A 60,948-nucleotide genomic window follows, 5' to 3' on the forward strand; every position below is an offset into this window, starting at 1 on the left:
TCACGTTAAACTACCGTCCGTAAACGACTTTACAGACAACCAATTTCTTAACACTTTCGAAACCGGGCTCTACGCGGCGCTACGACATTTTCGCTACATACGGGGAAACCCATGTAATCGGCTACGCTTCTACGAGCGGTGTGCCCGACAGTCGGGTTCTTGGTAGCGAAAGTGTTAATAAAACCAGTCTTGATTTGCCAATTTGATTAATGTGCCAACCAAGTGCCAACTTATTTTGATTCAGAGTTCTCGTATTCCAAATTTGTTCCATTAGTTCATGAATGTCATGATTATAATAAAGATTTTTGTTTATTTCGATATTCAGTCTGCTTGTTTAGTTCATTGGGAAAATAGCTTTTGTTAGTTTGGCACAAATTGGAACGATTCAATAAATAGCTGTCAAAGTCCATCACTTATGTCATGTCACCACCATGTCACAATTGTCACATTCATTCACATTTCACATTGCTATACCCTTTCTTACCGTACAGTACGAATAAAGAAATGTTCAAATAATTAAATGAGTTACAGAAATAATCCCAGAAAAAGTATTAACAAGTTGTTTTGAAAATGCAGGCGGTTACAACAAAGTCATTCTCTAGTTTAATTAGAGCGCGACTAACAGACTTCTTCCCTCGGCAACATTACGGTTAGAATTTTAGTTTTTAAATTAGGCTGACTGATTAATGTATAATATTATGATTATGTGAGATTGTGTATAATTTGATTTGATGTTTTAGTGACTCGCAAGAGGTTTTACCGGAACACTGGCATCGTCCAAAGCGACAGTAAGTGGGAGGTAACGCTGGACCATCGACGGCTGAAGACGCCGAACGGCCGCGTGCTGTCGGTGAGCAGCGAGCCACTGGCGCGCGCCATTGCCGCCGAGTGGGATGCGCAAGTGGAACACATCACACAGCCCACTATGCACTTGGTAATTCTCCCTTAAGACGATACGGCAGGGGTCAATTCTCCATACAAACGCTCTCGACTATTTCCTCCCTGGTTTTTGAAGATAGAGCAATGATTTTTTTCAACACAGATTGTTATTATTTTTATCTGTGTCGGACCGTTTTGATTTTTTTGATATTCTGCTTTTTAAAGACTAGAGCCAATCAAAATTTCCAAAAACGGCCTTTTTCATTGTGGTGCAAAAAAAGGTGTGATACTAGTACTCAAGATTGGTAACAATTAACCAAAAAAGCTAAATGGTCAGACATAGATTATTTCATTGTTATTCAGATTCTCAATTTTCGTTCCGATTGATTAAGTTTTGAAGGAGGTAAGAGTCGAGAGCGCAAGCTCGATTTTAAAGATTTTTTTGAAATATCTTTTGACTGAGTTGTTCTTAATGGACATTTTTTTTCGATAAATCTAGTTAATAACACTTGTATATTTAACTAAAATTCCCAAGTTGAAAGGGAGGCTCCTTTCCATTTTAACATTTTCACTGCCGTATCCTCTTAAGATTGCTGAGCTTTTTTATAGACTCTCCCATGATACATGCTTGTGCCAATCCGAATAAGGTCTAAAACAACTTGTTAACATCAATATTGTACCTACATTGTAAAATCACCATCAACAGAATGCATACAGTGTAAACAAACCTTGTATTCAAAATATCTTAAAATATCCATTATCTCATCTCATTCTGCAATAAATTCATATCACATTATGATCCTAAACCATTAACATAATATAAGATGCTAAAATATGGATATTGCATTTTCATTGAAGGGTTTGTTTACATTGTTCACAATTGCTATTGAAGGTGATTTTATTATTGTAATTATTTTCGTAAATTCTTAAAAGTTAAGGCAAGTTCATTAATATTTTTTATTTATAGCTTGACAACAACTTGACAATATTTTGATCCTTTCTTACAAAAAGAAGATTATTAAAACAGAAGAAGAGTAACAGGTCCCACTGGCCTATACAATGGAAAATTTCACTGATTATGGTTGCGATCTTGGTGGCTGGATGGCAGAGCAAAGTCAAGTCTCAGACATTTGTTCTTGTCAAACAGTTAAAGATATACAAGAATTGAGATTATTATTATTTGTGTGTTTTTTCCCTATCTCGGAACCATGGACTCCCAGACCGGGTGCAGAGGCCCTTTCGAACAATTTAATCTAAAAGCAAGGGATTATTATTATTTATAAAGCAGGCAGGCAGTTGTAGTAACTGATAAAGCCTGTATCCAGTTGTCAGCAGAAGTTTCATTAGTAGCATGTTTATGAATACAAACATGAATAATAATTGTACTTTCTTTTAGACAGCTTTATGCAACACAGCCATAGACAACCCTGGGAAGTTGACTTCACATGACATTGCCAGCTACTTACTCGACTTCCTGCCTACAGACACACTCCTGTTTCATTCAGAGGTAAAGTCATTTAGTATTTACATTTTACTAAGAGAAATGGTTCTTGTGTTCTATTATTGCACAAAAGAAATATATACTTAATGTACAACAGGCAAACTGAGTGCCACACCCTCTGACTGCATTCCTTAATTCTTAAATTTCATTGATGCACATTTAGTATAGTTGTGCCGTTTTCGTGATAGAACATTACCCATACAAACGGGAGAATATTCTCGGGAATGGCACAACTCTAATATTGAACTGCTTGAGAAATTTAAAATTATTTAAAAAAAAATCACAAAGTCAAATGTTATAGCAGAACTTTCTATTAAGTCTTCTATGGAACTCTCCATAGATAGAATAGAAGAGTAATCTTATTTACATCTGCATTAAATTAAACTATCTTTGATTATTTTAGGAAGAAGACGAATTAAGAGCACTGCAAGCAGAAAAATGGACACCAGTACTAGAATGGTTTCAAAAGAGATTCAATGTTACCCAAGAGACATCCAAGGGTTTGTCACTGCCTCCTGTAGCTACCGAGACCCGGGCAGTCCTGGCACGATATTTCCTGTCATTTGACTTCCCTGCACTTAATGGTATGTATTTTACTATAGGGGCCATCCCACACTTGATACTGGTGCCTTTAAATCGTCAGCGTCAACTTAATAACATACATATAAACTAATACAGAGCCATCTGCTTTAGCTGTTAAACTGTGAGCTTGCATTTTGGGTTTACTGTCTATCCTCTTGCCGCCCAATCGGCCCAATGTACATTGAGATGACATTTGGTTTCAATGGAATTTAAACTTTCGTGTAAACAAATAAAGTAGCATTTCTTTTTTTTTTTAATTTTTCGAACAAATGAATCTCAACTCAATTTCAAGTACAACTAGAATCACAATTTCCTAGCAAAAAAGTTTTTGTACGGTGGGCGTTGGGCGTTACGAGGCTATTACAGTCAATTTATATTTGCGACAATAATGAATTGAAATATTATATCATTGTTGTAGCTATTTGTTTCGGTATGGAAGCGCTGAAGTCCCCGTTGCTGATGATAGCGTGCGTGGAGCGCCATATAGAGCCGAATGAGGCAGTGTTACTGTCTCGCCTCGAAGAAGAGTACCAGGTAATTGTAGTTAAGAGAAAATTGAGTGAAATATTTCCAAACACATGAAATGATAAAAAAATAACGAAGGTATACCAGTTTTTCATCCTTAATCCATTGGTCTTCAATAGATATCCCTAGGACGAACACTAGTTAACAAAAAACTTGATTCGTGTTTCGAACTCGACCATCGAGTTCAACAAGGTTACGCAAAAAATTAAAATAAAATAGAAGCAGTTGGAATATTTATGCATTATGTATGTAACGTGTTAATTTAATAATCGTTCTTCCTTCCTAGTACAATTAATGCTCTTAAAACGCGTTCAATTTATTGTTTTATGTTCTGAAATATGTAACTTCGAAATTGTGCCTAGTCGGAAAGACCGGCATATAAGAGTAAGGCACGTTTTTTAGGCTTTATGAGAAATAAGTCGAGATTAAACGGGTGTTGTAGGTTAATTTTAATTATAAGTTTCGGCTTTGCTTTTGTCTGGACCTGAAAAAAGAAGGTTATCAACCTCATTTTACGGGACATATATACGGTCTTGCCTTATAAATAGAAAAATGCTGTTATGTTGAAAATATCAACGTCATTTGTTTTAATATCTATCACATTCACAGAACTTTATTTATATAGAAGAAACAAGTTCATCTATTTGTATAGGGGCCGAGCGTGTCAAATTTTGTACTGAAGTTGTTTCTTGCCTGTAATTTTAAATATGTCTCAGACTCTTGATTGTTCATAATTTTTGTGTTGTTGCAATTGAATATCACGTAACGAGGCATTTTTGACGTGATAACGTCTAATAACTCGTTACTACGGGCAGCATGCACGAAAAAGATGACGTCATTGTCCCGTTTCGCAATATAGTTTTTGCGCCATCTATTGGCGCGCGTTGGAACTAAGCGGCTGATCGATGCGCTCGGTATGGTTATAGCGTGTGGCCTAAGTAAAGCACCACAGCTGGGACAGATGGCGCGCCCGTGTGTTGTTCTCGTTAAGCTGAGTTTAGACCAGCAAGTTTTGAGACGCAACTATAGGTAAGAATGAGTGGCAAATATCTGCATCTCTTTCTAGCATATACTTCTGTCTCAAAACTTGCAGCAGCGCCGCAGAGATGGGCAAATCGTAATCGATTCCGGATTACACGATTACTTGATTTTACTTTGTAATCCACTACTGGGTGTCAGATTACTTGTAATGTAATCAAGTGAAACGGTAAATTACCATTACATATAAAGGAATCACTAATCATCTATACAATAATTACTATTACCAATAATTCGTAATCATAGTCGATTCAAAATAACTGAAATTATTGACTTGATTACTTTCAGATTACAAATATGTAGTACCTCAGATTGCTGACTGTCACTTTGACACAAAAGTCATCATGGGTGTCGTAAAATAGGTTTTAGGGGTGCTGATTCCAAAATTAATGACCAATTTGGAATCTGACATTGCTGACTGTCACTTTGACACAAAAGTCGTCATGGGTGTCGTAAAATAGGTTTTAGGGGGTGCTGATTCCAAAATGAATGACCAATGTGGAATCTGACATTGCTGACTGTCACTTTGACACAAAAGTCGTCATGGGTGTCGCAAAATAGGTTTTAGGGAGTGCTGATTCCAAAATTAATGAACAATGTGGAATCTGACATTGCTGACTGTCACTTTGACACAAAAGTCGTCATGGGTGTCGTAAAATAGGTTTTAGGGGGTGCTGATTCCAAAATTAATGACCAATTTGGAATCTGACATTGCTGACTGTCACTTTGACACAAAAGTCGTCATGGGTGTCGTAAAATAGGTTTTAGGGAGTGCTGATTCCAAAATTAATGAACAATGTGGAATCTGACATTGCTGACTGTCACTTTGACACAAAAGTCGTCATGGGTGTCGTAAAATAGGTTTTAGGGGGTGCTGATTACAAAATTAATGACCAATGTGGAATCTGACATTGCTGACTGTCACTTTGACACAAAAGTCGTCATGGGTGTCGTAAAATAGGTTTTAGGGAGTGCTGATTCCAAAATTAATGAACAATGTGGAATCTGACATTGCTGACTGTCACTTTGACACAAAAGTCGTCATGGGTGTCGTAAAATAGGTTTTAGGGGGTGCTGATTCTAAAATTAATGACCAATTTGGAATCTGACATTGCTGACTGTCACTTTGACACAAAAGTCGTCATGGGTGTCGTAAAATAGGTTTTAGGGAGTGCTGATTCCAAAATTAATGAACAATGTGGAATCTGACATTGCTGACTGTCACTTTGACACAAAAGTCGTCATGGGTGTCGTAAAATAGGTTTTAGGGGGTGCTGATTACAAAATTAATGACCAATGTGGAATCTGACATTGCTGACTGTCACTTTGACACAAAAGTCGTCATGGGTGTCGTAAAATAGGTTTTAGGGAGTGCTGATTCCAAAATTAATGAACAATGTGGAATCTGACATTGCTGACTGTCACTTTGACACAAAAGTCGTCATGGGTGTCGTAAAATAGGTTTTAGGGGGTGCTGATTCCAAAATTAATAACCAATTTGGAATCTGACATTGCTGACTGTCACTTTGACACAAAAGTCGTCACGGGTGTCGTAAAATGGGTTTTAGAGGGTGCTGATTCCAAAATTAATGAACAATGTGGAATCTGACATTGCTGACTGTCACTTTGACACAAAAGTCATCATGGGTGTCGTAAAATAGGTTTTAGGGGGTGCTGATTCCAAAATTAATGACCAATGTGGAATCTGACATTGCTGACTGTCATTTTGACACAAAAGTCGGTATGGTTGTAGCGTGTGGCCTGAGTAAAGCACCACAGCTGCGAATATTAGGGTTCTAAGATTAGTAAATGGCACTAGCACTTTAATAAAATTAACGCGTGTCTCGCAAACGGTCTAGGATACAAAATGACGACTTTTATATAGGTATAAGTTAGGTTCGTTAGGTATCTTCAAACGGCCGAAGGCTCCTATTCTGTGCAGTTTCTGTAATAAGCGGGGCTCCGTCGATATCGCTTTCTGTCTCTGGCGGCTTAGTAATGCTACGGGAAAATTTTGCAACTTTGCACCACTCTAACTCCTAAATTAGTAGGTTTTAAAAAAACTTTAATTTATAAAAGATGCTTATTTTAATGCATTCTTTCTAATAAGAACAAAACACTATGCTAGAAAGAGTGCAGAGGAAGTTCTGTAGGCACATTTACAAACGACTGTACGGATATTACCCATATATGTATCCATCTCTATTCGTAACAGGAATGGTTGGTCTTCAAACTCTAGAAACCAGACGGAAACCGCTGCATATTATGCATTACCGCCAACTGTTTCACCATAGAGTAGATGACGCATCCGTGCTTGAGAGAATGGGGCTGCAAGTGCCAAGAGCGAATGTGGTGGTTGGCATGCCGGGCGCGGTGCCGGCGCGGCGGCGGCGGCGCCTGTTCGCGGCGGCCGGCGCACCGCTCGAGCCCGAGCTGCTCTTAACCGCATCATGTTGGAGACAGACGATATTGACATATTTGCTGATAGTGTTGGTGTGTTTTACAGAAAACTGTTAAGGTTCATAGACTCTACCCTCCTTAGGTGATTAATGTAATAACCATAGTTTAACTTTTAAGTGTGTTTGCTTTTATTTATCTCAATTTAACATGTACATAATTATATTACCACATAAGTGCTTTGGTGAAATACTGTTAACTTTTGTGTATTTTTAATAAATAAATAAATAAATAAAAAAACGTGAAAAAAGTCCCAGAATCGGGCCCCTTTTGCTATACTCTGACCGCCCCTGTCTATACTACTGTAATGTTTGACGTTATCACGTTAAACTACCGTCCGTAAACCGACTTTACAGACAACCAATTTTTTTATGTTTTGATTGACTTCAACTTACAAAAATTGACGCCCGAAAGCTGCATGCTGCGATTAAAGACGGACAACTCAGTGGATTTCACTGAATTCATTTGACACGCTAAGTAGATACGTTTGCTTGATCTATGGTATATATGACATCTGTGATCACATTACTCCCTGTTATTAAATAATATAACAATGAACATGATTTTGATACTTATTTCCATATGAAATTACGCGACAACGAGCACTAGACGGTCTTTCCGTACTCAACGCGTGGGGACGGTCAACCCGCCGAGCCTTAAGAAAAGTGATTTTTATCACATAAGTTTATTTTAATTCACCAAAGTATTATAAAAGCTGTGTAGAATATAAAATTTGCTAGCCCATAGGACCATGCGGATCACTCCAGACTACTTTAATAGTCTAGTTTTATCCACTCAAACTTTATTTCAAATAAAGTATGCCAGTCTTGCCCGCACTGACCTTAAGACACATTTTATATAGAGACTGCAGTATGCATACATAAATACTAAGAGGAAAAGTTAAATAAAAGCTGTTTGAAAACCGTTAAGTCACATTGATCAACATTACTGAAGAATGAACTATGAAACTTCTCAATCTTCTCATACAATAAAATTCAGCAAATATTAGACCAGTGAGAAGGTGAGAGGTTAAGTGTAACCGGCATTAGCTTGATTCTATTCCATTCTCCTAAGGCTAAGTACTTGTTCAATTAATTAAATTCAAATCATATCTATTGTTTTTTAGGGTTCCGTACCTCAAAGAGGAAAAACGGAACCCTTATAGGATCACTCGTGTGTCTGTCTGTCCCTCTGTTACAGCCGATTTCTCCGAAACTACTGGACCGATTTACTTGAAATTTGGTACACATATGTAAACCTGTGGCCCAAAGACGGACATGTAATTTAATTAAATGAAATTTAATCATAGGGGTCACTTTTGGGGGTAAACTTGAAAATTAAAAATCAAAGTTATTAAAACTATATTGTGTTATATATCAAATGAAAGAGCATTTTATGAGCATTTGAAATATATTTTTTTTTAATTTTTAATTTTGGTACTTTAGAAGTAATTTAAGAAAATAGACAAAAAATGACCATTCCCCCCTTATCTCCGAAACTACTTAGCGTAAAATTTTCAAAAAAATACACGAGATAGCCCTCTACCTGTAGATTACAGGAAAACCTATTAGAAATCTACAGTCAAGCGTAAGTCGGACTTACGAGAAAAAAACTCAAATTAAGATTTTCACTCACTGACGCTGCAAGCAGTTACTAAACGTCTTAAAATTTTGTAAGCGTGATGGACAGGTAGAAAGAAATTCATTTCTGTCTTTTTTTTTTTTTAGAAATTGTTCAATTTTTTTTTCATTTGCCAAAATGACTTAAGTTCCTACTAAAAAGGAGGCGCTTAAGACCGTTTGTAAGTGGACTGAGCAAAATTTTGTTCAAATCGGTCCAAAAAAGGTCTCTGTTGACGAAAACATAGAATTTGTGGCAACGACAGCCCAAATCTGAAGTCCATTTGCTCTATCTCTTATCGTTTCCGAGATATATACGTAAAGTCTTGAAAGTGCGAAAAGTTAACTTTGCCATCACAGTCGTTCAGGCGCTCATGAGTTCTTTGTATGGAAAAGTCGAAAACCGACTCGCACTTGACCAATGTTCATAGAACGTGTTGTGGTTTTTTACGCGGGTCCGCGACTGACGACGTTCGAATGTTTTGTTCGAAAATGTTTGAGGGTGGTTTCTTTGAAACGTCGCCGGTGGCGGGTGGTTCGACGGGCGAAGGTCACACGCCGCACGCGACGGTCTGTATTCGTTTTGTACAATAGCAACGGACGGCGGGTGGCGTCTTGATATGGAAAATGACTGACTTCACTAAAGATAATGATGAACTCATTGAGGTAATACTAGAGAGGACACTGCGAGCAAAACGTTTGCGCTACAAACATAAGTCCATTGGACTTATGTTTCTGCCTGCACACAAATAAAATGTAAAAATGCCTTCCTGCGCAACAAGATGCTGTTTAAGCCATACGAGAAAATCGAATAAAACTGACGTGGCACATTTCATCGGTTAGTATACACGCTATGTTAATCGATCTTTATTTAAGTAATTATTTCAATGAAGGGACGCGCTCCTCAAACGCGAAGCTATCGCTGCCATTTTGTTGAACGAAATCATAGATTAATCGCATCATAATCGCACAGACTTGACATGTAGGTAATGAAGTATAGTAATTGTGATTATATTCTGTTTGTAATATATAAAAGAGAAATGTTAAATTTATTTCACGTTATACTTATGAATACTACACAGTTCTAACACGAGTTGTAATCGATATTTTCATACAATAATAACCTATGATTTTCTTCAAGGGCAATTAAAGTAGGTGATATGAAAAAAAATCAATAATGTATTTTTGTTTCACTTAGTAGAACTTAAACATAGCACAATGTATGATAGTGCTAAAATTAAACTACTTACCCCCTTATTCATAAACGTTCACTAAAGTTATCAAACCGATAAAGTTTGTTTGTCCCTTTCTGTCACACCAATACGCCGAAAAGGGACAAACGAACTTTATCGGCTTGATAACTTTAGTGTGCGTTTATGAATAAGGGGGTTAGTATTTTACAAAAAGTATAAAAAAGGTCTACACTAAGAGTGTCGCGTCTAGGTGGTCATTGGTCAAGTCTTACTCTATGACACGGTACCTCCCCACGCATGCGCCGCGCGCTGCCGGCCGGAGCACAGACTTTGTTTGGGGTGTAATTTCTAGTATGTTAGTACATAGTAATTCAATGGATGAATTGTACTTCTGTGAACTGTTTTCGATATACTTAATCGAATATATGATGTAAATTTTTCTTTACTACAATGAAAGTGTTTGAGTACCAAGTTAAAAATTTTACTTTCTTTTTGCCGGTTTCATACAAAAATATCGTTTGACTGTCTCTTTTTTTGGGTAATATCAATATTTATATGGAAACGGATTAAGTCGCGTATAATCTTCTTCCTCTAAGAATTACAATGTAAGTATTTTTACATTCATTTTGATCAGAGCACAACACAACAGTTCAAAAATCAGTCTACCAGAGCTTCTGAGTTCCGTCGCCGACGACGGGTGACCAAGGGTCAGAAAACCCACGCACCCGCGACCGACAGCGTGTGGCACAGCGGCACATACGGCTCACATCCAAACATTCCTAACGCCGCCGGGCGCGTGTGACGGGCCAGAGAAACCAGGGCCTTAGGGCTAGGTGATTATCGCCGCGCCGCAGAGGACGCGCTGAGGGGGGGGCGGTGCCTACAGCAGTTGTAGTTGTATGCATACCTAGCTCACGCACACAGACGCGTCCGCTGGCGCCGCCAGGGGCGGCTCACTCCGCTATCCTATCGCCGCGCTACAAGTATATCCTGGCGGCCGCGAGCTGTGGCCGCGAGTTCGCGGCCTACTCAGGGGTGGCGCACATTCTCACGGAATGCACGTTCGCACTTTCTATTGTTACTTTACGTCGCGAGGTTTTTTAAGCGATGTCCGCGGGTGGAATGGCTAATAATACTTAATTAAATAGACATATTGAATAAAATAAATACCAAATTTCACCACCCCCTTTCTTCCCGTGGGTGTCGTAGAAGGCGACTATGGGATATGGGTTAAATTGTGGCGTAGGCGAGAGGCTGGCAACCTGTCACTACAATGTCACAGTTTTGTTTTCATTCAACCCCTTATTTGCCAAGAGTGGCACTGAAACTTGAGTAGTTTCATGTGCTCTGCCTACCCCTTCATGGGATATAGGCGTGATTGTATGTATGTATGTATAAATACCAAAAGATATTCTTATACAGATCTACTACTGATTAAGTCCCACGGAAAAGTTCAATAAATAGACAATAGAGATAGATCGATGCAAACTCTTTTTTTAATATCATGCATCAAAATATTGCAGGTGCTCTCGGAAAACTAGATGTCATTGAGTTGTCATTGCAAAGTTTAGCTAATAATAATAATTACATAAGTGCGTTATGTCTCACTGAACATTTTATGCAATTAAACAATGAGTGTAATTTGATGCTAAATGGTTTCAAAATGGCAGCTTGCTATTGTCGTAAAAAAATGAGTAGAGGCGGGACGTGTATTTTACTCCGGGATAATATAGAATGCAACCCTTTACTTTGGATAAAAGACTTGTGTGTTGAAAAGGTATTTGAATGTTGTGGTGTTAACATACCATCGCATAACATTGCAATTATATGTATTTATCGAATACCAGGTGCAGACTTAGATTTGTTTTTTGAAAAACTTCACAAGTTATTATATACTCTCACAAAGTCACAAAAACATTCTAGACGTATAATTTTATGCGGTGACTACAATATAGATAATTTAAAAACAAATTCTATAAATACAGAATTTGAGAGAGTATTGCAAAATTATAATTTCAAATTACAAATTAATGAACCAACACGCGTCACAGGTACTTCTAGCACATGCATCGACAACATTGCTACTAATTTTAAAACTACAGTTAAATGTAATGTACTCAACTTGTGCCTCTCAGATCACAAAGCACAGACAATATCAGTCCCAGTAAAATGTCTAAATTATGTGAAATTCTGGTATGAATGGAAAAGGGATTTCAGCTCAGATCATCGTAAAAAGTTTCAGAATGCTGTACAAAGTTTATCATTTTCGGATATAATCTCTTGCAGTAATAATACTAACTTTGCTTTCAATGAATTTCATGACACAATTAGTCTATTTTTTAATCTGTGTTTTCCTTTAAAAAAAGTAAGAGTTAATGCTAACTGTAAGCCAAAGTGGATTACTGCCGGATTAAAGAAAGCTATAAGAACAAAGCGAAAGCTATATTTTAAATGCATACATTCATCAGAACAAATTCATAAAGAACATTATAAAAAATACTCAGCTTTGCTAAAAAAATGTATTAAAAAGTCTCATAGGTTACAGAACCATAACTACATATACAAGTCAGATAATATAGGGAAAGCTTCTTGGTCAATTATAAATAGTCACATAGGCAAGCGTCAACCGAGTCATTTCACTGATAGTATGACTTTCGAGGACCAAAAAATTACTAACGCACAAGAAATGGCAACTAAACTAAACCATCAATTCACTACGGTATCAGATTCAATAAATGGTAACAAAACTAAATATCAATATAAATTGCACAACCTGGACTCTACTATATACTTACACCCGACATGCCCGGCTGAGATTGCAAGAGTAATAATGACGTTAAAAAACTCCAAAGCAGCTGGCTATGACGAGCTACCCACGTCAATCATAAAAGAGAACTCCTCAGTGTTCGCTTTTGTTTTAAGTCACCTGATAAACTTGTCTATGGCTGAAGGCATCTTTCCTGATAAGCTTAAACTTACAATTATCAAACCTTTACTGAAAAAAGGAGATATAACCGATCCATTAAATTATAGACCCATAGCGCTAATACCAGTGATATCAAAAATCTTTGAAAAGATTATCCATAAGAGGATATCAGACTTTATGGAAAAATATAATATCTTATCCAAAGATCAATTTGGTTTCCGCAAAGATAAATCTACTACATTAGCTGTATTGGACTTCATGACAAATATTTTAAATTGTAGGAATAACAGAACACCTGTCACAGGCATTTTTATGGACATGTCAAAGGCTTTTGACAGGGTGAGCCATGACATTTTGCTAACAAAATTATATCATTATGGTATACGAGGGAACTGTTATGAATGGATAAGGACATACTTAAACCAACGTCTGCAATGTACGGAAATACCCAAATATGACGATACCACAAAAATGCTAATTAAATATAGATCGGATTATATTAATGTTACAACTGGTGTCCCTCAAGGCAGTGTTCTTGGACCATTGCTTTTTCTCGTTTACATTAACGACTTGCCAGACATGCCCTCTCTTACCAACCATAAAATGACGCTCTTTGCCGACGACTGTTCTATAGTGATACAGGGAAAGGACACTCAAAATTATGAAACAGTCATTAACAGAGTTTTTGAGGATGTAAATGTATGGTTAATTAATAATAATTTAAAGGTTAACCTCCTTAAGACAAAATTTATGGAATTTTATGCACCGCAAGGAAAACCAAAGAATATCAATATAAATTACGACGGTCATACAATAGAGGGTGTGTCATCAATTCGTTTCCTGGGTATTATTTTAGATTGCCACACAAACTGGAAAGAACACACCGAAATGCTCATTGACAAGTTGAACAGGTTTATATTTGCCCTGCGAAGGATCTCTCAAATATCGTCACAAAAAACTGCATTATTAGCCTTCAACGGGCACGTAATGTCCAATTTGCGTTATGGCATAGTACTTTGGGGTAACTGTAGCAATATGCAAAAGGTATTTCTGCTACAAAAGAAATGTATACGAGCTATATGTGGTGTGCATCAACTAGAACCCTGTCGACCTCTCTTCCACGAGTTAAAAGTGTTGACATTGCCATCATTATATATTTATGAGATTAGTCTCTTTGTCAAATTGAACATAAATTCATTCAAAAATAAGGCATCAACCACAATTTATCAATCTAGACACGGCTCTGATTTATGTTATCCCTATCTCTCTAAGACAGCTTTTTTTTCAAATAACATACTATGCATGACAATTAAAATATTTAATCATCTACCCCTAGATATAAGGAACTCTGACATGCCCGAATTTAAATGTAAATTGTATAAATTTTGTTTAGAAAAATGTTTTTATAGAATAGACGAATATTTGGCATCTGTAAATGAATGAATAATATAATAATAATAGGATTTTAATAATAATATGAATTAACAGTAATCAGAATTTTAATATGAATAATTGAATTAATAATGTCTAATATGTGTAGACTAGGCTTGTACAACATACTTTTGTATATAAAGATTAGATTTAGTACCTAGTTTATAAGAATATTTTGCATGCTTCTTCAAGCAAAATGTACGCACATTATTAATTCTGTCCACCTATGGTTAACACTACATTTTCGCAAATAAATATATCTTTATCTTTATCTTTACGTGCGCTCTCTGCAGTGTGCGCTGCCGCTGCCACGAAACGTCCGAAAGAATTCTGTCTTAACAGTACAACTACTGCACACGAGATGGCGCGCGAAGAAAAACGCATGAAAACTCGAAAATTCGCGTTTTCCGGGACCTAAGGATAAGTTAGACCGATTTTTCACCCCCAAAAACCCCCACATAACAAATTTCTGCGAAATCGTTAGAGCGGTTTCCGAGATCGTCAGTGTAAATAAATATATATATATATAAAATATCTGGGCGACCGAGCTTCGCTCGGTTCTATTTTAATATATCACGTCTTTAGATAAAAAAAAACTCTTATAAATACAAAAACAAAAAAAAAGACAAAAAACAAAAACTTAATTTCTGGCCGGGATTCGAAACCCTGACACCTACGATCTATCTGCGTACATTAGACCGACCTCGTGCGACTGAGCTACGCGGAATCGATGCGCGCGCGGCGAAATTAAGGACCATATTTTACGTTTACAAATGCGAAAGAAAAACTCAAGAAAACTCGAAAATTCGCGTTTTCCGGGATCTAAGGCTACGCTAGATCGATTTTTCACCCCCGAAAACCCCCACAAAACAAATTTCAGCGAAATCGTTAGAGCGGTTTCCGAGATCGTCGGTATATATAAATAAATAAATAAATAAATAAATAAATATACAAGAATTGCTCGTTTAATAGTATAAGATAAATAAATATACAAGAATTGCTCGTTTAAAAGTATAAGATAAGATAGGTATACATACCTACTATGGCAACTCTATCACAGCGCAGAATATGCAGAAGCCACATGGTGGTCTGCGACAGAAACTCAATAGACATTTTCAGAGTTTTTAAAATAAGTACCTAAGTAGGTACGTGAAGTAACATGGTAAATTAAAAAAATATCATTAGATACTTATTGCGAAGGTGTAAACAATTTCCTTCGTTTTGCCACATATCAATAATTACCTATCTATATTAAATTCATTAATCCGTATACAACTATACATTACATTTTTACAGTACGGTAATACTCACCCCGTTATTCATAAACGTACACTAAGTTATCAAGCCGATAAAGTTCGGTTGTCCCTTTCCGACGTATTGGTGTGATAGAAAGGGATAAACGAACTTTATCGGCTGGATAACTTTAGTGTACGTTTATGAATAAAGGTGTTAAAATTTATAGCTACGAAATTTTACATAAAACACCTACTTTAAAATAAAATAAAAAATGTTGAATTTGGTTAACATTATAAAAGACCTCACGCAAACTGTGCTAATTAGTTCGCGAATTCGTCGAGAGGTGGCGCTAAACACAATTATGCTCATTAGAGAACCTATACTTCTAGCCTAGCCCAGTCTTTAGACTTATGTGAGTAACGTAAAAGTACCTAATAGTTTTGTAGGTACGGAACCCTCGGTGGGCGAGTCCGACTCGCACTTGGCCGGTTTTTTATTGTTCAATTTTCAAACGAAATAAGCTATTATTATCTGCAATTCTGCACTTAGTTAAAATTTGAGTGGCCTCCTAAGCCTTACCTTAGGAGGCTATATAATTAATCCGGTTTGAAGTAATTTCAAGGAAAATAGTTATTTGTTTTACAAGTGGTTCAAAATATGGAATCTTGGTTTCAAGGCAAGAAAGTAAAACAAAGTTTACTACCGAGTGAAACGCAAAATTTCAAGTCAGCTAGGGACATCCAAGTTAAAATTTGTATGAAATTACTTTGCACTCTTTTGGATAAAATGTAACTGTTGTGTATGTTTACAGTTGTCCCGATGGGGCCGCGTGCCGTGGGCGCACGAGCTGAGCCAGGTGAGCTGACGGCGCGCTTGGCGGCCGCGCTGCTCGTCGTCAGCGGCGCCGGCGAGTCGCACTCCGCGCGCGCCAAGTCCAACCCGCCCGAGACCGCCTAGCCCCATGATATACATGGAATTGTCAAGTGAAAACGTATATAGTGTTAGGATTTCTTCAAAAGTGGTTGCTAGACGCGCACTCGCCAAGTTAAGTCCACCCCACCCGAAACCGCCTAGCCTCATGACTACACGGACTTATCAAGTGGAAGGTGAATGAATCTAGTGAATTCTTCAAAAGTGGTTGCTACAGTTTGTAAGAGGTATTATTTTATTTATTTTTATTTATTATTCAAATAAGTTACACAGCATAACAGTAAAACCAAAGCACTGTGAAACTAAAAAATAAAAACAATAGGTATAAATATAGCACAACAGTAAAAATCAGACAAAAAAAAGGTATCCTTTATCTATCACTTGTACGCTACAAAACTACTACGCTGAACTAAACTTGTACGCTGAAGCTTTAGTAGTTTCATGTGCTCTGCCTACCCCTTTATGGGATACAGGCGTGATATGTATGTATGTATGTATGTTGTACGCTACAAGTCAAGTCTACCCTGAGACTGTTTTAGCACGCTCACGAAATAAATGGACTAGTCCAGTGAAAAATTAACTTTGTACCTTGTGATTTGATTTCGGCGTGATTGATGATAAACATAATATTGGTACCAAATTTCAGCTTTCCAGTGCTAACAGGCACTGAGATTATCCGCGGACGGACGGACATACAGACATAGCGAAACTATAAGGGTTCCTAGTTGACTACGGAACCCTAACGAAAAGCGGCGGCAATGCGAGAGCCGCCATACTGCTGGTTTCATTTATCGCACACGCATAATGGAAAAGAAATATCTTTGTCTTGATCTATTTTCTGTAAATATTAATATAATAGAATATGAGGACCGATATGTTGTGTCCTGTACATAGATGTTTAATAAATATATATGTATATTTACTTGCTATCTACTCATGATTTATATTAGACTTGTGTGTTATGATTTGTATATACGATTTGCGACGTTGGTGCCATTGAGATTAGTGTTTTATTTTTACACGATACTCCGCGCGATGTTCGCCTCCATACCATGTCCCCTCTACCTAAACAATTAAGGAAAAATAAGCATTCATTATGAGCCACGCACATAAATTTAAAGCCAATAAGAGTTAAATCAAGAATTTAGTTTATTTTGTACGACAGCTCAGTGAGCGAGTTCGACTTGCACTTAGTAGGTACAATGTACTTTTCTCAAACATGCAATGAAATATTGTCTTTACGTTCCTTAAAATGGGCTGGGAAGTATCGCTTTTTGGGCGCAACAACTCGAGAGGACTGTAAAGGGATTTCATATTATTTTTTAGGCCTAGGCCTGCAAAGTAACTTTTTTTTATAAAATATTGTCCTTTTAGAGCATTTTTTTTATTTCATTGTATGTTTGAGAAAAGCACTATACATGCCTCGGCGTGAAAACGGATTCCCGGCCTCTGACGAAATCCTCATTTTCCCGGCCTCTGATGTAATGTACTACTTTACAATTAATTGATTCGTTGCATGTTCCATTTTCGAAAACTTTACGCTGTGGCGGCGAAAAATAGATCAAGAGCCCAGGCCCGCCAGACCTTCCTCAAATTCTCAAGGATGAAACTTTGGGACAATGTAGAGTTCACATCGGCGTTTAATGTGTGCATATTTTCTAGTTCGGCCCATCGGCCAATTTTTTGCTATCAAGTGATGAAGGTGAAAAAAAAAGTGCTTACTTTCCTTAAATTCTCAAGGCTGATTTTTATATATGTGTTAGAGCACGTCGTTAGAAATTGGTTATCATCAATGCCAGACCGTTTCCGCCGGCCATAACTTTTACCAGACGCGACAAAGTTGGCAAAAATCGACTCTAACTTACCTCATTTTCTCAAGCCTGATTTTGATATATGATACGCAGGGACCTATAACTAGACCGTTTGTAAGCAGCCAGACCAATCGGATGGACCCAACCATCCGCCAGACCAACTTAAAGTTTCGATATGAGCATTAGTAGAATTGAAATATTCCGGGTCTATAAAAGCTAAAAACTTGAATTTTCTACATTAAGCTACGTGTATATTGTATACTTGACGTAATAAGCGACTTTCAAAAATTTTACTTCTAAGGAAATAAAAAAATGAAAGTTTATATGTGGTGCAAGATTAATTTTAAGCTATGAATTTTATTTATACTGCGTAAGTACATGTGTATTTTATTATAAATTTAAAGAAGAAAAGTAAATTAAACTTTTTTTTCGGTCGTCGAACAAGGTGGTTTAAAATTAGTTTTAAGATCGATCCTTTTTAATTTGTGGGCGAGGGACCTCACACTATGTATAAAGGCACTATGTGTATGTTGCATATAATGTCATCCCTCGCATACTACAAAAGTTATTTAAGCATTTATATAAGTTCAGTTAAAATGAGGTGGAAAGTATAAGTGTATATGTTGTGTACAACACACGTAAAGTATTCTAAACTTTTTATAACGGCATACATGTATTTGAAGAATGCCAAAAATGTATTCGTGTCTGAAAATTCAGCATCTCCGACATGGGTTATAACGGGGTTGATGATGTTCGTATTGAGTACAAATGTTTAAACTTCCTAAACTTGTAATTCTAAAGATCTGATATTTGTTATGACTTTGAAAAATAGTAGAATGCTTTTTATTGTATTCTAGTAACACGTCTTTGATTGCAAATTTAAACTTCAACTCTATTATAATTATAACCCGTGTAGGGGATGAATATTCAAAATGAACGTTCAACAACTTTTCTTGCATTATTCAACGATTATGCTTTTGTAAAAAAGTATAAAATAAATTGAAATATATTCGATGTAGATTATTATTCTATCTTATATTGTAATAATTAGTATATGCCATATTTATACATAGTGTGAGGTCTCTCGCCCATAAATTAAAAAGGATCGATCTTAAAACTAATTTTTAACCGTCGCCTCATATCTCAAGAAGGACGGTTATCAAGTCGTCTGTGTTTTTTTTTTTTTTTTTATGTTTGTTCCTCGATATCTCCGTCGTTCCTGGACCGATTTTGAAAATTTTTTTTTTGATTGAATGTATATACATACAGATTGGTCCCATTTTTCTCAGAACCCAGTTTTGATGATGGGATCCTGGAGAAATCGAGGGAACTCCTCAAATCTGAAAGGCATACATATGGTGATTTTTGTGTTAATAAAGGAACAGCATGCATTTAGGTACGGAACAGTGACATTTGGTGCAGTGGAACTGCTGATGATGGCCAGAACGGAACTCTTCAAATCTGAACGGCACGCTTATAGTGACTTGGGTATTTTTATACGAACAGCATGCACTTTCGTACAGAACAGTGACATTTGGTGCAGTGGAATTTCTGATGATGGTCAGAACCGAACTCCTCAAATCTGAACGGCACGCTTATAGTGACTTTGGTATTTTTATAAGAACAGCATGCACTTTCGTCCAGAACAGTGACATTTGGTGCAGTGAAACTGCTGATGATGGCCAGAACCAAACTCCTCAAATCTGAACGGCACGCTTATAGTGACTTTGCCATTTTTATAAGAACAGCATGCACTTTCGTCCAGAACAGTGACATTTGGTGCAGTGGAATTTCTGATGATGGTCAGAACCGAACTCCTCAAATCTGAACGGCACGCTTATAGTGACTTTGGTATTTTTATAAGAACATCATGCACTTTCGTTCAGAACAGTGACATTTGGTGCAGTGGAACTGCTGATGATGGCCAGAACCAAACTCCTCAAATCTGAACGGCACGCTTATAGTGACTTTGCCATTTTTATAAGAACAGCATGCACTTTCATCCAGAACAGTGACATTTGGTGCAGTGGAATTTCTGATGATGGTCAGAACCGAACTCCTCAAATCTGAACGGCATACTTATAGTGACTTTGGTATTTTTATAAGAACAGCATGCACTTTCGTCTAGAACAGTGACATTTGGTGCAGTGGAACTGCTGATGATGGCCAGAACCAAACTCCTCAAACCTGAACGGCACACTCATAGTGACTTTGGTATTTTTGTAAGAAAAGCATGCATTTAAGTTCAGAACAGTGACATTTATTTAGTTATGTTTGTTAAGCATATGTTTTGAAGTCAAAGTTTGTCAAGCTTCGATTTCTTATAATATAATCGGATTCATGAGGAATTGAGGAAACTCCTCAAACCTTAACGTTATACGTATATTCATTTGTGTTTCCATCTAATAATTAAAGCATTAAAAGCAGTTTTAAAAAATACTTACACATTTCTACATAATCCAACATTCGCAAGTAGCTTTCACCAGAACCCGAAAGGCGACGGTTTTTTTTTTCTTAAAAATTATAAACCACCTCGACGACCGAAAAAAAAGTTTAATTTACTTTTCTTCTTTTATTTATAATAAAATACACATGTAGTTACGCAGTGTAAATAAAATTCATAGCTTAAAATTAGTCTTGCACCACATATAAACTTTCATTTTTTTATTTCCTTAGAAGTAAAATTTTTGAAAGTCGCTTATTACGTCAAGTATACAATATACACGTAGCTTAATGTAGAAAATTCAAGTTTTTAGCTTTTATAGACCCGGAATATTTCAATTCTACTAATGCTCATATCGAAACTTTAAGTCGGTCTGGCGGATGGTTGGGTCCATCCGATTGGTCTGGCTGCTTACAAATGGTCTAGTTACAGGTCCCTGCGTATCATATATCAAAATCAGGCTTGAGAAAATGAGGTAAGTTAGAGTCGTTTTTTGCCAACTTTGTCGCGTCTGGTAAAAGTTATATTTATAATAAAATACACATGTACTTACGCAGTGTAAATAAAATTCATAGCTTAAAATTAATCTTGCACCACATATAAACTTTCATTTTTTTATTTCCTTAGAAGTAAAATTTTTGAAAGTCAAGCATTACGTCAAGTATACAATATACACGTATCTTAATGTAGAAAATTCAAGTTCTTAGCTTTTATAGACCCAGAATATTTCAATTCTACTAATGCTCATATCGAAACTTTAAGCCGGTCTGGCGGATGGTTGGGTCCATCCGATTGGTCTGGCTGCTTACAAACGGTCTGGTTACAGGTCCCTGCGTATCATATACCAAAATCAGGCTTGAGAAAATGAGGTAAGTTAGAGTCGTTTTTTGCCAACTTTGTCGCGTCTGGTAAAAGTTATATTTATAATAAAATACACATGTACTTACGCAGTGTAAATAAAATTCATAGCTTAAAATTAATCTTGCACCACATATAAACTTTCATTTTTTTATTTCCTTAGAAGTAAAATTTTTGAAAGTCGCTTATTACGTCAAGTATACAATATACACGTAGCTTAATGTAGAAAATTCAAGTTTTTAGCTTTTATAGACCCGGAATATTTCAATTCTACTAATGCTCATATCGAAACTTTAAGTCGGTCTGGCGGATGGTTGGGTCCATCCGATTGGTCTGGCTGCTTACAAACGGTCTAGTTACAGGTCCCTGCGTATCATATATCAAAATCAGGCTTGAGAAAATGAGGTAAGTTAGAGTCGTTTTTTTGCCAACTTTGTCGCGTCTGGTAAAAGTTATGGCCGGGGGAAACGGTCTGGCATTGATGATAACCAATTTCTAACAACGTGCTCTAACACATATATAAAAATCAGCCTTGAGAATTTAAGGAAAGTAAGCACTTTTTTTTTTCACCTTCATCACTTGATAGCAAAAAATTGGCCGATGGGCCGAACTAGAAAATATGCACACATTAACCGCCGATATGAACCGCCGCATTGTCCCAAAGTTTCATCCTTGAGAATTTGAGGAAGGTCTGGCGGGCCTGGGCTCTGGGTCTAAAACTTTTGTCATATTAAAATGACACGCCTCGTGTGTCGTATCGTACGCCACACGTAAAGAATTTCATGCTCATGACATGACACGCCTCTCGTTTCGTGTCATCCGCACAGAAACGCTTAACAGCTTATTATTTCATCCTAACCCAATCCTGTAAGGTGTTGTCTGTAAGAATGTGGTCAGGACAGGGACAAACATTTTTAACTATAAAACTCCCGTGAGACTCATACATATTTAAAAATATTTTAAGCGGGTTACTCACGTATTAAGTCGATATAGCGTTCGACATGTTTCGGTCCAATTTCGAGGACCTTTCTCAAGAGTAGCGACCCCGCCTTTTCGCAGTATGCGTCGCGCTCTCGACATGTAAAGGCGGGGTCGCTACTCTTGAGAAAGGTCCTCGAAATTGGACCGAAACATGTCGAACGCTATATCGACTTAATACGTGAGTAACCCACTTAAAATATTTTTAAATAGGGACAAACATTATTGAATCTGATAATTTATTAAATTGGTATAAAAATGAATTTTAAGCCGAGAATATACATCCATACTAATATTATAAATGGGAAAGTGTGTGTGTCTGTTTGTTTGTCCGTCTTTCACGGCAAAACGGAGCGAGGAATTGACGTGATTTTTTAAGTGAAGATAGTTGAAGGGATGGAGAGTGACATAGGCTACTTTTTGTCTCTTTCTAATGCGAGCGAAGCCGCGGGCAAAAGCTAGTAATTACATATATTATGCATCTTTAATAAAAACTATTCTGAGAAAAGATTAGAATCGAAATGTTACAATACCTATTACCTATCTACTAAGTATCTACAATACCTACATAATAAAGTGTGGCAATAAAATGCATTGCAATCTAACTCGTATTAACGTATTCAGAAGTAGCTTGACCGCTTTCAACAATCCCCTACGTCGAATAAAAATCGGCAGGAAGCCAAATTTAAGTGAGGTCGGGGCGCAGAAGAATGAAATGAAAATAGCAAAAACACTCGCGAAGTTCTGCTAAATATAGCTGACCGCGCGCTGCCGCCGCTCATCGAGTGACCCGCTCAGAGAACCAGTTTAACTGCCACCGCGAGACCCGTAGTCGCTATGAGTAATCAAAGAGTCAGCTTATAGTGGTTAATGTAAGCGGGCAAGCTCGCTGCGTGCTGTAAGGGTGCATAATAATCCCTGGGCGGGCGGCGGCGAGCCAGTGCAGCGCCAGCGCGCGCGCCACGCTTTGTTCAAAGCTGCGAGCTTTTCAACAGCTTTGTGACGATCTTTACTTTTCTTAACTTTCGTACTTTGCACCAATATATTAAACGAAAAATAATTGCTAAAGTGATGACAGTGATAAAGTGAATTTCAAGCATTCCGTTTAAGGTTATAGACGTGATGTGTGAAAACGGGGCTAATATGTTCTAGTTTCGAAGTTTTCCTATTTACATCCGTGCATCATTCTTCGGCTCGTCGGTAAGTGTTATATCTTCCGCTATAAAAATACAACGCTCATGTTGTTATTTTAACACGATAATAGGTAGGTAATTATTGACGAATAGCACTTCCTTTGTGTTGATAATACGTAGTTTAGGTATCTATTTAATATTTTGAAACGGAACAAATATACCTACAAATTTATATTAAATAATTAAGAATTTATGCCGTGACCAAGAATTCTGAAAATTACTTGAAATATCATGATACATAGATATGATGAAGCAGTGTGCCTTTGCTGTGAATCATTTACCCGGACGATTAGATACTTATTGTCAATAAGGCGTTATTTCCATAAAACTTAAATTTAATATCAACCTTATCGACAACCGACCCCAACCTTTTGGTTAAAAACATCGCATTTTATTATAGGTACTTTATTGCATAGAGTACCTATGTTGAATAGTTTTATTGTCTGTTTACTTATTCACTGGCATCATTTAAAAAGTCTCGTATCGGTTTTCAGGTGTGTGATGAGCGGCGCGGCATCGGAGGCGGAGGGCGGGCGCGCGCGGCCGCTGTCGGGCGGGCTGTGGTCGCTCATCTCGTGGCTGCGCCGCGACGACTCGGGCGCCTCCAGCGACAGCCTCTCCACCTCCAGCGGCGGCTCCGACCGCACCGTCGCCAGCTTCGCCTTCCTCGCGCCCGAGCGCTGCCGCCGCCCGCCGCCCCTGCGCCTGCCGCCGCCCGGGCCCCCCACCGACTCCTACAAGCGCCGCCTGCGCGACAGGAACACCAGGCTGCAGCACGACCGCGATCTCACGCTCCATCGCAAATACGGACTCTTTCGGGGAGAGAACGGCTACGACGCTTTTAGCCTCCCCGCGGCGCGAAAGTCCAACGAGAACGACCGGGACGAGAGGGAGCGCCGAGCCGCGAGCGAGGGCGTGCAGCGGCGCGCGGCGCACGTGCCCGGCAAGCGCCGCGCGCCCGCGCCGCCCGCGCGCTGCGCCACGCTCGGGCCGCCGCGCCGCTCGCGCAAGCGCCCCGCGCCGCAACCCCCGCGCAGGGCCTTCAGCGAGCTCGCCGGGAACGCTCCCATACCCGAGGAACCGCCTCTCGCTCGAACGGATCTAGTCGATTCCGCCTTGCGGCGAACCGTAAGCATGGATTGCGAGCCCGAAAAATTCACAAAAAAAGACTCTAAGCCTCGAACGGAGAAGAGTTTCTTGAAACAGATTTTTGAGGGGAGAAAGAGGAACTCGGCGATCGACACCGTTCCCGAAAGGATCCTGCCCAGTATAAGTGAGCTGGACAAGCAGGCAGCTGAAATAATAGAGTCGTGTAAATTGAAAGCTATAGACCGAAGTGATGAAAGGACCGCGGGGACGTCCAGAGAGCTGGTGACGCCGTCCAGAGGAGACATGTGGTTCTGCACGAGATGTCTTAGAAAATACAATGATTCTGTCGTGACGTGTGGATATTGTATAACTGAACAGAAAATGCAATTAAACAAAAATGACAGTGATCGTCGTTTAGCGAATCGATCTTCTAATCACTACACACAAATAGGATTGGCAAATGTTGCCTCGACGAGCGAAGTCAACGTAGTTGACGAGAAACAAAAGTTAAAAGAAATGCTTAAAGAGATTAAAGACTCCTTGCCTAAGAGACCTAAGCACGAGGTAAAAGATAATAATAATATTGCACAAGAAAAAGAAATTCCTAAATCTTCTATAGTAGAGGCTCCCACTCTTAGAATAGGGACCAAAATAGCCGAAGAAGAAAAAGTAAAACATAACAGTGACAGTAAAACAGTAAATATCCAGGCAAAATTAAAGAGTAACGATGTAAGGGTCGTCACCAACACAGCATCGACATCGGCCACGGAAACGGCTGTAGTGACACAACCAATAGTGTTACAACATGTGCCGTCCAGGGATGTAGTAAAATTAGAACACTTTAAAATCCCACAATCCAAACAAGGCAAATTAAGCATAAATCCGCTGACTGTTGTCGACAATAAAAGTATTATTACTAGTTCAAATTCAGTCACAAATAATAATATCCCTGAAAGTAAATGTAAGATTGACCATGGTTCTTCCACATCAGGCAGTGGTCCTTCAAATGAACCTTTAAAAATATCCTCATTACTAAATTCAAGCCCAATAATCCTAAAACAACAAGATCAAAGATTTAGTAACCCAGCTACAGCAGCACAAGAAGCAAAAACATTAGTAGCAGATACAGTCTTAAATACTGGTCTAAGATATATAAACACGGCGACAACGTCAACTTCAGGGTCAAAAGCTGTGAACAAGACCAAATTAACATTGCAAGAACAAATAATAGAAAAACCACTTAAAACAACTAGTACAACGCAAACTTCTTCGAATATAGTTTTTGACATTGCTGCGAAGTCTACACGAAATACAACTGATAGAGAAATCGATAATGACCAACAAGTTAACAATAAGCTAAGGAATATAAAATCTGACGCCGAAAGAAATAATGCGTCACCTTCGCTTCCCACAAGATCAACTTCGTTTGGAGTGCCTTCATCAGGACCCCATATAAGTACATTTTTTTCAACTCCTGGTTCATCTACAGACGACAAACAAATGAACAAAGACAATATCGGAAACCAGCAGAAATCACTTTTTCAAAATGCACCATATAAAATATCCGGTGAAATACCGAAATTAGATACTTCAAGAACATCTGATAATCGTCAACGTAATCCTGCTTTGAAGGTGGTTCCTTTAGATCTCCATACAAGAAAAAGGGATTTGATTAACCAGCTTGAACAATCCATTGCTAAAGGAGACGAAAGAGCGGCTGCTGATGCGGCAGCAAAGCTAGCGCAATTAAAACTATCCTGTTCTGTATTGTCATTCTCATCACAATTTGTTGGCCCACCATCTACATCTTTGTCTGTCGACCCTGTAAAGGAAACCAATGAGACTATATCTAACAAGGTAGAGATGGAGGACACGGCACAAACAAATGATCCTAAAAAATCTAACACGACGTTGCCTGATACTATTGCAGCTTCATCAAGTAAAGTTCCGATTGAAAAGAAACTGGCCCCGATACAGCTCAAATCTGGAGAATTGGAAAAGAAAAATAAACAAGTTAATAACGAACGTCAGAAAATAAACGAACCCTCAACGCCTAATAGAAACGATGCAGCCGGAAATGATAACATTTCGTAAGTTATTTTATACCTGCTTTTGCAATCCTGTTATGATAAGGTACCTAGATAATTAAATATAAGTACTTAGATACTCTTATTTCATTGATCAGGATAGAAGTATGGATTGAAGACAGAGAAGCGGCTAGAGGACCTATAAGGATGAATATGCCTCGGGTATCTGTAATGGGCGATTTACGGCGTCAAGCGAACGCGTCATTTGGTCTGGCGACGCACTTACAACGGTGGATCGTGGGAAGGACTCTATGCACAGACGACAAGACGCCCCTCGACACGCTGGCGGGCCCAAAGTTTGACGCGCCATTTTATCTCTGCTTGGTCGAGCCAGGTTAGCAAATACACTTTGATTACTTACTTTATCATACCATTATAACATCCTCCACAAATACAAATACCTCAACAGACTTTCAAAGATTTCTACTTTAACCTTTCAGATACTAATAAGCAAACTGCCTTGCGCCCTGGATCATCTTCAAATAATAAGACAGAAGATAATAATCAGAACGTAGTACAACCAAATGGAGAAAACAAGGGAACTGATGTCTATGCCGAATTAGTTCTTCTGGAGCGACGAGCCCTCGTTCCGAATACTGAAGAGTTCGAGTGTGGAGTTTGCATGAAAATTACCCACCTGGAGAAGGAACGGTTCTCAGAGAATGCGTTCACACATTCTGCATGGAGTGCCTGTCAGACGTCGTGAAGCACTCGGAAGAGCCAGCAGTGTCATGCCCCGCCATGGGCTGCCCCGGGTTTTTGCAGGAGCGGGAAATCCGCGCACTCGTACCTCCGGAGGAATACGAGCGATGGCTGGCGCGCGGACTGGCCGCCGCGGAGAGCGGCACTCGAAACGCATTCCACTGTCGAACCGCCGACTGCCAGGGCTGGGCGCTGTGTGAGCCGGGCGTCACGAGGTTCCCCTGCCCTGTTTGCAAGCGGACAAACTGCGTTCCATGTCAGGTACAAACAAAACCATATTGCAACAACAACATATGATTGATTGATTGATTGAACACTTGCATTGCGACCTGATTGCGACAGACAGTTTGTTTACAGAGGCATCCCTATGGCGATACGCATAAATCGAAATTCTTTAATTTTTTCTTAGAGTAGGTAATAGAAAGGCTACCTGCCTATACCATGCCACAACATCTATATTTTCGTGTTCCGCGGAATAAGTACATGCGGTAAGCCCTCAGCTTCCCTACGTAGAAATTTGCATACATGTAATATCAAAATTACTAATTTCACACGTATAGGCTACTTGACTCTTTTTTAAAGTTTGTCTTATATTATTAGTTACTGTCTAATTAACCGAAAAAAAATATCACTATATGACTTATTAAACAGCAAAAAATATTTTTAAAGAATATTTTGCCGTCAACATCAGCCATGTCATCTATGTATAGATTTTCTGTGAATGAAGTCATTCAGTGCGAAAACAACACTTTCTGACACTTTATTATGTCAGTCATTGATTTGACATGAATTCTATGACGTCACTACACGGCCGACAGCGTTTTCGGTGGCCAAAAAAAAAAACAATTTGTGAATTAAAAATACGTAGTCATCGTACACATTTAAGAGGGGGTCGTACGAAATCCTCGAAAAGAGCATTCGGCGTTTAACAAATGCTGCTCACATTTCTCAATAAAATGAAATAAAATAAATGTAGTTATTATCTTAAAGAGTGTGTCTACAACTTTTGACTATTCAGAATCTCTAATTATTAAGGGTATAATAAATAAACCCACGCAAAGTTGACCCAAAATGAGAAAAACGTATGTCGCCGTTTAGTAAACTTTGTTAAAAAAATTCAATACTTTAGTTATAACATTAAGTGATTCTAAAAGCCAGATAAATGGACTAGAAGTTTTGAGGTTTTTTATATTTTTCCTCTCAAAGGCAACACAGAAATTTTACCTTAAATTTAAACTATCGTAAAATTTCCATACATTCGCCATTGCTGTCAGAATTCTCCTTTCGATTAGACGCCGTGAGCGGCTCATCGGAGGCAGACGTGTCGCCGGTCGCTCCGTGTTGACAATTAAATTTGACAAATATTTTGACAGAAAATAGTGTACGTACACGAAAAACCATACCAGTGTAAAACTGTGCTCAAAATAAATAGGGTAAATCAAATATGTCAGGTGGAGATCCAATCTCATTTAAAGTTTAAAGGTGCATGGCTTGTGCATAAAAAATAAATAAAAATATATCACATTATTAAAGAAAATAACGAACACAACCGAATGAGTATAAATTATTTCATTCTAGTTCGGTTAAATTGAAAAAAGTTTCATGTTTTCTTTTACTCATTGGAATACATTTTCATTACGCTGGTATTAACAGTACGTCATTTTAAAAATATATATGACAGCACCTACGTCAAATTTTGTCAACCAAACTTCACAGGTTGTATGTAAACAATTACAATTTAATTTATCCATACATATTTAGATACTTATTAATCGATTCTTACTTAGAATAGAAAAAAAGGGAATGCGAGCGGGTATAGGTATAGTGCTTCTGGTTCAAATTTAATTGTATATATAAAACAATGTCTCAATTTCATTAAAGATTTACTCTGTGCATACCGCGAACACGTAACCGTAAGTTGAAAACAATAATAATAAAATTATAAAGTACCTAAATACATCGTTGTTTAGAAAGCGCTTGTTTTGAATGGCACTTCTCCACTCAACTAGATATTCATGGAATACCAGCTGGTGACCAGCATAAAATGACTATGAACGGCCGTGCAAAAATATCTGATTTTCTATAGGGGGCCATAAGTATATGACGACATGTTCCCGGCAAAAATTGGTGATGCTCCGTGACCGTCAAAAACATCCTCTCTCTTTCTAGCGTCTCGCGAGCGTAGCGTCGGGCCAACTGTATGGAAAAAGCCGCCGCGTCAGCCCGGCTTAGTCATACAGTTGGCCCGACGCTACGATCGCAAGACGGTAGATGTGAGAGGGTCCTTATCCGGATAAATTTATATCTGATCGGGTCGCTTAAAAATTTTTGATTTGATTCCTTATAAAAACCTAAATTACACTCTCATCCGCATAAATATCTATCCATTGTTAAAGCAAATATATATCTTACGGGCTAGAAATCATTAATATGTAATTAATTTGCAATAACAAACCCTACTTAGTTGCCTTACAGCCGTAAGTTGTATGAGGTGATTTGACAGTTCATGAAAACGGTGTAGACTTATTGTCATTGGATATGTCTGTCTCATCTGTTTTTAAATTATGACAAGTAAACTTATTAGTCATACTTGTTATGGAGAATTTTTGGCCAAAAGCTGCACTTTTGGATGGAAGCAAGCCGCTTTGCATGGTGATAGTAGACATCATAGTTAACTATTTTTTCCGAGGATATCGAAATTTCATCCCCCAAGTAAGAAAAAAATTAAAAAAAGTAAATTTACGTCTCGCACTGAATAACTTCAAATAATGACAGACAAATTTTATACAATGTCGATATATGAGTTTTTTTAAATCAAAGACAGATAAATTCATAGTTGAAAACTAAAGACCACATCGAAATCGGATTAGCATTTCTTAAGATACAAGTTGCCAAAGTTGGGAAAATTTGCTTTATATGGCCACTTTGAAATTCCTTTGCCAGAAAGTCAGAAATAATATATATTTCTTACACAGAAAAGTACATAGTGATAGTAGAACTCAAAATAATGTAAAAAATTCCGAGGATATCATAATTTCATCCCTTAGGACGACGAGCGTAGCGAGGTCTGTTACGAAAACCGAAAAAAAAATCTAATTTTTTTGTGCGTCGTCCGCTTTTGACAAAACATATTTCAGTTGAAAGGTATTGACTCATGTAACTTAAAAAAAAATATTGAAAAAAATTGGGAAAAAAATGTAAAAGTTTAAAAAAAAAACTTAAATTTTCGTATCACACTGAATAACTGCAAAAAACGGTAGACACGATGTATAATATCGATATATGAATTTTTTAAATTAAAGACAAATAGATTCATGATTATAAACTAAAAACCGAATCGAAATGTCTATTACCAATGCATACTTATAACTGTAAGAAAAATATAATGTTTCTGACTTTCTAGCTAAGGAATTTATAAGCGACCATATAAACAAACTAAGCCAACTTTGACAACTCGTATCTTAAAAACTACCCGATTTCCATTCCATGATCCGATTTCAATTCGGTTTTTAGTTTATAATCATGAATCTATTTGTCTTTAATTAAAAAAATTCATATATCGAGATTATACATCGTGTCTACCGTTTTTTGGAGTTATTCAGTGTGATACGAAAATTGAAGTTTTTTTTTAAAAAAATCTTACATTTTTTTTCCAATTTTTTTTTCAATATTTTTTTTTAAGTTACATAAAGCAATACCTTTCAATTGAAATATGTTTTGTCAAAATCGGACGACGTACAAAAAAACTAGATTTTTTTTTCGGTTTTCGTAACAGACCTCGCTACGCTCGTCGTCCTTAAGGGATGAAATTATGATATCCTCGGAATTTTTTATTTTATTTTGAGTTCTGCTGTCACTATGTACTTTTCTGTGTAAGAAAAATATATTAGTTCTGACTTTCTGGCAAAGGAATTTCAAAGTGGCCATATAAAGCAAATTTTCCCAACTTTGGCAACTTGTATCTTAAAAAATGCTAATCCGATTTCGATGCGGTTTTTAGTTTTCAACTACGAATTTATCTGTCTTTGATTTAAAAAAACTCATATATCGACATTGTACATTTCGTCTGTCATTCTTTGAAGTTATTCAGTGCGAGACGTAAATTTACTTTTTTTATTTTTTTTCTTACTTTTTTATAATTTTTTTTTTAATTACATAAAGCTGAGATACGTTTTGTCAAAATCGGACGATACAATAAAAATATAGAATTTTTTTCATTTTCATAAAACACCTCGCTACGCTCGGCTTCCTAAGGAATGACATTTCGATATCCTCAGAAAATATCGTTTACTAAGACGTCTACTATCACCATGCAAAGCGGCTTGCTTCCATCTAAAAGTGCAGCTTTTTTTTCATAACTAGTATGACTATATTGCAAATCTAGTATCAGAAGCCTTTATACAAGTTTTTATTCAACGTGCCTTGTTAGTAGGTATGTTAGTTTGAGTCAAAACTTAGAAGCTAAATTTGACCCACTTTCCGGTTTCCGATTGAGCTGAAATTTTGCACACATATGTAAATCAAGTGACAATGCAATATTATGGTATCATGGAGCTAATCTGATGATGGAGCAGAAAGGTGATCATAGGAACTCTGTTATGAAACGTCGTATCCCCATTGAGTCAGGGTTTTTTAGACATGTCTCGGAGAGCAATAGATGATTGTTGAATGAAAGGTAAAGTCGGCGATAATAGCTTGTGCCAAAAATGAAATTTTTGCAAAAAAAAACTTATTATAAATTGGGAGGTGTAATTTTTTATTATCTCTTAAATAGCATTAAGAAGAAAAACCGATCAAGAGCGCGTCAGTGTAGGGTTCCGTAGTTTCCGACATTTTACATAATGACAATTTAATAAATACCGTATTTTGGGGTGAAAAGGGTTCCGGGGGTATATAATGTTATTATATTTCTAATATATAATGTTATTATATTTCTAATGTATATAATGTTACATATTCCTTCTATTTTCCGCAATAAAAGTAGGAAAATAATATATTTACAGTTTCATGTCTGTCAAAGTTGACGTTCAAATTTATTGGATTTTTACTTATTTTAATCGTTCATTATCCTTTTGAATGTGTATACACTTCTAAAGGTTATGTATAACAGAAAATCATAAGACATTTTTCATTTTTATAATGGTTTTCATGAAGAAATCGATGCAACTGTGTTGGGAGAATTTTTACGGGATGAATAAATATCCGCGGCCTGAGGGGTGAATGGGATCAGGAATGGGGGGAATCGGGTCGCAAAGGGGGTGAATAGGTTTACGAAGGGGGGGATTAGGGTCGGATGAGGGGTGAATTGGGATGTATGGTCAATGTTTGTCACATTGTATAAAAGATATATAACTTGTTACCTAAAGTGATATTTTTATGAATGACCTCTCTGTATATGGACGCAATTTATACGTCAATGTATTGCTTCGTAGTTAGACTAAATACAAGAAATTAACACTTAGAAATATTAATCACACTTCTGTCAACCTCTACGTTTCTACTTAAGTCCGCAAAAATCACCCATGGTTGCTATAATATAAACGGATTACTTTAAAATAAAAATCAGAAGTATGAAACTATACAACTAGGGAAGAAATAAAATTATTTTTAACCGACTTCAAAAAAGGAGGAGGTTCTCAATTCGACTGAATGTTTTTATTTTTTATTTTTTTGTATGTATGTTACTCGATATCTCCGAGAATTGTAGACCGATTTTCAAAATTTTTTTTTTCATCGTACGGGTATAACCCCTAGATGGTCCCATTGGCACCAAGTCGGGGTCTGATGATGGGATCCTGGAGAAATCGAGGGAAATCTTCAAATGTTATAGGCACATGTAATGTTTTTAGTGTATTTTTCAAAGGTACACCAGTATTTACGCCTGATGGTAATAATTTTATGTGGCTGAGCTGATAATGGAAGGTCAACTCCTCAATGGTTAGGAGTTAAAGGATAATTCTTTCACTAGTGTGCATATATTCGGACTGATACATATAATATCAATAGGAACCACTAAAAATCAACAAATAAATAAACTTTTTACCAAAAAAAATAAAATCGCCTTCAAAAATAAGCGCGTTACAAAACACGTAGAAACTAAAAAGCAAAAAATAATAAACCTTTGAATTCAGATTTCTTATCGTATTGCAATAATCTAAACATCCAAATTATAAACAAATCAATTATTTTTGGAGTCGGTACCAGCCTGTGTATGGTTGGGTGGGGCAAACAGGCAATAGCAAGGCGACGAACAGGTCTGGTACCGACTACAAAAATAATTGATTTGTTTATAATTTGGATGTTTAGATTATTGCAATACGATAAGAAATCTGAATTCAAAGGTTTATTATTTTTTGCTTTTTAGTTTCTCCGTGTTTTGTAACGCGCTTATTTTTGAAGGCGGTTTTTTTTTGTTAAAAAGTTTATTTTATTGAATAATTTTTGATTTGTTCTTTTTCAAGTTCATATAAATAATAAATTTTCAATTCGCTCAAAGGTTGGATGAGATCCCTTATAGGGATAAGATCGCCTTTGTACGTCATAACTATACTGTATTTTTATGTCCTAACTTGTCTTATGTACAATAAAGTATCCACATACATACATACATACATATATTTAAATAGATATCATACACGAAAGAAAAAAACGACAAGGCCCACGGTGGCTGAGCCGGAAATCGAACCCGGGCCTTCAGCTTACGCAGCTAACGTTATTACCACTAGGCCACCAGGCCAGGTTAAAAAAACCGGCCAAATGAGAATCTATTTTCGCACAATTGTAAAACTAAATTATTTTTACTAGTTACCTCCAAAATACCAATTAAAATTGGGCTACATGGTACATCGTTTTCTGAAGATTTTGGGTTCATGGGGTCGGAACGGGTATAAACTAACGTAATTTATTGTGAATATGGCCAAAACCGACTTTTGAACGTCGATAGCAGTTTTTTTATATGTGCCATGCTAATTTTTTACACAAAAAATCTTCCGACAGTGTGAACTTTGGTTTGTCTTTGAAAATATTACGTTTTATTTAGTAATTTTCGCTCACCCTAACGTTGGGGTGAATAGGGTCGGGAAGGGGGTGAATAGGTGAATAGGGAAAAGTAGGGTTGACTCTTTCGGATTGCGAACAAAATATGACCTGTCACGAGCATATTATATTTATTTGACCAAAAAAATAAGGATTTAATATGTTATGAGCATAGCTGGGCATTAACTCGTTAATCCGTTAATCGTTAATTAACGAAGTTAACATTTCGATTAACGGATTAACTTTTAAGTTAACTTGAAAAAATGTTAACGGACTCGTTAACTTCCGTTAAATTTCTCCGAGTCCGTTAATCGTTAATCTAGTAGGGCACAGGCGCCATCTGCGCTGCGAAAAACACGTTCTGAACGCTACTATAAAAGCCCGAAGTACGGCAAATCCTATGATTTGCCGGTAAATCCTAGGTTTTACCGATGTCGATTGCTAAAAGTCCGAAATATTGCCTAAAAAAGTATTCTTCACGTGGATTTGCTTATTACTAACTTCGATTCGGTGAATCCTAAGCTTTACCATGGCGACTGTTGTAGTGATAGGGCAGCAAATTCGAGCCCTATTTACGACCACATTCGCTTCCCTAGCCTCTACCGCCCAAAGTGCCACAACAGTCCCGTCACCGCCAGCATCTCTCCTGACACAGCTCTTGGCAGTAGCTCAGGCGATCACTGCCTTCCACGTGCAGCCTAGAGTTCAATAGGCTAGCTGTACTTCGGCCTTTTACAGAAATATAATACGTTATAGTGGATACTGATGCAACTAAATATTTAAAGAAAAGTTCATTTTTTTCACGTGTTAACGGATTAACGATTAACTTTAACTTACGTTAAATTTGTCGAAATGTATCGCTTTAACGATTAACGAAGTTAACTTTTTTAGTAACGGATTAGCGATTAACGAAGTTAACTATTTGATTAACGGTGCCCAGCTATGGTTATGAGTAGTCGGTAATGAAATCTACACATATCATAACGCTTAACCAACCTCTATAGTTAGATGGTGCTCTGACGCGGTGAATAAGTAAGTATGGTCGTGGGCAGTGCGGATAACGTGTCAAAATAAAAGCATAGTTTGTTGCTATTTTTCATGTTTAAATAAACTTCTAAACTAACGAAGTGGGTATTAAAGTAAAAGGTTCACAGTGAATTAGCTTGCCAGAAATGTGTTTATCTATACCATTGTATTGAATTTTGTATCATAAAGTCAAACTAGGTATTTACTACTAATGATTTACTCTGTGGGGTGTCTTTGATCACTTGCATGGGGTAACATTGACCATAATGACACATAGTTGATTATTGTCTGATTATGTCACGGTACTTGTTGAGTTGAGGCTGATAATTGGATCTCTTCTTATGATAAATATTGAAACAATTGCAAATAAAGTTGGTTTTTTGAAGATGGTAATTTTTATTCTTGATCAAAGTAACCGCAAAATAGCGTTAAAGAGTTGTAATATTTGACTCTGCGAACCATTTTTTTTATCTTTTCTTGAGATAAAATACTTTTGTAAGGAATTACATTCGATTATCATTAAAAAAAAAATAGTGTATCAAAGTAACCCCAATGTCAGTTTAAGTTTGATCACATCTTTTTTTTTTCTGCGTACATTATTTTATTTATTTATTTATTCTTTATTGCACATAAAACACTAAGTACAAATGGTGGACATAATGCCTTAAGGCCTTCTCTACCAGTCAACCACTGGGTTAAAAAGAAACATTTGATACGTGCAGGCATCGTGACAGAAAACAATAATCCTGATATCACTTATTTTGTTACCTTTTTATATTTTTAGCAGGAAAAGACTTAAAAAGTTGATGGTCCCATTTTTTTTCTTTCTTAGTTACGTTACGTTGACCAATTTTGGAATTTATAGTTCTCTTACTCCTACATTTAATGGGTAAAAATACCCATTAAATGTAGAAACTAGAGAAGTTTAAATTCCCAAATCGGTCAATGTAACCCCAGTTTACGGTAGACACCGTCAACCTATTCTAATAATTATCTTTTTATTTGAAAGAAAATTCGTTACGATACTAAAATATGCAATCTAAGATAAAAAATGCTTTTCATATAGTTACAAACTTAGTACAGAGTTTTTTTGTACAACTTTTAAAAATTGTTCTACATATCAAGTTCAAAATAATTTTCCTAGAAAGTCTTATTAAAATTCTGCTTTTGAGATTTTTTCATATTTGAGAAAACAGCCCTTATGGCCTGAAATACGGCATACGGCAGTGATATTGACATTGACATATGCTTTTTCGTATTTTGATGGTATTTTGACTGCACTGTATTTTTGGCCATGCTAATTTGAACCTTATCTTTGAGCGATGTTTTTTAATTTTCAGTTACATCACAGATGTTTATGACATGACATCTAGGTATTTAGCCATTTAAAAGAAACTACAAGGGGCTTTACAGACGTGGCGACTGCAACTGGTACAGGGCCTAAGCCATAATTTAAAATTATATTGTGATTTTTATATGTATTTGTGTTTTATTTAATACTAAGTATGAGTTTCAACATTTTCAACTCAAGGAACTGAAATTAAGAGAAGAGACTCGGAAATTGGGTAAGATCAAGAGTCTGATGCAGATGGCGATGGCGGTATCGGTATTGGATAAGATATGCGTCGATATTCCTTGTCTTTCTTTGTGTCTCTGACTTGACTGCTACTAGCTCTGTACTCTATTCATTAGGTTTAATTTTATACACATGCTTTATTTTTATATTAAAATAAATGATAAAAAACCTAACGACCAAAAAGAATAAAGAAAATATCTGATAGTCTTTAATACAACCCGAATATACGTAATGCGCAGCACAGGCAGGCAATTATGGTCGCGCGATAAGTGATAAAATAGCAGGCCGTCCCTATCGCACTATTTCTAAGTGCGATAGGGACGGCCTGATATTTTATCGTCTATCGCGCGACCATGCTTCCCGTACAGGCCTCTGAAGACCTGCAGGGCAATCATGGTCGCGCGATAAATGATAAAACATCGTGCCGTCCCTATCGCACTTACAAATAGTGCGATAGGGACAGCCTGATGTTTTATCATTTATCACGCGACCATAATTGTCTGCCTGGAGGTATCGGCCTTCACACGCGTCTTTGATTAATGTTTTGCAGAGATAGGCAGGCTGACGATTTTTTATCTAAATGTAGAAAAGTAACGCAAAATGAAGTGCAAAGTAATTTGAAAAACACCTAGGTAAACAATCAACTGAGTAAGGAACGTTATCTACATATTTAGGTAAGTAAATTAAATTCACATGAGACATGAACAGAGGAGGAAAGCTAGATTACACGGATTTTATCTCTGTCTTCTTATAAGCGAACCTTTTTACAGTTTTAATTTTTCAAAGGAGGTTAGTAGTTAACTACAAACTCAAAATAACGCCCGTAAAAAAATTAAGGGTCACTGACCTTTCACAGTAAATTGAGGTAGTGTGAGTGAAGGGTGTTTGTGTGTGTAATGGGGTAATTTGACAGATTCTGAAAATTCTCCCTGCTCTACCCCCTAATCATTTATTGTGCCAAATTAGATATGAGTCTAGTAGCCTATTGGTCATTCGGAATTAGTTGACAAGCTGTGCTCATTTATTTCTTCCTTATTTCCAGGCCATTCACGACGGAGACACGTGTGAACAGTATCGCGCAAAGCGGCGAGCCGCCGAAGCCACCAACGGAACCTCGGCCGAAACCGACGAAGGAACCAGGGCCTTCCTCGACACGCTGATATCGCGCGGGGAAGCCCTCGAGTGTCCCGAGTGTAGGGCGATCATAACCAAGAAGTGGGGTTGCGACTGGATCAAATGTTCGGCGTGCAAGACGGAGATCTGCTGGGTGACGCGCGGCCGCCGCTGGGGCCCGGCCGGGCGCGGCGACACCAGCGCCGGCTGCCGCTGCGGCGTCGGCGGCGAGCGCTGCCATCCCAAGTGTGGCTATTGCCATTAACCTATACCTACTTATTCAAATATAATGTCCAAATATTTTAATGATGTCAATAAAAGTATAATATATCCAATTTAAGATTTTGACTCGTCTTGTTACAATTTTATCACATGCGCTGAACTGTATTGGGTACGATAAGATTTTCATTAATTTATACAAGTTCTTGATGCTGCACCGCCGGGGCTTTGAACACGAATACACGGGTAGGTAGATATAAAACGGATTCAACGGATATAGTGAATCCTAATCGGTACCCTTTTTAAGTTTATTTGTTCAAGTAGGTAGTTGACTCCATTGAAATTTTTCGTCGCCCGTCAGACAGATTACTTTATTTTTTCACAATAGCCGGTAATGCATAGGTATGTGCACGTAAATTCACAAGAACTGGCACGAATGGAACGAATGAGTAAATGAAAATGTTTATGTGTGTGACAAATATACCATAAAGTTAGATACGACAGGTGCCTCTCATACAAAAGTTTGTTCATTCCATTCATGCCAGCATTCATGAAATGACCTGCACTGCTTGGTTAGTCAATAATAAAACATAAAATTATACAAATAGAGCTTATTTATTTCTATAACGAATATAAAATTAAACAGATTGCAGTATCGGAGCCAGAGTCGGGGCTCTGGCTCCATGCACTACCATCCCCTAACATAGGCACCCTTCTGACTAAAACAACTCTCACACTTGCCACCTGTCTGCGACTGGGAATAAAGACAAATGAATGTCACCAGTGTCGTTGCGGTGCCAGCGTTGATATGCTGGGTCACCACGGCCTCTCCTGTCAAAGGAGCGCTGGCCGCATCTCCCGCCACGCCTCCCTGAATGACGTCATACGTAGGGCGCTTGCTTCCGTCAGCGTGCCGGCCATCCTAGAGCCGAACGGTATCGCACGTGACGACGGCAAGCGACCTGACGGTATGACGCTCATTCCCTGGAGGCTGGGGAGGTCGCTGATATGGGACGCGACATGCGTTGATACGCTGGCGCCGTCCCACCTCCATGCGACCTCGTCTAATGCTGGAGCTGCGGCGACAACTGCAGAAGCAATCAAAAGGCGCAAATACTCCGCCCTTAGTGACGGATATATATTTGCGCCTTTTGGTGTAGAAACTCTTGGGCCGTGGGGGCCAAGCGCTAAAAACATAATGAAAGAAATATCGCAACGCCTGGTTGACGTATCCGGTGACCAGAGGGCTGGCAGCTACTTTGGCCAGCGAATTAGTTTGGCCATTCAAAAAGGCAACGCTGCCAGCCTACTGGGCACCATCACCTCCGAGGAGGATCTGGGGAGCATTTTCTATTTGTAAATATATATTAATTTGTGTAGTTTTAAGTTGTGTATAAGAATTATATTAAATTGTTTAGTTTAAGTTAGGTATATTTAAGTCTTTGTTTTGTGTTTTTTTCTAATATGTATTGACATGTATAAAATATTTTTTTATTTAGTTACTGAAAAAAAACAGATCGTCTATTCACTATAAAACATAAAATTATACAAATAGAGCTTATTTATTTCTATAACGAATATAAAATATTCAAATAAAATTAAACACATCGTCTATTCAGTAATACCAGGGGCGGCTCACTCCGCAATTCTATCGCCGCGCTACAAGTACATGCTGGCGGCCGCGAGTTCGCGGCCTAATCAGGGGTGGCGCACGTTCTCACGGAACGCACGCACTTTCTATAGTTACTTTACGTCGCGAGTTTTTTTAAGGTTCATATGCGATGTCCGCGTGTGGAATGGCTAATAATGCTTAGTTAAATAGACATCATGAATAAAATAGGACAATCTTACACAGATCTAGCTGTACTTTTGATTAAGTCCCACGGAAAAGTTCAATAAGACTTGTAATGTTGGGACTTAACCAAAAATATATACTGTATAATATACCTACAAAGTACTCAAGACTTAAATATAATAGTAATTATAACATTATATTTGAATATTAATCCGTTTTAATCCATAGGCAACCCTATCATCCGACGCTGCGCACGTGCGGCTCGTTTCTTTGTTAGAATTTTGTAGGCATTTAAAAAGGCGGCATTTCGTGAACATCAAAGCAGTGGGCCTTCTGTACTTGTACTATTATATATTCTGTGGTAATACTTATACATATCTAATATGGCGATCACTATCTAATAACAGTCTGTTCATAAAAATCACATAGCGTTACACTTACCTAAATCATATCCCCTTCAGCTGTATGTATAATAAAAGGAAAATGTACGACAAATTAGGTCAACCTGTTAAGTTTGCAACAGGTGAGGGAGATGCGATAAATGGAGAAGATTTGTACGCCATAATTATATTAAAAAATGTAACAAATACTTCTAAAACTTAACTTTATAAGTACTTTGGAATATTAAAATAATTAATAACTTGAGTTATGATCATACCCTGAAATAGTTTACTTTGTATGTAGGTATTGATTACACTAATTTGAACAACCTCGGAGCGTCCACGAAGTCAAAAATTACTCCTTGTGGCGGCGTCTGAAACTGAAACAAAAAAAAACTCTCATTCGTTCTATTCGTGCCAACTGTTGTGAATTTACCTATATTAAGCTTAATTCACAAACACAGAGAACCTCCTATAGAGTAGAAATCTTGTATATTTTGTTCGCGATACGAGTCACCAGTGCCAGGGGTGCGAGGAGCGGGCGGGGAATGTGTTAAGCGCGCTGTGATTGGCCGTTTCAAGGACGGCGGGCAGTCGCGCCAGATGAAAAGGGACAGAAGTATGACTGTCCCTCTACTGACGCGTAAGTGGCCAATGTAAGTTGACCTATGCCGGCTCTGAATAAATTATAAATATGACTTTTATGTGGAATGTAATGACGTCTGTTTTTAAATTTGAGCTTCTTGTTACCTTTCCACACCATTTCACACTACAGGTGGACATCTTTAAGACATCAAAATACCCTTTTTCAATTTTTTTACTGCGAAAAACACGCGCTGCTTTCGGGTCTGTTACTTGGTCGCTACTGATCGGGCACGGCGAGCGCCCGCGCTTATATCAGTGCAAATACTAGGAAGGCTGGCGACCGCGAGTCGTTTTGTAATGGATGTCTATAGGGGTTGCCCATACAACCATTTCAGTCGCAAAATCTTCAAATCAGTAACTAACTGTCAAATGTGACATAACGCGTGGTAACGTCGTGCAAACAATGCGACCGTATTGATACAATAACAAAATGTAGTCGTCGTGTGCACTCGTTACGGTAACAAAATGTGTACGAATTTGTGGCTGTCAATGTCACTGTCAGAATGACTTTTAACGACACTTTATTAGTCGACGTTTGCACACATAACGGTAACAACATGTGGACGAATTTGTGGCTGTCATTGTCACTGTCAGAACGGTTTTTGACAGTGACATTGACAGAATTTGTACACACATGTGTAGGTCTGATTACCGAACTGCTCCTAAACCACTGTATCCGCAAATGACAATCTGAAATACGAAGGTTTCTCAAACTGTCTTGTGAAGTTGTGGACTGGTTGCTTTGAATCATTTAAATATGAGCGAATTAAATAATAATAAACGACGACGACCATTTAAGCACTCTTCGACATTTTATAGAAATGTGGGAAAGTTAAGAAAAGTGCAGAATGATAATACAAATAGATAAGCACTTTATAGTTACTTAATGTATTAAATATATAATTTTTAATTCTTATTGATAAAAATGAAGTGTAGTGTTGCTTTACACAATAAAAGTAGGAATCAAATGAAATAGAGTATTTACTGTGATATTAATAGAATTTCTGTTGCGCAATGATAGTTTTTTTCAGTACAGATGCTGCTTTTTTAACGCAGTAGTGCGAGCAAATCAAGCAATGATTCTTTTCTTGTCTGGTCGAAACTCTTAGCTTAGATTTAGGTACTGAAAATCGTCGTACGATACACGTGCGAAAAGGACATTCACAACTCGTGTCGATTTAAAACACTCCCTTCGTTCGTGTATTAATTCATCGCTACTCGTATCGATTTTCCTCTTTTCCGCACTCGTATCTACAAGTATTTTGTTTGGGTTACAAAAAAAACACATTATTTACTCTACTACGTTTTATTTATGTCTCTTTAACATTACAAATTTGTAGACACTTATCTATACAAAAATCTTGACAAAAGAAGTACAGATCGCTGAAATTAATGTTGATAGTAATATTAATGACGACTACTTCAACAAGTGTCAGTTGTGAAATGCCGCAAAATACTAGTTGCTCTATAGAAGACCATAATAATATGATCCCCGATCCTTTACAACCCAGCAGCTCGGTACGCACGTTACAATTTTTTTTAATCTTCTTTAGTGAGGGCAACTGAGTACGACGGCATATTTAATTGTTTATAAAGTTTGAGGATACCTGGAAAAAATTAATACAAGAAGCCATTTTGCTTTCGGTCACGCGTGTACGCTGCGACCATTTTGCGACCGTTTGTCGACCGTTTGGTGAACGTTTGGCGACTGTTTTTTACATGGAATATTACCGTCTTAATCCATATTTTAACAACTTTATTGGTTTTCTAGGCATTATTTTTATTATTTCAGTATAGTATATGCACCGGAGCACTAAAACTTCACCAATCAATATACATAACACGCAAACACCGAGTAGTCAATAATATTATTACTGGTTAAACTGAGGTAAATTGATGGCGCGTTGATAAATTTAGACTTATTTTATGAAATCACTCGAGCAATTTAATTGGCCATGGTAATTAGCCCACATTATATTACAAATGCAAACAATATTTTATCTTTAACAAATTCTTACGCCATTACATTTTAATGTCAAATGATTTTATTTCTTTTTTACTTTGACGTCTCTGACAGTCGCCATTTGAAAAGAATGAAATGAACGAATGATTTTGGGAAAGTAGTCGCCAAACGGTAACAATGTGTGCACGCGTAGTGCACACTTCTGTCACTTCTGTGACCATTTGTGCCTGTTACCAATCGTCCCCATTTGGGTCGCCGCGACTAAACGTCGACCGTACTGCGACTAAGCATTGAGAACCGAAGACCTGTGTGTACACAAAATAGGAGGATTTGCGTAGGAACGGCGACCGATTATGGTTATATGGGTGGTCTGTGTTCACAAAGCAATAGTGCGCGGGTCGGGTGCGGGACCTTCACGGGCCCTCTACGCGTTTATTCAGTTCAACTAATTAGTTTTATATGCACACGTTCACACAAACAGGGCGCGGGCCGTGCGCTGTGTGGATCAAACTTTAGTGTACTCATACATAGGCATCACGAATGTTGAGATGACGAAAGATAGTGGAGAATGAAAGAGGAAGACATGCTGTACCGACCCCACAACGTGGGAGTGGGACAGGGTAGGAGGGAAAAGACACATAGGAGTCATGTTACCTGGCTCCGGTCGGCGGCGGTGCGCGCGAGCCGCAGCCGCAGCGGGCCCGCGGCGCGCGCCGGCGCCGCCAGCGCCCTCAGAACGTCCAGGTTCTGCGCTATTCGCGCACAACCGCGCAAATCCATGGACTGTAAGAGACAAATGGGTTAGAAGTTAAATGGTGAACACGCCAGATACAAAGTAGGCTCCAACTCCAATATCTGAATCTTTCATATATCATAATTCATTTAATAACAAGTTTTCCTCGAGTCTTATGAATAAATAATTCACGAACACACATAATTGGCACGCATGTGGCGTCACGGGTGAGGAACATGAACGTTACAGTTGAGCATGGTTTAGTACATGTCGGGCCACCATTCTTAGTGCGTTTTCACATTATCCGATCCGATATCCCATACATTACAGGCGCCATCTTGGATTTTTTCCATTGAAATCCATCCGACATCCGATATCGGATCGGATAATGTGAAAACGGACTTAGTCAGATAGTCCACTATCATATGTTTATCATAGAAATATGATCATAGGTCTGTATGCCTCCCTTTTTCTCCAACGTTGATGCCTGTGATCATATTTCTATAGGCCGCTGTACACATGGGGCCAACCCTTGGAGCAGCCCCTTGGCCGAGATAAGAGTCGCTGTTTACACATTGGTGAACCAATCGCTTGGCATTGGCTCTTCATAATGGACGTAAAATGGAAAAGGCTAGGTAATTCTAGGTCATTCACGTTGTCAGCAAAATTTAATTAATAAATAATAACTTCGTGATAAAATTAAATTATCTGAAATATTAAATTTTTTTTATATATTCTGATAAGCACATTTATCTTTTTTAGGCAATACATTAAACATTTACCCTGAATGAGGCGCCAACGTGTGAACACAGTTGGCCATTGGCGCCAAGATCCTTTGATGTGTGGACAAAAAACCGACACCAGTCGGTTGGCCGGCCAGCGCCGGCGCCAACTGCCAACCAAGTAGCCCTCTACACGCGTGGCCAAGGGGTTGGTCCAACCGTTGGCCCCATGTGTACAGCGGCCATATGACAAACATATGATAGTGGAGTATCAGCCTTACCTCGAGCTTGGGGCAGGCGCGCGCGACGGCGGCCACCGTGGCGTCGGAGACGTCGGCGTTGCCGGCCACGCCCAGGTGCTCGAGCTGCGGCGCGGCGCGGCACAGCGCCAGGACGCCCGCCGCCGTCACCGTGCGGCGGTCCGCCCGGAAACCGGAAGCTGCAACGCAACCAGAGTTCATTGCATAGTACGCTACAAGATTTAGTCTATCATTATACATACAAATTATCTATACGAAATATCTACATAAATTAAACCCTCTCCTAAGTCGGAGGAACTGGCTGTCTGGAACTGGAGATGGGTTTGGCTTTTAACTCGGAAATGATAATTTCCATAAACGAGGCCTCATAACAGTCATAAACATTCATAACAAATCAATATTTCTATGTGAAGTCAACCCTAAATAAGTAGTAGTAGTAACTCTTTATTGTACAAAAACACATTAAAAACAACATACATTGAGATATGAAGTACAAAGGCGAACTTATCCCTTGAGGGATTTCAAGTCCTAAAAGGATAAGTGAGTACCTAAATGTTTTAATTTACCGCCTTTTTCTAATGACAAAGATGGTGTGCCCGAGTATAACTTAACAATAATATAGTTACAATACAAAGTGCTCACTTTTAGTCTCAATGTCCAAAGTCTGCAGCCCCGGGCAGCCCTCCGCCACGGCCTCCAGCCACTCGTCGTCCACGTTGTCGTTCCAACACAGGCTCAGGTGCCTCAGCCGGGGGAGCCGCTCGAAGCACTCCACGATCTCGTCGGCCACATCCGAATAAGGATAACAATTCAAAACTAAACATTCCAAATTGCTCGTCTTGTTCAGCAGGCGGGGTACATATCCCAGTAAGTCTAACGAGTGGTTGCTCAAGTCGAGCGTTGTGAGCTCGGTCAGGTTGTCGATTACTTCGGGTTCCAAGAACTCCAATCCGCAAGCGACTATACGAAGGGATTTTAACTTATTTTCCTTATTCTGGCTCAGACAAGATAAACAATCTCCTTCAACTGATGAGCAACGAGCGAGTATAAGTTCTTCGATTGAGTCGCCCTTAAGGAATTCCCTGATATAATCATCGGTGACCTGAAAAAAAACTTACTATAAATATTGAATCAGCAGCACCAAGTGTACCCGGTAGCTGAGTCTTTTTACTTAATGACACATATGCTTTTTCTTCTGACCACCGACATGGTATTAAAATAAAAAAAAAAAATCCTTGCAACTATAAATATTCTAGTTTTCGAACCACTCGCTACGGTCGCAGTTCAATATTGGAATTGTTCTCTTGCTTGGGTGTAAATTTTAGTACGAGCAGTTAAACAACTTTGTCCCCTTTCAATACAAATCATTACCAATTGCTTCTTTTTTTTAATGCAAAATACTTACAGCCTTGCACTCGATGAACATGACACGTTTCAGCTGCAACTCCTTCAAGCATTGCCGGACTTCTTCATTAAACGACAGCAACTCACACTGTTAACAGAAAGAGTTACCCAAAAATAACAAAAAGTCAATTAAAAGCAGCATACGCATCAATTTTATATACACGATCTGATTTACACGGTGCGAGAACTCGCATGCAATATAAGTTACCTACTTACATTGTGGACTGCTGAGGTTACATACAGCACACCAGTCAATAACCGCAATAAAATAAAACCCGCGAGCGAGTTTTCGCACCGTGTATATAGGTATGTAGGCCTTTACATCTGTGACAGATGATTTAAGCAGCATCCGAACTATTTCGAACGACACTTGCGTTCGTGGCTATGGAGCCCAATTCAGAGCGAATCCCTCGTCCACATACGCGGCAAGTGTATGCCCCCCCAGGTGGGCGGGGGTTGGAGGCCTGCTCGTGGCGCCTAATGCGTTTATCTTTCAAATAGGAAAACCAGGCATTGTCGTGCTTTGATTGACCGTCGTGGACAGCACGACGCCACATGGGTCGGTTTTCGGCCAATTGCTGCCACTGGTTGCATGGGAATCATGGGATGTCAAAGGAAACCATGTCACGCTTCACGCAATCTTTAAAGCGCAGCATTAGCCGTCCGACCGGTCTTTTTGCATCTGCATCCTCTCCCAGCAAGATTTGACGTGGTAAACGAGTCTGCTCCATTCGATACACATGCCCAAGCCACCTCAGTCTTCTCTTCTTGAGTATGGCTGTGATACTAGGGAGCTGTGCCTCACCTAGAACAGACTCGTTTGTCACGCGATCCTTCCATGTCATTCCCATGCAGTATGCTCCGCAAACAGCGCATGTGAAAGGAGTTCAGCCGGCGTTCTTGTTTTGCATACGATGTCCAGGTTTCCGCTCCGTACAGAAGTGTACTTAGGACACACGCTTGGTAAATAAGCATTATTGTCCCAAGCCCTTGTACGGAGCCTCCCGAACGTGGTGGCCGCTTTGCCGATGCGGGAGTCGATCTCCGCGTCAAGCGAAAGATTGCCCGACACAAGCGAGCCAAGGTAGCAAAACTTGCTAACCACCTCTAGAGGTGCGCCGTTAAGCACGATCGTTGGCTGTTCTCAACATCCTTGCGCCAGTATGACGGACTTCTTGGCATTAATCGATATGGAAAAGAGGTCACACGCTTTGCTCAAATTTGTCCATGATGGTCTGGAGCTGAGACTCACTGTGAGCGACGAAAGCAGCGTCGTCAGCAAAGAGAAGGCTGTCTACAAAGAAGTCCTCTCTATGTCGTTTGGACTTAAGCCTCGCTAGATTGTACATCTGACCATCGGCTCTTGTGTACAGGTGTATCCCCTGTAGGTCAACTCCAAAAGCAACCTTCATGAGTACAGAAAAGAATATTCCAAAGAGAGTAGGTGCCAGTACACAACCTTGACGAACGCCACGGCGTACGTCGAAGGGAGCCGATGTTTCGCCGTTGTGAAGGATTGTGGCCTCCATACCATCGTGGAATGACTGCACTATCTTCAGGAGCTTTGGAGGGCAACCGATACTGACAAGAACCGAATATAGCCCCTCCCTGCTCACAGTATCAAAAGCCTTGTTGAGATCGACAAAAGCTACTACAAGAGGACTGTTTTGCTCCCTACACTTTTCCTGTAACTGTCTGAGTGAAAAAATCATATCGACAGTCGACCGTTGGGACCGAAAACCGCATTGTGCCTCTGGATATACGCGGTCAGCTAGTTTCTGTAATTTGGCTAAGGTTTGCTCTAGCAAAAGCTTTGCCGACTATGCTGAGGAGGGATATTCCGCGGTAATTGTTGCAATCACCGCGGTCGCCTTTGCCTTTGTAAAGAGTGACGATATTAGCATCACGCATATCCTGAGGCACGCAGCGCAGCCTTGTTCTTTTTTTTTATGAAATAGGCAGCAAACGAGCAGACGAGCCGCCTGATGGTAAGCAGTCATCGCCGCCTATGGACATAAGCAACATCAGGGGAGCCACTTATGCGTTGCCGACCTTTGAGAACCCTAAATACCTGCTTCTTGAAGAACCCCATCTCATAGCGCAAGGGAAACACCTCAGAAGGTTTGGTTCCCAGCATTTGGTCAGGTGGTAGTGAAGGACAGGAAGGATGCACTTTAACATGACGATTTTGGTGTAGACTTCGTCTTTGCCCGGACTTTTGCCATTTTTAAGCTGCTTGACGGCCAGGTAAAGTTCCTCTACGGTAGGTGCGGAGTCCAACTCATGCCAAGTGTCAAGTGTCCAGGATCGGGATTAGCCCCTCAGTTTCTGGTCGAATGTCGACTGGGCACGAATATAACCCGGTGTAGTGTTCCACCCATCTTGCCATCTGGCGACTGCTGTTTGTTATGACAGAGCCGTCAGATTCTTTTAGAGGGGCCGTCTTTTTTGTAGTAGGTCCGAGAGGTCGCTTAATGGCCTCATAAACACCACCTATGTTTCCTGCGTCTGCGCTTGCCTGAATTCTTTGGCAGAGTTCTGTCCAGTATGCGTTTGCATAAAAACGACAGGTGCACTGGAGTGACGCTTTTGCCTTCTTCAGCTCTTTTCGTGTAGAGTGACAAGGATTAAGGCGGAAATTTATGAAGGCGTGCCGCTTTAAGTTGATAAGGGGAACCAAGTGCTCCTCGTTTTCGAGTACCCAATCGCGAGACTTCGCCTTTTGGTACCCAAAAACCCTCCCCGCGGCGTCCTTGAGAAGAGACTTCACCATTTCCCACTCGGCTTGCACTGATAAAGAACTGTCCCAGGCCGTAATTTCATCACGGACACGGACTGCAACACTAAACAAGTCTTCAGTCTTAGCAAAAACGAGTAGAAATGGAACCATTTTTTTTATCGTAGCAACACTTACTTTTCTGTATAGAGGAATAAGTAAGGAAGAGTTGTAACTCCATACATCAGTAAATGCGGGTTATTTGTATAGCCTGTATAGGCATAGTTAAGTGACATCTATCGACAATCACGCGTCAACTAGCGTAAATTATCAGTACTGCTACTTGTCAATAGATGTCGCGACGAACGAAAAGTCTAATGCTCACCAATTTTTAGCTAATATTACAATAGTATTAATCAGTATTCTGTTTTCAATTCCTTCTGCTTGTAATATAAGTTTTAAACTGTTCTAATATTAAATTTTTGGCAGACGAGACACAGTTGCCACCTAGTATCGAGTAGTGGTACTGATAATTCACGCTATTTGACGCGTAATTGACGCGTGATTGTCGCTAGATGTCACTTAACTATGCCTATACAAATAACCCGCATTTACTGATGTATGGAGGTACAACTCTTCCCTTACTTATTCCTCTATGCTTTTCTGATACAAAAGTGACTCAATAGTTGCCACATGCAAAACGGTTTACATAGACGGTGGCGCCCCTATTATTTTCTACCCTTTTTTGCCAGGCTGTTATTGGGCTCTTACAATACCTGTTGTGTTCCATTTTGACCAATTGCATCGTGGGCAGGATGTTCTCTTGTCATTCCAACTACCTACAAATAATTTCATTTGATTAATTATAATATCAATACCAAAAGATACTTACCGAGTTACTGCCATCATACGTTTTGCCATGTCTGAAAACTGATACTGTGTGAGCATTGTCACAAGGCATTATAGTTCATATTAGGCTGGGGCTGTAGCTGCGCGCATCAGCTAGTCTCTAGCAGTGAAATGGATTTTGGATAGAGGAAGCATAATTTGGTTTTGATGTTTTTTCTGAAACCGAAACTTTTATACTAAATATGTTAAAATAGCTAAACTCCTAAGAAAGACCTAAAATAGTAGCAATAACATACCATAAGTTCCCTTAAATTGGGACAATTCTGGACGATAGTTTTCAAGATGTTCTCGTTAAGGCAATCCAATATAATCTTCACAATGCCAGGGCCCAACTCCGTGATCTTAGTTTTCAAATTACTCAGATCACCATGGCTCATATCAAAAGGCGTCGAGCGACTTCCACGCCCGTCATTGATATTTATTAAGCCGAGGAGACGAGGCACGAAATGTAATCTATGCAAATAGTAGTGTTCGAAGCAGTAATGTGAACCTGGAATATAAAAACAGTTACACAAGTTAGTCAGGACAAACGAGAGTTTAGATTCATAGATGGAGTTAGTGCTCTAAATTTGTAATTATAACTATTCCCGCTCCTACTTCGCAGCATAGTTAACTTTGAGAATAAAAATGGGTATAGTATAAAAGATATACTTATGCCCTCATAGCTACTTAGCTACATACATGTATTTCATTAACCATACCACTTGCACTGAAGCTTTAGTGGTTTCATGTGTTCTGCCTACCCCTTTATGGGATACAGGCGTTATTGTATGTATGTATGTATGTATACCACTTGGAAAATGCGATCGATTTTACGTTGAGCTTACGCAGTCTAACGAAAATAAATTTGGGAAATGTCTGCCTTGGGTGAGACTGGAACTCACGGGAGGCAAGACACTGGAAGTCGAACGTGGTAGCCTTCTTAAGCCTGATGACAAAGGTGTCATAGTGAAAACTGAACTGAACATGAGAAAAAATATGGAAATATTCACATCTCCGGCAGGACTCGAACCTGCGACTTTCTGGCTTTGCCGGAGCCAGCCACGCTCCCAACTACGCCACGGAGGCCTGCTGGATGTGTGCGAATTTATCCATGCCTTCCCTCAATTCTTAAACTCGTAAATAGCTATGTATGGGCGTCATCCATATATTACGTCACAGCAAGTAGGTGGGGGGAGGGGACATACTAAATGTGACAATCCATGTGCATACAAAAAAGCGTGACATAGAGGGGAGGAGTCCAAAAATTTGAAATTGTGTTTTTTTTTTTTTTGAAGTTTCATCTGCCATCGGCTTTCTTAGCCATAATCAGATTGTATGGTACTATTAATAACATTTTCCCAGTGGTGGTCCATTAACCACCATTCCTTTTTTGTGGAGAGAGGGGGGCGTTATTCTCTCTGGTCTAGTTCCAAGATCCTCCACCTTCAAATTGTGTTTGACGTAATAATATAACTTAGAAAAAAATGTGGATGGCCCCGGACCGAAGTGGCCTCTTGAGGTAAAACAGCCACATAAAAATAAAATAAATTATTTTAATGAGTAAAAAGACAACCTTTTAAATATTCCAGTATTGCATTACGCCACTTCCTGCTAACTGCTACTGAGCCTAAAATGTCAGCAGTGCTCAATTCGCCAAATATAATCCTCAGGACATCACTGTTTAGACATTCCAATATGGTTGGCTCATCAGCATTCATTTCAATCTGGAAAATAAGTTGACAGGCAAGTCAAATTAAATTTTTCAAAGAATTAATTTCCAGCTAGCTACAAATTGTTACATTTCAATATATTTTTTTAGTGTGTCAAAGACAATGTTGCTCAATAATACACATCTGTAATAATTGATCTTACAACAGAATATTTATTTAACAGCAAAATAATTTTTGGCTCATAAATCTACTAAGAATTTCATACTTATAGATTCATTTGGATCTAAATTGTATGAGCTTGAAATAAAATTAATTTATTATTTAACTTTGTTCTCACACATCCCATATGTTGCTATATTATTTTTTATTGTATATTGATGTGTGATCCCTTGAGGGTAAAGCCTCCTCCAACTTCTTCCATTTGATTTTGTTTTCCGCAGTATGCTCCCAATTATTTTCTGCGGAGTCTAATGATGTCATCATTCCATATTTTTCATTGTTTTCCTCTGTTTCTTATACTAATCAATACCTCAATCTGATTGTATAGTTTGCAAGCAAACTTTTACAGTAAAAAAATTCAAAATTTTTATGAAAAAAATCAAACCACTACTTAAAATTTGTTGATTTTATTGCTGATAAGGTTTGCTTGTCATAAGTTGTAAGATACCATTTTAGTGCCCATATGTTTTGACTTTCATAAATGAGAATAATAAATAATGCCAACATACAAAGTCTTACATCATCATTTCTATCCACTTCACCATTTTCATCAATGCGGTGTTTTTTAGAAGTAGGTTCATCACTGTAAAAATGAATAAAAAATATTAAAAAGATATAATTCCACATACCTTCTTACCTACTGTATGAAAGGTGTCTTTTAATGCCTGAGTAGACTCTATAAATAATTATATAATTTACTAACTGACCCTATTCAGGGGAATAAAAACACTTTCACCTAACATTATCATAATCAGGATGCAACAAATAATAAAAATAGTTTTGGTGTTTATATAGCCACAGAATTTTCTGGTTTGCAGCATCTAAAGAATCATCTAAAAACAGTTTCATTTCAGATTGTAAGATTGGAATATTTTATTGTGTTTGGGGATTTTAGCTGCCAAGCTACCTCAATATAGCTACAATATACCATAGCTACAATTCGTGAATTAGGGATGGGAACTTGGGAAGTGATGATCAACAAAATCGGCGTCTGCTCACGGCCTGGTAGTTTTTTCAACTTTTGGCTTGCTTGAGTATTACAGCCCTCTGAGGCTTTTTTTGCTAATCAAAAACGATATATTAAACAGGGCGTTACATGTCTTTAAAGATTAGCTTACTCGATCAGCGGGGATTCAGACATTTTAGGGATTTCCCCGCACCGTGCTAGATACGCAGGCGCGACCTCTATGAGCCCGTGGTATACTCCACGGAAACAAGTAAAAATTACAAAATCTTCAATCTTAGTAGGGTAGCGAATTCTTTCCCAGTATTCAGTTACTAACGTTAGACTTATAAAAAGTTCAGCATCAATACACAAATTTGCAAAATTATAAACCGTCACAAAAACTCGTGCGTAAACAAAAATGTGGCAAATGTCAAAATCAAATGACAATTGACAGCTCTCAGCCGTATTTTCATAACTATTATTCATAAATATTTGATAATGCAGCTGTTCAATCTTGTCCTCAAACAATAACCATAGATAATATTGTTTTTCAAGTTTTCTAGTTTTGTCTATACTCGTTTGATGGCTGCGAAATCAACAATTTCTATTTTCCTTCTTTGTTTGTAAATTTGTGTAAAAATTGTTAAGTGTAAATTGTTTCGTGTAAATAACTTAAAATATCATTATCAGTAAAATTTTACGACGATGTCTTCTATGGATTTTGATCTCTAGCACAAAATTGTGTTTGTTCAGTTTTTGTAGGACAAGTGAAGTGAAGTGGACGCGATCTTGGCCAAACTCTTAACAAGCTAAAAATACTTTTGCTTCGTTATATAGCGATTTGTAAACTAAACTTTCTTTTCTTATTTGTGATGTACCCGCATTCCACCAGCGCTGAAGAAGAACAGAAGACGAATCTGATTCCGAGTGTGAAGCTTCTTCATTCCAAAAGAAAAGGAATATTCATACACCCCTCGGCTATGTACAGAAGTAGTGCACCCAGCTGCACGAATAATTTTACAGTTTCAATAGCAAGAACTGTGTGTGGGTAAAGTCTTGTTGCGTCGTAAATAGAGAAACTGAAAAAATGAAACTCTTGGAGAGTGGTCGCCTAGAGGCCCTGAGCAGCGCCCTGTCAATCCTGAACGGTGATAGCGCTGTGCAGAGCCGCGTAGAGAGCTACAGTTGCAAAATGGCTGGAACTGAGAAAGCTTTCTATAAACGATTCACTGCTGATGGAGAGACCTCCCGTGACCTGCAAGCCCTGTCTCCACCTGAAGGGGTCATGTATAGGTATCTCCCCCGGATTTTTTAAATGTATAAATGAATGAAACTATTTTGATGTCTCATGATTTGGTATAGCAATTCATTTTTAAAGCAATGAAGACATCACTTTACAATCAGTATAAGAAAGTGGCTGATTTTCATTGCTCTAAAGAGTATGAAAACATTATTTAATTTAATTAACCATAAGTAAAACAATTTTAATAGTTCTACTAAAACTGTAAAAAAGTAATCATTAAAGTGTTAATGAACCTTATCTGAATGCTATATGTCTGTATTCAAACAACATGTTATTTTAACTGTTTGTTGTTTATCATATTCTAGAATTGTCACAGAAGTAGTAAACATTATGAAGTTTATCTAACATAGTTGTGTTCATTAAATAATTATATTCTATTAAGATTGTTAATCATTTTAAACTACTATTTAACACAGTTACACATTTTGCACTGTGCACTATGCTAAGTTCATTAAATAATTATATTCTATTAAGATTGTTAATCATTTTAAACTACTATTTAACACAGTTACACATTTTGCACTGTGCACTATGCTAAGCATTTATAAAACTACTCATCAGTTATAAAAAACTATTCTATTCTATTCTTTATTATTTAAGAAAATATAGTGTCAACTTCTGTAATGAATCTGTTATACACTGGAATGTTTACCTTTCATGGAATAGTGTTCAACTTAATGTGTGTTGTTTTGCAATATTGCAGTCGGAGCTTGTCTGGGGATGAGGATGGTGTGCTGTGCGACACAATCTCACGGAAGACACTCTTCTATTTAATTGCGACATTGAATTCTGCCTTTCCAGATTATGATTTTTCAATGGCAAAGGTAACTAGAGATTTGATAGTTTGTGGAGGTGTGTTTTTTACACTTTTATCTACTATGAGCTGGTTTTAGACAGAAATTCTTAATGTGGCTAAAACAAGCTGATGGCAGATAAATGTGTAAAAACAAATATATTTTTTTGTAAATTAAAATAATGAATAATTTAGGCATTATTTTTTACCTTTCTGTTTCCTGGTGTTTCTTTGAAATGAAGCAGTGGGTAACACATTTCTTGTATAAAATATAAAAGTTTTATCCTTTAAGGCTGCTTTATTGCGTGCAATTTTCGTTACATTGCGGTCTGTTGAAGTTACATACAATCCAGAATAGTCCAATGGAATGAAACTCGCATATAAGTTCTCGCTCACGGGTTTTCATTAGTATTTTACATGCACACCCTTAGCCCGCCAAAATGCATATGGAGTTGTGAATAAAAGAAGGTATGTCTGTCACAGAGCAGCGAGTTCAGTGCGGAGCCGTCGCTGAGCTGGGTGCAGGGCGCGGTGGACGGCGCGCTGTCGCCGGTGGGCGGCGCGCGCTGGCGCGGGCTGCGCGCGGCGCTGTGGGCGGCCGTGGACGAGGAGGTGGCGCTGCCCGACTGCCGCATCTACAGCTACAGCCCCGACCTGGCCAGCGACCCCTTCGGCGAGCCCGGCTGCCTCTGGGTCTTCAACTACTTCTTCTACAACAAGAAGCTGAAGCGGATTGTATTTTTTACTTGCAGAGCTATGAGGTTTGTAAATCTTATTATATAATAGAATCATTATTCATTTTTGATTAGTATTATTAGCTTATATCCATAGTATATCAGGGAAAATGTTATTAACCCATTTTCTGACATTGATTTACAATGACCAGTTTTCTGTCTCAAGAAACCGTTTTTTGTCTAAAAAAATATGTATAACTGTACCTATATTGATATAGCTGGCAGTTCACACAGCCGGGTAAAGGCTCTTCACTAGTTGATTGCAGCGATAAAAAACTATCAACGATAAAACTCGCTCAGCGGTACTCGCTTGCGCTTCGCTTTACGAGAGATCGACTAGTGTTGAGAGTAATTGTCCACCCGTCATAACGGAACACTCGCTTCATAGCCTAAGCCGAGCTACAAAATAATCGGAACTACACTACACACCCGCTCGTGCATTGGCAAGAACAAGCGCCTATGGAAAGTTCATTTTACGTAGGACGGCCAAATACGACCTTGAATAAATTATGCGTCAATAAACACATTTTTATTTCGCAGCCCAGTCTGCGCGGTCGACTCTGGCGTTGATTTCGCTATGGACGAAGATGAGGAGTATAATTAATTAATGGTTTAAAATTGTTCAATGTTAATAAATAAGATGAGCACCTCTGAAATAACTCCTATTTTAAAGATTAACAATATTGTTAAGTCACATTTAATTTTATCAACATGTGGGCAATTATAAATAAATAAATGCATTGTATGGGTCTTAACTAAACATAATAACTAATTGCTTACTTTATTTTTACCCATAAGTTAATTGTAACTAGACATTTTCACATAAATCTAAGTTTGTTCAACATTAAATAAAGTTGTTTTAGAGGATTCAACGAAAAACAGAAATATTTTCGGTGTACTAATACTAATAATATAGTGGTGGTATCGAAGGTGGAATAATATAGTGATGGTAATTTGTAGAAAAGGTTGTTTAGCAGTAGCTTTATTTTCCGGAATCTTCTCTTTTGTGAAACTGTCTAAACTATATGGTTTTATAAATGTGCTGTAAGATCGAATGTAGCTTTATGATGTTTTTATTTTAATTGTACTTTATAATAATATGTATAAAACTGCAAATATTAAATAGTTTAAGGTGATTTTCATATGCTGTATGCGGTTACCGATGTCACAGTACGAGCGGGACAGTGTTATAGATATACATAACATTCTCTCACCTGCACGTTGATATCGAGTAAGCCACATCGGTGTGATTTCGCGTTTTTGTATTTTTCTTTGTAGGCAACTTCTTATTTTGTCTGCGCCAATCGCTGTGACCTGCGCTGCGCGAGCCTTGCTAACTGCTACATAAATTTTTGGGCTCGCGTGGTTTAGAGATGAGAACATACCTGATAGAGGTCGCACATTTTTTTTACCTCACTGACCTCACTAACACAGATATAACCTGCACATAATTATGAGGTTTATTAGTCAACGAGTGGTGCAGACACATTTTTACTAAGTATTGTCGAAATATATTATTTAATAAGTATCTATTATCTTTTCTCAACCATACACGGAACTTCTTAAGAAGTGACTGACTGACTGGTAAGTCAGTGAGTGGCTGAATGCATAGCTTACCAGTATCTAATTTAAAATTAAATGAGCGTTCATGTCTGCAATGAATTTTATAGCGTTCGGTACAAATTTCCGTGTATTTTCGAGAAAGGCATTGCATACCTACTTCTGCAGGGACCAGGATTGCTTGAATATATATTACAGAGAGTTTAGGTTTTTTTTTTCCAAAATCTTGAACCACTGTATTTAGTACCTTTCAAGCAATTTTTGCCTTCCCGGCCGTTATTTTACATCTTGAAACTTGGTTTTGGTTGCCGCATTTAATAAGAGGCATTTCTTTTTTTTCTGTATACCTACTTTTTATTTTCATGATTCAGATTTACAGAATATGTATGAATTTTAACAATAATCAAATTTATTTATAGTTACAGTTATCTCTGGTATAAGGGTGTAGACTGTAGATTTAGGTGTGACTTGTAAAATATAGAAATAAAAAAGCTGAGTTAAGATCTCAATGTTTCGTACCAAAATGTATGTCAATGTCGAAGTTTGGAAGTGGAACGAATAGATATAACACCTACTTGGAAGTAGTTTAATCAGGTTTAAAATCTCAAAATAAATTGCAACACTTCAGAAAATGGTTGTTTTCTTTTTGAGATTTTATAGGTACTTGATTGTACATTTTATTTTGGTGTATAAACCTTTATTTCAGCTTTGGGAAGTGCTTGGTGCTTAGAATTGATCTAATTTCTACATCTTGTACACTAACCGTGTCTTTATTTGTATTTTAACAACGTAAGTTTTATGCATTAAATCAGTAGATTACTGCCAAGTACAAGCTCTTTAAGAAAAAATCATTTGTATGATGGCCTTTGCCTCAAAATGTTCATAATTCAGTAAAATGTGATTTTGTGTGTGAGCGACACTTGGCTGAACTTGAAGTATTAGCGTATTGTGGATAGCGGAAACCGTATTTTAAGTCACTTAGAAATCCGCCTATATTTTAGGGCGTCACTTTCAATATTGTTAGCGACATAATTACACTGAATTATACATTTTTTTCTGAAGTCGTTATTCATTTATTCTCAACTTTTACAAATTAACCCGATATTTAGGGGCGTCGACTGCTCAGTGGCGCCCTCAATACATTGTGTTTTATAAATCGGCTATAGAAACGCACCAAGATAGTCTCTCCCGTGTAAATAAAAGAGATGACAGCAATTCCCGTTATGTTTGTACATTTGGATCACGTCTCCGATTTGGATAAAAATTGGTAGGCTGATAGAGTCCATGATGCTGAGCAAGATCCACTAGGTTTCCCAAAATGTCCTAGGTTGATTGTATGAAACTTTCCTTTTTTGTTACCGAAAATGTATAGAAATCTGGTAACAAAAAAGGAAGGTTTCATACAAACTACATAGGACATTTTGGGAAACCTAGTGGATCTTGCTCAGCATCATGGACTCTATCAGCCTACCAATTTTTATCAAAATCGGAGACATGATCCAAATGTACAAAATTAACGGGAATTGCTGACGAGATCATAGCGCGAGCGAGTTATAGATCGTCGCCGAACGAAGAATTACTTAATTTGACGACCGGTCTGGCGCAGTCGGTAGTGACCCTGCCTGCTGCGCCGCGGTCCCGGGTTCGAATCCCGGTAAGGGCATTTATTTGTGTGATGGATGAGCACAGATATTTGTTCCTGAGTCATGGGTGTTTTTTGGATGTTTTCTATATATATAAGTATTTATATATTATATATATCGTTGTCTGAGTACCCACAACACAAGCCTTCTTGAGCTTACCGTGGGCCAATCTGTGTAAGAATGTCCTATAATATAATAATAATATTATAAATCCCTCGCTCTTTTATTTACACGGGAGCGGCTATCTACACTGAATTATACACTGTTCGTTTCTGTCGCTGATAACTTTTATCGCTTACTCGCTTTTGGTGGGACCAATGCCAAAAAAGAGTAGACAATAAAAAGTGGCAACAATCGCCGAGCACTTGCTTACTACGGAAACAAATCACTGGATTGAGCTACACAAACCCAAAGTTCTTTCCACCGAGCGACACTATTATCCCCGGATTGTGAGATTTGTGAGGGAAGCGATCGAAATAATATCCTATAAACTTTAACAGGGAAGACGGGTGGGGACCACTGATTCAAATGTTCAAACCAAAAGATCTATCTTCGGACCAGTGCGCGGATGTTGTGAGTGCTTTTATATGATCAAACGAGCTTCGCAAGCGAAGTTCGATCGATATTATATTACTCGCTTCATTGGAAGATATAATTATTAAGTTTACATTATTGTAGTTTATTTAATCTACTGGCAACATATTGCACGCTTATTTTAGAGATTTATAAAAAATAAGTATTTCAATTGGCTCTAAACCTTCCCCCCCACCCTCAGGTCGGTGTCAACCGGCGGTGGGATCCTCATTATTTTCAGAGATTATTCTAAGCAAAACTTTGGAATCTGGGTGTATCGGGGGGGAGGGTAATTATATCTTCCAATGAAGCGAGTCATATAATATCGATCGAACTTCGCTTGCGAAGCTCGTTTGATCATATATTATATTTCCTCGCTTCATTGTTCGATATAATTATTAAGTTTACATTATTGTAGTTGTTTAGAGACAAAGTTTTGCGGATGCCAATTGTGAAAACAAAATTAAATATTTATCATTAAATTTTGTTACATAATTATTACTAAACAACTAGCAATTACATAATTATGTAATTTATACACAAGATCAGTCTTATTCAGTAACACAGTTCATAATTAATTATAGCAAACTGATCTTGCAAATAGGTCTTCGTCAACTATTTGACGATGGCAGAATTTAGGAAATATTTGCGAGGTTGAGGTCCAACCCGCAGTTTTTCTGATAATGTCAAACATTGACCCATGCCGAAACGGCAGTAGACGTGGTAGTATGGCGAGTGCCTGTGTGCACTAAATGTTGCCACGTCCATCCCGATCTCCGCTAGTACTTGTTTTATCCACCTGCTTATTGACTGTGCCATCGCGTCCCTGTGAGGGCGCTTCGCAGTTAATAAGAGGTGTTCTGAGTTCGGAGGCCTTTTATCGCTTGTTAGAGTGAGATACTCGCGAAGGACCGAAGTCGCGCGACACGTTTCTTTAAGGTACGAAAGGAACAGTATAAGTATGTCGGGGCAGATGGTTATATCTGACACGATAATTTTTACCCCATTTGGGTAGTGTATATTCACTCATTTAATCAGTAAGAATGTTGGCACGCGATGGGCAGTGCATAATGCCAATAATACGACAAGCTTTTTAGTACCTAGGTAATCTGCTCTAAAGATATAGTCGTATTTGGATACCATTCATCAATGTAATCCAATACTATTTTTGGATCCCAAGAGTGAGTAAGTATATTTTGGAAAATTAGGTCTCATTTTAAATATGCGTTTTAACAAACGTTTAACATGTTCTGTTTTTTTTTTTTTTTTTTTTCCTGCGAAACAGGGATAATGCTGACCTTATGATTGTTTATGGATCCATAATATGACGATCCTGCTGTGATCAAAATGTCCACCATAGTTTAAATCACGTTTAAACGAAACGTTATATTGCTGAATGGTATTTTTTAGAAATAGATGCGATCACATGAAGTTTCCTCAGATAACCTTTACCGGAGAGCACCGCTGCACCCAGGAAAAGGCGCTCGTGGAACGGATTCCTGGTGCTGTGATCAGAACAGACCTTATGTTCTTCGGGGCTTATGTAAATAA

At 38.2% G+C, this 60,948-nt stretch overlaps 4 protein-coding genes across 9 annotated transcripts; 3 read left to right on the top strand and 1 right to left on the bottom strand.

Annotated features, from left to right (window-relative positions):
- The first annotated feature begins 502 nt into the window (after positions 1-502).
- On the top strand, positions 503-16,704 carry LOC125227500 (ATP synthase mitochondrial F1 complex assembly factor 2). The gene is given in 8 exon segments (XM_048131832.1): positions 503-649; positions 741-934; positions 2,276-2,386; positions 2,784-2,964; positions 3,381-3,496; positions 16,199-16,241; positions 16,244-16,544; positions 16,681-16,704. Coding segments are annotated over 7 exon segments (825 nt in total). The 5' UTR covers positions 503-570; the 3' UTR covers positions 16,345-16,544; positions 16,681-16,704.
- A 6,169-nt stretch (positions 16,705-22,873) lies between these two features.
- LOC125227253 lies at positions 22,874-38,566 on the top strand. The gene is given in 6 exon segments (XM_048131512.1): positions 22,874-23,607; positions 24,095-26,779; positions 26,875-27,110; positions 27,217-27,396; positions 27,399-27,739; positions 38,158-38,566. Coding segments are annotated over 5 exon segments (3,771 nt in total). The 5' UTR covers positions 22,874-23,607; positions 24,095-24,101; the 3' UTR covers positions 38,494-38,566.
- Positions 38,567-40,593: 2,027 nt separating this feature from the next.
- On the bottom strand, positions 40,594-53,181 carry LOC125227173 (dynein regulatory complex subunit 6-like). Of its 6 annotated transcripts, none has more exons than XM_048131401.1 (10): positions 52,964-53,181; positions 52,365-52,428; positions 51,530-51,680; positions 50,211-50,464; positions 49,842-49,904; positions 46,351-46,437; positions 45,588-46,047; positions 44,967-45,157; positions 43,885-44,013; positions 40,594-41,002 (listed from the first exon to the last, which is right to left on the bottom strand). In XM_048131401.1, exons 1-10 carry the CDS (start codon positions 52,984-52,986, stop codon positions 40,934-40,936), a joined length of 1,491 nt encoding a protein of 496 aa, XP_047987358.1. In that variant the 5' UTR covers positions 52,987-53,181; the 3' UTR covers positions 40,594-40,933. The 6 variants fall into 6 exon arrangements, with proteins under 6 accessions (XP_047987358.1, XP_047987361.1, XP_047987359.1 ...); XM_048131404.1 differs by having other exon boundaries at positions 52,355-52,428; XM_048131402.1 differs by lacking the exon at positions 52,964-53,181 and adding an exon at positions 52,845-52,960.
- Positions 53,182-53,380: 199 nt separating this feature from the next.
- LOC125227339 (repressor of RNA polymerase III transcription MAF1 homolog) lies at positions 53,381-58,242 on the top strand. Its single transcript, XM_048131628.1, has 4 exons — positions 53,381-54,084; positions 54,798-54,918; positions 55,371-55,648; positions 56,162-58,242. The coding sequence occupies exons 1-4, from the start codon at positions 53,879-53,881 to the stop codon at positions 56,223-56,225; spliced, it is 669 nt and encodes a 222-aa protein (XP_047987585.1). The 5' UTR covers positions 53,381-53,878; the 3' UTR covers positions 56,226-58,242.
- Positions 58,243-60,948: the final 2,706 nt, after the last annotated feature.

The sequence above is a fragment of the Leguminivora glycinivorella genome, chromosome 6 (genome assembly GCF_023078275.1).
Source record: "Leguminivora glycinivorella isolate SPB_JAAS2020 chromosome 6, LegGlyc_1.1, whole genome shotgun sequence".
Taxonomy (NCBI): Eukaryota; Metazoa; Arthropoda; class Insecta; order Lepidoptera; family Tortricidae; genus Leguminivora; species Leguminivora glycinivorella.

Bases quoted from the DNA above. Each gene is read 5' to 3' on its own strand.
- LOC125227339 (XM_048131628.1), top strand. From the start codon at position 53,879: ATGAAACTCTTGGAGAGTGGTCGCCTAGAGGCCCTGAGCAGCGCCCTG. The intron at 54,085-54,797 runs GTATCTCCCCCG...GCAATATTGCAG, and splicing joins CCTGAAGGGGTCATGTATAG to TCGGAGCTTGTCTGGGGATG. The intron at 55,649-56,161 runs GTTTGTAAATCT...TTTATTTCGCAG, and splicing joins TTTACTTGCAGAGCTATGAG to CCCAGTCTGCGCGGTCGACT.
- LOC125227173 (XM_048131399.1), bottom strand. From the start codon at position 52,694: ATGAAACTGTTTTTAGATGATTCTTTAGATGCTGCAAACCAGAAAATT. The intron at 51,681-52,364 runs GTAAGACTTTGT...CTTATTTTCCAG, and splicing joins AAGTGGATAGAAATGATGAT to ATTGAAATGAATGCTGATGA. The intron at 41,003-43,884 runs GTAACATGACTC...TTTTTGTTTCAG, and splicing joins CCGCCGCCGACCGGAGCCAG to TTTCAGACGCCGCCACAAGG.